The 72,089-nt window shown below is 36.3% G+C and overlaps 1 protein-coding gene across 1 annotated transcript; it reads right to left on the bottom strand.

Moving 5' to 3' along the window:
• Positions 1-56,962: 56,962 nt before the first annotated feature.
• Positions 56,963-57,930, bottom strand: LOC149229543 (uncharacterized). The gene has a single exon (XM_089375869.1). The coding sequence runs from the start codon at positions 57,676-57,678 to the stop codon at positions 57,109-57,111; it is 570 nt and encodes a 189-aa protein (XP_089231995.1). The 5' UTR covers positions 57,679-57,930; the 3' UTR covers positions 56,963-57,108.
• Positions 57,931-72,089: the final 14,159 nt, after the last annotated feature.

The following is a 72,089-nucleotide window of genomic DNA, read 5'->3' as shown; positions in this document are numbered from 1 at the left end:
GGAGTCAGATCGAACGAATGCTTGACCTGAGAGTGCAACGATACCCATTTGGGTGAATAGAACATGTCCCTGTGTTCTTTCATGACTGTATCCACCTGCTTTTGTTGTGTGGAGGAATCCTTCCTGGTGGCCATGGATGTGGCTGTGATCTTCCCCTTGCTTTGAGAGTGAACTAGACATAAAATAAATTTCCTACACTGGGAGATGATCTTATTGCCTTTCTTAGTAGAGATCAAAGAAGTGGTGGTAGGTGGGGCTATCTCCAGTATCCTGTATAATGTATTACACAAAGAAATAATAACAAAACGTGGCCTTGAATCATACACAGCATGTCACCTCCTCAAGTATGGTTGGCCTAATAATACATCATAAACATCAAGCGGTGAAACATCACACAATACCTCATTTGTGAAGGGCTTGATGCTGTAGGAAAGGTGACACTGCTAGCAAACTCAAAGATCTCATCCTTGGTGAAGCCACCCGATGTTGTATGGTTGTGGGTGTGGTATGGTTGGTAGCCCCAGCCACTTCATGACCTCTGTTGAAATGAGGTTCTTTTGGATCCCACTATCAATAATGAATTGTGGCGGCCAACCCTTCACTCACATCTGTGAGTGGAAAAGACACCCCCCCTCCTCTGGATCTTCGAGCTCATTCTTCTGGACCTTGGAAATGGAAACAATGGCACTGGGTTCCACATAAATTATTTTCTTCCCTTTTTCATTCCCCTTGTCGGGTTCAGACTCAGGGTCGGAACATGCATCTGATTCTAAAGCCTTCAACTCGGCCATCAACAACTTCTTAGTCTGACACTCACTTGTGTTAGGAGTGGAGCTCTTCTGGAACTCAGACCACTTTCCCATGTCCTTCTTCGGCTTCACGGTGTTATTCTTTGGTTACAACTTTGGCGGGTTGTCTTGGGCCACCTCGCCTTAGCTTTGTCCTTTGTTCAACGGCTTTGTACACCTTTCCCTTACTTCGGATTTGCAAATCCAAAGTCTCGCTTCTTCTGTTTAAACTTCTGCTTGATCTTGACAATGTATCGGTACGCCGTGCTGAGCGAGGAGATGTCCAGGAACTCCATCTCATCCCGGATGTACCTCTGTAGGAAGTCACAGTATTTGAGTACCAAATGCAGCTTAGAATCCTCAATACCCAACTTTGTGTGAAGGGTATGAAAAATATTGGTAAACTCTGGCACGTCTTGGCCCTTCCCTGCCACAGCGTGGTCCACTTATGTATTTATCCTCATAGCTTTTGACAGGGTATTACTACTCCTTGATGGCATTTCAAAATGAATTCCAAGTGGGTGCAGTTGAAGAAAGTGAGGCCTTAGTTTCATCCTTCTGCTCGTAGTAGGTTTCCCACTAGTCCTTGACGTGGGGGGCTACTTTGAGAAGAGTGAAAGTAATCTTTTCCCAACTGGAAAAATCATGAATAGAAAAATTCCCTTCTAGAATATTTAACCATTTATCTATAGTGTTTGCATCTATATGACCCTCGAATATGGGAATGTCAAAGTTAACTTGTACCTTAAAGGTGTGGCGCTTCCAGCATAGCTGTTAGAAGTAGATGTGTCGCCCCTGGGTAGCCACTGAAGGATCTGGGAAAAGTTTTCCACCATTGTGTTCCTTTGTCGCTCAAGGGCTTCTTCGAGCAAGATTTTGATAGGATCTCCTACCCCCTCATCTTTATTTTCATCTGCCATGGGAGGTCGTCAAGATTTGCAAGGTTGGTCCTGCAAAGGTTCGACTAGTTCAAGCACTAACTCCTTAAATCTTGACCTCGTTGGGGACATGCAAAGAAAAACTAAAAATGAGCAGACCCTCTGATACCACTGATCCAGATTTAAAGGAGAATGAAAAAAATTACAGATATAACCATAAATACAGAGATGGGGCAAAAATAATACTTCATTTCATTAAAGTAAAATACTGAAATATACTTACAAATAGAAATGGAAATAAACCAGCAAGCGTGATGGTAGCTTATCTCTGAGAAGAGATGTGGCGGCTACCTACCTTTGAACTATGTTACAATGAGGCTCGAAGGCCTATTTATTTTTGAGAAACAATGGAAAACCCTAAACATCCAAAAACCTAACCCTAGGAGATGAAATGCCACATTGTGTGCCCTGTTTGGTTTAATTGATACATCAACTTCCCGGGGTCGTAACTTTGGCATACGATCTCCGTTTGACATGCACAATACCTCGTTAGAAATATCTATCCAAGGAATACAACTTTTGTGTGAGAATTAGTAGTGCACAACCCTTGTTCCTTCCGGTTTTCCCAAAAAACACCGTTTAGGGCCTCAAAACGGCTCCAGAAATTCAGGACCCAAAAAAACAACCAAAAATAGTAAATTGTGCTACAATTAAGGAAACTGAAAAACTAAAAGAGACAGTTGTGGGGGTCTAAGTGGGATAGGTAGGTGGCCACCAACATCCACCTGGATCACTTCTTCTTCTTGATTTTTGGTGAAGTTATTTCTATTAATGAAGTTTGCCCATGTCTCCTGTGTTGTTTTTTCCAATTGATGTTCAACCATCATTCTTATCAGCGCTTGATGATAATAACTTGTTTCCTTTTTGTCTTTCTTTTGATTAACTCCCTCAATCATTTTCAAGAGGCTCATTGTAAATAAGTAGGGTAGATTAATTTTATTTTCCCCTTGGATATGCTAGATAATTTTAACATGGTACATGTGCACCATATTGTATCTTCCATCACAAGTAAGATACTTTTGAATGATCAAGATGAGTTCCTTCCATGGATCATGAAACCAATCTCTTATAACTCCAATTTTCCATATAACTGTCCCTTTTCTAGACTTATACAAGAATTAGTTCCACTCCTTACCCTTGAAGTGCTGCCCCGATGATATGTTTCCCCTGTTTGTTGTAGTCTTGTGACTTAGGCTATATATTCTTCATTTACTATAATAGTTAAATCTCCTATGATTGTTTTTCTTTCATAAAAATTGGCTACAAATGATTATATGAGTTCAGTATTATGCCCTCTGAATTTACCCAAGAACTCAAGAAAATATGCCTCATGGAGTTTCGTGATACTCTATGGTGTCCAATTGTCTATTTGAAATCCTATAGGTTCAATCCTTCATTCCATTGAAGAGGCTCTATTTTGTTTTAGAAAACACTTTCAATTTCTGGGTTTTCAAAAACAAAATTTTATACAAAATTTCAAAGAAAACATGTATGTTGAATTCTTAGGAGAATAAAAAAATGATGCCCTGTACATACCAATTTCATGTGATACCATGGTCAGGATGGTGCTGAGGTCGAAATGATGCCCTGTATCCTTCTATGTTTTTCAAAGGCTCTTGTACGTTTGACATCAGAGGCACAAAAAATGAATTTGATACAGGGTTTCTCAAGGGTAATGTTCCCACAACATTTCCTTAACTCTCAGCTCTTTCTACAAGTATTACTGACTGCTAATTGCCCAGTTTTACTAAAATGGAAACAAAATCTGAGTTATTTCCTATATTTCCTCCATGCAATTTCCAAATCCATGCTATCAATATTTCTTTCCATGAGTCCTACTCTCTGTTAATTACTCATTTATTTTCTAGACTGCAAACAAAGTCGAGTTCTTACCTATATTTCCTCCACGTGTTTGCCAAAGTTTGAATTTTGTTGATACATTTTATAAGAATTAGAACTCAAGATTCATATATGGAACTCTCTGTGATGATTCATTCAAGAGATTTTTGTGGGATTTCTTACCTGTGTGCACAACCAGTGTAACCTATGTCTCCCCTAAATCATGTACTACACTACTAGTTTCACTTACAGTCGTAGTTCCTTCTGGTTTCTTTTCTTTTAAATTCTCCCTTGTTTCATTCTCATTATGCCATATCCATAGCTATGTTTTGAATTTGATGGAGTGTTGTTCCTATGGCTTGTTTCTCCTCCATTCCTCTTGATGACTGTTGCATGAGAATGATTTGTCCTTTGGTTGCTTAATCATTTCAAATCGGACTCTTACCTCTGAGTTTTGTTTTCCTGATATCTTCCACATATTCTTTTTAGATGGGTATGAATTAATCAATTTTTTTGGACAGAGTACAAGCTTTCATTGCCTTGTCAAGTGCATCTTTTCGTGCTTCTGTTGTCTCAATATCTTGATTTCATCATTAGACTTAGTAGGCTTACATTATCCCTTTTGCTTGAGATTATTTGTACATAGAACAAGGTGCTATATTCATGAAATTAATTCATGACACTTCATCCTTCAATCATTCCCTTATTCTCGTTTTCCATATAGTCTAAATTTTTTGAAATGACCATGTTTTTGGTCATTTAAAAAAACAAGCAAGAGAAGAGGTCTACAAGCTCATACTTCTTAGTTTCATTTCTTTTTTTGTTAAGTATTTCATGTTGCAACAAACTTTTCCAATGCTACCTTTCAACTTAGTTTAAAATTTGACCCTTTTCTTGTCTTATTTTGCAGGAAACACTTTCCCATACTTACTCTTATTTCTCACACCTGTCTCTCTCAATCTTATTACGTTTCCTTTGTGGGAAGTGAAGGGAGGTTTACCCTCTGATTTTGACTGAAATTTAAAAACAATTAGGGTGTAAAGGATCTATAGAAGAGTGGATTTTGAAAAAAATGGAGGTCTAGAAGGGTATATAATATAAAGAGGAGGGAATATCAAGGTCAACTTAGTCTTTAATTATGAGTATTAATTCAAAAATTGAAGCATTTAAAACATAAAAACAATTTAACTCACATAACTTTTCTTGATTGTAGCTTGATCTTGGAAGAGGGTTTCATCTTTGTTGTGTTGGAGCTCTTTTTGAGATGGAGTAATCATTTGAAGCATATTTTTCATTTTGAGATAGAATAGTCCTTTACTGCCTAGTGATATTTTTGAAGTAATGGAGTTTTTAGTGCTTCTGAAATGAGTCCTTTGCACAAATAACATCTTTTTGGGATAGAATAATTCTTTGAAGTAGTTGATAATCGGGTCCCTCTAGCGTATTTGATCTTTTAGGTCCCTACTAACGTATTTTTGTTTTGATGCTTAGGTCCCTCTGACATATTTTCTTGATGTTTCTTTCAGGTCCTTCTGAAGTGTATACAGGGTTTGAAAGTAATAATAGACAAGAGTATAAATACTATTTGTCTTTTACCTTCCCTCCTCTCTTATTTGCAGACTTGTCCTCAAGTCTTAAAATATAATGTTGAAATGAAATTTGAACTGAAAAGAAAAGCAAAGAATTCATACTCGCCAATGATTTGGTTTTCAAATATTAATTCAAATTTGACCTGTGCCAGATATCTAGTTTTCACAGTCAAATCTTTATTATTATTATTATTATTATTATTATTATTATTATGATATATATTATTTTCTTTATATTTTTTATTTTGTAGTTAAGGAAGGCATATGATTGTGCTTTTCCAAAACTTGTACGACTTCCTCTGTTGAGAGTTTCTTCAGAAAATATTCCTTATTGACTGGTTTACTATAGAATTTTAATATATTTCCATTGGCTAGGAATGATGTTGCATATTCATCTATTGTTTTAATTCTTACTGATCCATTATCAAAGATTTCTTCTATTTCATATGGGCCCAGCCAATGAGTAGTAAATTTTTCTTTTAAATCTTTATATTTTGAATCATAAAGAAGTGTCGAGTCTCCTATATGAAATTTTTTCGTCTTGATAAATCTATCATGCCATTTCTTTCTTTTCTTCTGCACCAATGAGGTATGTTCTACAACTTTTTCTCCTAATCTCATCTAATTCATTGAGTTGCATTATTCTTTGTTATTGTGCTTCTGATGGGTCCAGTCCCAATTCTACTACAAGTTTGTATGTATAGATATCAAATTAAATTGGAAACAAAACTCCTTTTCCATAAACAAGTTGATAGGGGCTAAATATAGTAGTATTCTTCCATATTATCATATAGGACCATAGTGCTTGATTCAGTTTCTCTAACAAATCCTTCATGTGCATGTTCATTGTTGTTGTCATGATGTTCTCAAGTACTGTGTTTGTTGATTCAACTTTTCCATTTGCCCGAGGGTGATATGGATTTGATTTCCTATGCTTGATTTTGTATTTCTGTGTAAGGTCTCGAACAATATTGGAGGTGAACTGTGCTCCCTGGTCTATGACAATCTGCCTTGGAACCAAAAATATTACAAATATCTCTTCAAAAATAAAAGATATTAATGCAATTTATGTTGCCTTGGTCATTTCTTTGGCCTCTGCCCATTTTGTCACATAGTCACTACATACTAAGATGTACTTCTTACCATTAGATGGTGGGTTGATAGGACCCACAAAGTCAAGAGCCCATTGTTGAAATGGCTCTATAATTACTTGCAGTTTTAATGACATTTCATCATAAACTACAGGTCTACCTATCCTTTTGCAACTATCACATTTCTAGCATAAGTCTTTGAGTCTCTGAATATTGATGGTTAATAATAGCCTTGATTCAAGACCTTATATGTTGTTCTTTTCCCTACAAAATGACCACCACATGGTTCATCATGACATGCTTTTAAAATATCAACAATTTCATCTTCTCTTATACATTTTCTAATTAAAATATCAGGTCCAGTATAGGAAAGGTCTCCATTAACCCAACTATGTCTAACATTATCTCTAATTATTTTAATTTTATGTTTATTTGTAAAATTAGAAGGTATTTTCCCGGATGATAAATAATTAGCTATGTTAGTAAACCATGGGATTTTGACTATTATAACAAACAAGTGCTCATTAGGAAATTTATCATAAACAAGAACAGTCTTACTAGGACGATGAAGCCTTGACAGGAAATCTACCACTTGATTGCCTTTTCTTGGTCGATCCAAAATAATAACATTAAACTCTTACATTAACAACAACCATCTAGTGATTCTTCCATTAATTATAGGTTTGTTCATTAAGTATTTTATGGTTGAATGATCAATATGAATGAACACTTGATATCCTGTTATGTAATTTCTAAATTTATTGGTTGTATGGACAACGCCTAGCATTTCTTTTTCAGTTACAATATAATTCAACTCCACTAGAGCTAGATTTTTTCGGATGAAATATACCACATAGTTAAATTGATTTTCTTTTTTTTCCAGGAGATGCTCCTATTGTTGTATCGTATGCATCAGTGGATTTGTGAAATGGTAACGACCAATTTGGTCCTCTGAGAATTGGTGCTATGGACAATTTCTGTTTGAGTTTGTCAACTGCATGTTGACAATCTATAGTCCATTGAAATTCTATTTCTTTTGTAAGAAGTATAAATAATGGCAAAGCTATTTTACTGAAATTTTCAATGAACCTCTGGTAATAGCCTGCATATCCCAATAAACTTCTTACCTCTTTCTATGTTTTTGGTGGTAATAGTTTTACAATAACTTCTATCTTTGTTGGATCCACTTTTATTCCAGATGATGAAATATGGTGTCCCAACACTATCCATTTAGTTAGCATCATAAAGCACTTCTCATTGCTAATAGATAGATTTGTATGAATGCATATTTGTAAAACATTTTCCAAATTGTTTAAACAATCATCAAATGTGTTCCCATAAACAGTAAAATCATCCATGTACACTTCTACATATTCATGTATAAGATTGGAAAAGATGACTAGGATTGCTCTTTGGAAAGTAGCAGATGCATTACATAATCCTAAAGATAACACATTGTAATCATATGTACCCCATGGATAGGTAATTTTTTTTTATCCTGATCCTCTAATGCTATCTTTATTTGATTATAACCACTAAATCCATCAAGAAAGGAAAATGAAATTTTCCCTGCTAATGAGTCTAGTACTTGATCAATAAATGGTAGTGGGAAATGATCCTTAAGTGTTGCCTTATTCATTTTCCTATAGTCTACACAAATTATCCATTCTCCATTTTTCTTAGGAACTACGACTAAGGGATAAACCCATTGACTATCAGAGATGGGGTAGATAAATCCTACCTATAATAATTTCTGCAATTCCTCTTTCACGATCTCCTTCATCATTGGATTCTTTCTTCTTTGTGGTTGTCTTCCTAGTTTGAGAGTTTCATCTATACGAATGTGATGGATACATTTTTTGGATGGATTCCCTGCATATCTCTATAATCCCAAGAAAAAGATTTTGAATATTTCTTTAATAGTACAATTACTTGTTCTTCTTGTGATGATTGTAAATTGACACCAATGTTAAGATTTCTTCTGGGGCTGATTTGGATCAGTTTAATTTGAGAATTTTTTATTGTGTTAACATGAAAAATTGCTTCAAATAATGTTTGTAGTGAATTAATAGTGCAAGTTTCCTAAAAACATTGATTTATCAATTGATCTGTAGCTTCATATTGAATAGTTCTTAGCTGCTCTGAAATGTCAGGTTCTGAAATAAAAAGATCCATTATGTCCTAATTATCGAAGGATTGTGACAAACTCTAATGGGGTTAATTGATAAAAATGATGTTTACCCTTAAAGAATCATACTCTCTTCTCACAACTTTTCAATACAGACAATAGAATCCTCTATGGTAGAAATTTCAATGAATGGACTCTAGTCCAAAGTTACCCAATTTGTCTAGCTCATGGGACTGAGAAATATTCTTACATGGGACCCAATAAGGAGAAAGGGATTTCATGGCCCCTTGCATTGTTCTATTTGTTGGAATCAGGAAGATAATATGGATCACTTCTTTAACATATGACCTTTCACTCAGTCTCTCAAGAGTAAGGTTTTATTTCATTTTGGGTCCTCAAACCATAATTACAATAGTTTGATGGAGATAATGGAACATTCGAGATCTATTGTGCTTATAAATCCAATTGAAAGCGGAGCTTGGATTCTAGATCCTAGTTTTGTCATGTGGGAACTTTGTAAAGAGAGGGATAGTTGAAAATTCAAACAAAATAAAAGATGTAAAGATGCATTTTACAAAACATACCAGAAACCATTCTCTTTGAACCTTGTTCTTAGGACGATTGGAAATGAAACCCTCATAAATATTGGATCCTTAGTAATTTGGGGCTCACTCCATCTAGGATATCCTCTCTTCCTCGTATACCTCCATCCCCTATAGTGTCCTCTCCCTCCTCCTTTTCTCCCCCTTTGATAGGTTTCGTGAAATTTAATTTTGATGGCACCTCTAAAGGCAATCCCAGTCAAGAAGGATTCAGAGGTATCTATGGCTATTGGGAAATTCACCGATTGAATTTATGTGCATTGAATTTTGGAATTACCTAAAGTAGTTTAGTTGAATTCATGGCTATTGAATGGGGTTTAACCATGGAAATGAATGAGGGATACTAAAAATTTCATGTCGAATGGGATTCCTGATTTGTTAGTGAGATATTTAGGAAACTTATAGATGGAACCTAAATCAATAAACTATTCAAGAGTTAGAGACTTGAACACATCATCTATAGCATCTATAAACTACTTTAATACATCCATTATGTTATATCTTCTCACTTGAGATGAGAAGGCAGTAAAATCATTGATTTTATGGAAAACATGGGTTCTCAAGATAGAAACACATGCATTAATAAATCCTGGCCTAGAGGAGAGATATCTAGTTGGAAAGGATCCTTCCAAATAATTTTAAACGACAATATCATGTCAGCTCAATTTACTGGGTAACTTAAAACATATATTTTACTCATCAATCCAGGTTGGTAATCTTAGAATCAAACCATAATTTTTGGAATTTTGGATAAAACTAATATAGAAAGTAGTTGTGAAAATGGAAATGCATATTACAAATATAATTCACTCTACAAAAGAAAGTAAAAATGTTTATATCTATTCTATAAAAGCATAAATGATTGGTCAATGAGATTAGTCTGTTTTAGAAGATGAAGAAGAGGTTCTTTCCTAAGAGTCTTGGTTGTCCTTCCACAATCTTTCTATAATAACATTGTCAAACATCTAAGAAATCATGAGAAAATGTAAACTATGAAAGCACATCAATTTAATCTAGAAAAGCATTTAAGAAGGTGAATCATGTCTCAGTTTAGTCCTAGCTCATGGAGAATAGGATCTTTTCTAAGAGCCTTGGTTGTCCTTCAATATCAAGCTAATTACTAAAAGGAAAGCAATCTTCACTCAAAACATGACATAAAATGAATTCATAATGAAAACATCTACAAATATTTACAATGAATAAATATGATGAACATGAAGAACTAAACTAGCATATGCACAATTATAAACATTATACAACAAAGTGTTCTTAGCTTGGTATCGAGGCCTTCCAACCTTGTTGGTACACTATTAAAACGCTCAGCTACAACAACTCATTCACTCCATAAATCATAAAGAAATCATGAAATAAAATCTATGTCTTCAATTATCTCAAAGTAATAGTCTTCAAATTTTCTCCAATGTTTCTAACTATGAATGCCTCTTCTTAAATAGGAAAAATGATAACAATATGAGCTAAAAACTCTGAACCAAGTATAATGAATTTTATTCGACTTCATCGGGTCCAAACTATCCATTAGTTATAAAAAATTGGGATGAATCCCCAAAACTCCTAAAATTGCTCCCTTTTTGGGGGATATTCTGGATGACTAGTCAAGTTTGACCAATGTTGATCAGCTACTTCACAGTTGTTTTGATGTGTACCAATAGATGTTCATTCATGCTTGGTTCCCATAGTTTCTAGATATACACTTGGTTTGAGCCCAAGTTTCCTACAACCATGAATTCAATGGAGCCAATACAAGCTTTTCTAGTTTGGTCTGAATTTTAATTAAATGCTTAATTTTTAGAAAAATACTAAAAAAATTAAAAGACTTAGTTAAGTTACCTTGTTATGCATGGTTGGATGAAAATGAGGTAAATATGGCAGCAGGATAGTGGGAAAAAGTGATAAATATCGAAATAATCATAGTAAAAATATGTCAAATTCAAAGGCCAACATATCCAACTCCAGTCAGGGTGACAAATATCAAAGCAGTGGAGATTGGGGATGGGGCTTGCCACCCTGTCGCCTCCTAGATAATTTAAGAGGAGGTTGGCATGGACAACCCTCCCCATGCACAAGAGTGTGAAATATTATTTCTATACACCATGCAATTAATACTTCCACATTTCCTCCATATTATTGAGTAAGCAACCACTGGTCGCATTTTATGCAGTGACAAACCTCATCACCCACCATTGGTGGGATTATTTCCTCACTATTATCAAGGTGTCAAGCATGTACTAGGTTGAACACTTGTAGGTATTTGATAAGTTTAAAGGATTTTATCTATAATTGAGCTACGTTTTTTGGAGAAGTCGGAGCAATGATATGGGTTTGCATGCTTGTCCTAATAACTTCATAAATCTATAGCTTCAGATACTGGCTAGAGTTTGTGGACTATGGACTAGAGTTTGAAGTTTTGTCTCTAAATTGTTTGGGCTACATAGTTCAACAAGCCATGATAGCACTTAAGGGGGAGGATATTGGTGGTTTCTTCTTGCATGCAATTCCTACTTCGTCTTCTTCTTAGGCATCCTAGGAAAATGTTTTTTAAGTACTATCTTTCTCATTGATCTCTATTTTTTTTCTCTTCTCTCCACTCATGAATAGTTCTTATATGTTGTTTTGATCCTCACAAGAGGTTCCTGCGACCCATGTATTGGGATTTGTTAGTGTGTGGGTGAACTTTCCTCATGTGTGTCTTATGGGACTGTGGTTCTTTATCCTTTGCTGATGGGTTAGATTTCCCTTAGGCTTGACCTACTTTGCCTTTCCTCTTGTCTAAACTTGGTGGGTTCCCTTAATATTATTTTTCACTATATTTCTTCACATATAATTCCTAGACATCACATGCATATCCATAGGGGCAGAGGTGGTAGGGGTCATGGTGGTTGTGGTCCTCAAGACCAAGTGTGTGCCGAAGCCCAAGCCTAGGTGGCTGTAAACATATTCCACTTAGCAACACCTTAGGACATTTGAGATGAAATTCACTAGCTTTAAACCTTAGCCACAAATGACCATCAAGCATATTACAATTCAAAGATCTTAAAAGAAGTGTCCAACTGATTTCTTGACCATGGTGATACCAGGGGAAGACAAAATCAATATACATGAATTCCATCACCCTCAATTGGAATTTGAAAGCTCTTTTGGGATGTGTCCTGAAAGAGAAGCATGAAGATCGAAATGAAATACTATCTTCCCTAAACAAGATTAAATGAGCGCAACGATATCAATGAACATGCCTGGATAGCTTGGATGCTCGTTTGTTTCATGTAGAAATCCACCTTCAATGACCCTTTGTTGCAGCTATGGTAGAAGCATACTAGATCCTACTTCTGTACCTTTTTCTGATCCTTGAGTTTATGTTTCATCTTTATACAACTATTTTGCTTTTTTATGTAGCTCAACATCATTCAATTTTATTTCTTTTGAACCAAAGAAATTATTTTGGCAAGCCTGCTCTTCTATTACCAATCAATAAATATGGTTTCCCTTATGGCAGATTGAGATAAATATTCTTTTGAACTATGGTGACAGACATGATCTAATCTAATTTATGAGGCAATACAAACTTAACTTACCACGAAGTTGTTTGTTTTCTATATTAAGAAGTAATTGTTTTTATTTTATTTAAATTAATAATTATATTAAAAATGAGTTAATTTAATTAATATTGTTTCATTATATTGTAGCTACATTAATGTTTTGTATGAAAAAGATAAGAGAAAATGATGAAAACAAATTAAAAGATGGTGTTGTAACTTGTTTGGATGTTTTATATATAATCAAAATTTAAAATTTGTTTAATTTAATTAATAAATTTTCATTAAAGTATATGTAAATTAAAAATTTGAATGAAAATAGAATTTAAAAAAAAAAGAACAAATAATTAAAGAAGATGAAAATTTTGATTTTATATTCTAAGTTTTAATTTAGAATTTTTCCATATTTACACTGTAAGGAATTTCCCTTTGGGAAGAACTCCTCAATTATCACTCTGCATTCTTCAAAACCATTTGATTGATTGCTAAACGATTGAAATATTTTCGGTCATTGGATCCCACCACCAACTCCTCCAATTGTCAATCAATTACTTGATTTTTTTCCTTTGATGTGAAGTATGTTCAGTCGTTGGGTGCAACGAATTGAGAGGTTGTGTGTCATGGCCAAAAGTGAAATACCTAGCTAATATTTTTTGTTTTAGGGTCGCTAAGTTTAGATAGGGTTTCATATCTTGAGCAGCAAAACTTTCGGATAGCTGACTAGCCTTTTGAAATATAGCTTCGAAAATTCTTCATGTTTTTCTTTTTGCAACATTTCAAAAAGTAGCCAATGAAAGAGATGGGATATTGTGATCCGCACCTAACTGCAACACTGGTAGAGCCTTTCCATGGTTTCCAGGATGGTGTTAAAGTGCCTTTTGTTGGGGAAATGCGCTGGGCAGATTTGAAGGATGCGAGGAAAGAATGGTTGTGAAATCTGAATAATTTGGCACTATTGATATGGGGATTTGTATCTTGAGCAACAAAACTGCACGATGACCCACCAAGCTTTTTGAAGCTAGCTTCGTCGATTCTTCGTGTTTCGCCTTCTGTAACATTTCAAAAATAGCCAATGAAAGAGATGGGATATCATGATATATGCCAACTCTAGCACCGATGGAGCATTTTCATGGTCTTAAGGATGGTATTAAAGTGCATTTTGTTGGGTAAATCAAGTGGGTGGTTTTGAAGGTCACAGGGAAATAATGGTTGCAAAATCCAAAGAATTTTGCATTGTTGATGGTAGTCGTGTTATTTTTGCAAGTGAATTATTTTGCACAGTACACAAACCATGATCTTCTTTCCACCAACACTTCCTCCTCTAGCCTTATTGTGGGATCATCCAAGAACACTGGATGCAATGTATTACATTTTCCCCATGATTCAGTGTCTCTAATTGAATGGTAATTTGAGATATGCCACATTGCACAAGCAAAACTTGCTCACCAAGTCATCTTTGAAAAATAGGTTGTATAACTTTGCATTACATAATCTTGATTTTATGTTTAAAGTGTTGTTATTAGTGGAGTTGCATGTTTCATGGAAGTTGAGGGTGAGTTTTGGTTAGTGGTGCATTTTGGATCTTTTCACTTGTTAGCTTACCTTGTGCTAAACTAGGATTATGGAGATATTCGTTTTTTATTAATTTTTGGGGGTCTATGCGTCCGATCATCACATTGATGAAGAAAAAACCCACTTTAACATGATAGTAAGAGCTCTAAATCTTGAGCTTGTCCCAAATTTTTTTTATTAATTTTTGGGGGTCTATGAGTCCCATCATCACATTGATGAAGAAAAAACCCACTTTAACATGATAGTAAGAGATCTAAATCTTGAGCTTGTCCCAAAATTTAACAATGCTTCTACCAACAAACCATGGGGGCATACGTTTCTCTTCGTGGGTGTCATTTATGCTTGTAGCCATGTAGGCCTAGTGGATGAAGGATGTAAATATTTTAATTTTTGGGGGTCTATGAGTCCCATCATCACATTGATGAAGAAAAAACCCACTTTAACATGATAGTAAGAGATCTAAATCTTGAACTTGTCCCAAAATTTAACAATGCTTCTACCAACAAACCATGGGGGCATACCTTTCTCTTTGTGGGTGTCATTTTTTCTTGCAACCATGCAGGCCTAGTGGATGAAGGATGTAAATACTTTAAATCCATGAGTTAAGGTGATGGCATCACACCAAGAGAGAAGCACGAAAGCTGCATGGTTGACCTTCTGAGTCAGGTTGGTCTCTTCGATAAAGCACTAAACTTTATTAATGAAAATCCATTTAAGACTAGTTCTTTTAGTCTGGGAAAGTTTACTTGCTGCTTGTAGAATCCATGCCAACCTGGAGCTAGAAAAACATGCAACAGATCATCTTCTGGAATTGGAGCCACATCGAAGTGGACCATATGTGCAGTTGTCCAACATCTATGTTGGCGCTAGTAGATGGGATGATAATGCCAAGATTGATGGGATGATAAAGCCAATATTAGAAAGGTGATGAAAGACAAAGGGGTGAAGAAGGAAATGGGACACAGCTGGATCGATATTAAGAATGAGGTGCATACATTCAGCACACCAGATAGATCACATCCAGAAACAGAGAAAATATATGCAAAATTGGTGGAACTAATTCATCAAATGAAGAAAGCAGGGTATGTCCCTCATACAAAATTTGTGCTACATTACACCTAGCAGAAAGCAGAAATAATATTTTCTATGCAATCTAATGGAAGGTTGGTCATTGCCTTTTGGGCTTCTCAATGAAATATCAGGAACAAGTTTCACAATCATTATGAATGTTTGTTGAGACTGCTATATTGCCATCAAGCTTATCTTCAAGATTCGTAATTAAGAAATCATTGCAAATGGTTGTCACTACTTCCATTATTTAATGGGATGGATGTTCTTTTTTTCTAATTGTGAGTGATGTGATGGGAAACATGAAAACAAATGTTTTTCTGACGAAAATGCTGGTAAATAAATAAAATTGCATAAAAAAATTATTTCTATCTTTTATGTTATTCTTTCCTCCACTCTCAGCCCACTTCCTTTGAAACATGTGATACATGGCTAGTTATATTATTGTTTTAACATTATGGATTTCTTTATAACAATTTTAAAAGAGAAAGAAATTTTACAAGATAATAAAATATTTTATACTTTGAAAATAATTTATTTTTAATTTATAAATTTTAAAATATATTTGATTTTGCCTTATGTTAATGTAAATCGTAATAAGAAATGCTATTTGATTTGGCTCTATGTACGGTGTTAAATTAATATAATTAAAAAGAGCATCATCAATGCCTCTCCAACGTACTTATCATGTCTTCCATACATAAAATTCCAGTAGTAGTTGGTTGGTTGTCATCAGACCTATGCATCATATGTATCTCTAGTGGGTCTTCTGCACTACAATTGAAACCCGGTCGAGAATATTGAAAATTATGAAATAAGATTACAAAGATATATATGAAATCGGTGTTATCATCTTGAATCAATAGCATGCTCAACCAATGCGAGAGACACTGAAAGACTAAAAGTTGTGTCCAATCACGCATACAGTCCCCGCATACGTAGCTATCTCACCTGCAAGAAATTGAAGAATATATATATATATATATATATACTTATCTGTTTGAGTACGATTAAAAATTATTTATTTATAATTACCATGATGTAGGGCTATTACTTAGTATTGCATATTAGTTGCTAGTTGTGCTGTGATTATTTAAATTCTTGCTCACCAAATCAATGGATTCCCTAATGTCTTCCATCATTATTTTAGTCAAACAACTTGGCTTCTATCCTTCTAAAATAAATATTGCATCAAATTTGATTTCTCTAGAGAAAGAAAAGAAAATTTTATCTATCGCAAGAGTGTATTATTAGCACTGACTTTGCATGCATCCTTTTTGTCATTCAATGCACATAAAAGATTGAATATATTGATGATGGAAGATTTTTAATTAGACATAAATAAATTATATATGAATGTCGCATATATATTGAAATAGAAAAGTGGCAAGTAGTTTTCAATACACTTGGCATTATATTTTAAGAAGGTTACAATAATATTTTTAATTTATTTTAAAGAGAAACTAAGAACGGCTAAAGAAAAACCAATTGTTATAATCTTATTTTGGTAAAGACTATATTTATCCATTAAAAATGATTTTTTCAATAGTTATAAGAAATTTATATATATTTATAATATTTTTATTGAAATATTCTATATATATTTATATATAAATATAAATATAAATATAAATATATATATATATATATATATATATTTCTAATTTTAAAAATGTTTTATTTTACGAGATATTTCATGTCTTTTTTTTCCATATATCTATATATATATATATATATATATATATATATATATATATATATATATTGAAATCAACTATTCAAAATTTTAATTATAAAAACAATAGTATTATATATATTGCACCTAATTTTGTCAAATCAATTCTTCTTCCCTTATAAAGAAGGTCGAACCTAGCTATTACAATTTCCTCTCCTCGGTAACTTCCTCTCTTTTCTAGTGAGCTATGAATAATTCCCTACAAATTAATTACTAAGTAATAGATAAAAGCACAACCTACTTAAACTCTTAGAAATGATGTTTCTATATCATTTAAGAGTTTGAAGGAGGTTTCATAAGAAGCCTTTGCCAACTATTTTCCTATGGATAAAGAGTGTGTTCTTGATACCTAGAGCTAAGTCAAATGTGAAATACTAATCTTCTTTAATTTATTTGTAGTCCTCTTTTTCCACTGCCATGATAAGTTGTAGATTAGTTTTATTGCTTTGATTATGTTTTTCAATAGTTAGCTTTCTTTCCTTATTCCCTTACGGATCATAGCTTGGGTTTTGTGCAATTTTTCTTTCCATTAGGCTACCTTAGGGACATAAACAACACTCTAATTGTTTATTCTTTCACCAATATTTTTGAAGGATAGGAGACCTATTTGAACTTTAAATCAATTGGCATTGGGGGTATTGATTACCTGAAATCGTTTTCTTCTTTAATTGGGTAGCCCATTTTCTGTTTCTATCAATCACATGCTTGAATTATTTCTAGTTATCTAGAGTGTAGTTATTTAATCGTACAAGAGGGACGGAGGAGGATTATTGAGGATGCAATTGTAGATGAGGATAAAATTACAAGTAGTACTTAGTAAAATTCTTGCCTAACAAACACAAATTACATTTAAAGGGAAACTATTTGTAGTCCACCTCTTAATGAAAAACATTATTCCCTAACTAAAAAAGGATGGAACCTAGGAGACTGAAGACAAGTATACTAAGTATCCCTTTAGTTTTCATAATTTTATGAAATTCCCCAAGTTATTCCTAATGCCCTATGTTTACAGATATGTCCTAAAAAAATAGTTGCAAATGGGGGAGATGAAGCTAGACTAAAATTGATGAAATTTCCCCAAAACGATTAAAGTTCAAGTTATAATGATTGAAATATGATATCCAAGAACCAATGTAATAGGGTACATATTAGAAAATTAAATATATATCTCCTTTTGACTAGAATAAGTGTTGGGCCAGTTAATTGTTCTAAAGAATCAACTAACTACCACATATTAAATTATCAACTCGAGGATTCGTCTGGTTATTTCAAGGTTGTCTGGAAAGTATATGCAAGAGATGGTTCTAAAACTAATGCTAACTAATTATCTAACAACAAGAAAATTAACTAGAATGAAAGAATCAATTCCTAACTTGAAGCATGCATCTAAGCGATCTATCTTTCAGGAAAGTTGCATTCTCTAAAAATCACTCAAAGGCATTAAATGTTGATCACTCCTTAAAACAAAACAACAAGAAAATCTATAGAATGCTAAGATACTACATAGGAAACAACAGTTGTGAAATTAAAGGAACAACAATGGAAAACCATATTCATGAAACAAAAAGGAAGAAATAGTAAAAGGAAAAGAAAAACTTGTATTAAAGCACCAACAATTTAGAGATAACCTCTAGGAAAAGACAATAAAGCAACAACAATTATAAATCAACTTCTAAAGGAACAATATCTACAAATCTATATCAAGAGTATAAATATTATCTTTACTCAAGGGAAGCACATGATTTACAATTAATCTAGAAGATAAGTGATCAATGAAAGAAGATAAAATACGAACTTAATAATACAAGTGAAGACAACGCTTCATCTAGGAGTGGGCCTGAACTATTGAAGTCAAACTTCCTTGCAGAAAAGATTAGGAAAATAGATTAATTCTAAATAGTGAAAACTTTGCATTATATTACAAAAACGATTACATTCAATGTTTTTTAGCAAGTCTATCAAATGGATGCAAATTTTACAAAAATCTGTTTTTTGAGACACAAGTCCTCTATCTTTATACTACAGTTGAGGGAGATAAAATAGTTTATATTTTAACAAAGAGCGATCCTAAGAATCTAAAGACTCTCAAGATGCTCATTTTTAGTTAGAAAGATTATTAATATCTCCCAGACAAGAAAATAAAGGGCCTTGTTACTAACATATTTTCATAAAGAATTAGCCTCGCTTGATCTTCCACGGGTTCATTGGAAACAACATCACATTATCTTAATTTTACCACGAACAATATGGAAACAACATCAAGTATCTGCTACCCCTAATATGTCACAAAATCCCTGTTCATTATGAAGTTTCAACCATGTTAGTGCTTTATAGTCAAAATAACACATCTAGAAGGTAAAATAATAATAGTGAACTAATTCTTCTAAGTCCTATGTTATACCAATTAATATATCATAAATATGAGAAAAAGACAAGAAAAAAACATTAAAACTAAGGAATATGATAAATAAATCATGATAATTGTGAGGCCCAACATCACCCCCAACTAACCTTTTTGCATGTCCTCATGAAAATAATAATTAACATGTAAGCAAGTTAAGTAGTAGGCTCCATAAGGTTCTTCTCCTCTGAGCCTGAAACCACTCCTATTTTTTATTTCCTGAAAATCCACATACTTACCTATCTCTAATAATTGAACATCAAACTTATATAAAGGTTGAGGAAACAAAATCATTGGGCATTTGTATTTGCATCTCATCCATTTGATTCCTTCCTTTAATACAATCTTAACATAATTATGCACTCTGTAAATAACTTGTTGACAATTTTATAGGATGCAAGTTTCCACGTTTTTAATTTCTCTATATGACACTTATCATCTCATTTTAGTTCCACTGGTAGCCTCATCCTTTTTGTCTTCTAGTTGTTCCCATACTAACTTTAATACCATGTTATGAATCCACTCAAGTGAGGAAACAACACCAAGCTTCTCTATAAAGGCATTGTGGTGGAAAAGTGTAGCAAAGGGATTCTCTGGCTCACCTTTAATCCAAAGATCAATATTATGTTCTCTTCATTGAAAGGTGTGGTAATATTTTCCCCACTTTATTTGATTCAATTCAAACGATATAAAATCTTGAAGTTTGACATCTCTAATGAATGTAATAATATTTTTGTTTAAATTTTATGACAAAAGGAAGTTATGCATGTAGAGTTCACAGAAGAGATGCCTTGTTTTCTCATCCTGCTTATGAAAAACAATGATGAAATCTAGCACAATAGTGAATTCATAAGGTTGGCTACATTGTATAGCCTTAACTCTAAGAAACAAATATTGTTCAATTAGGAATAAAGCATAACTACATTCCTGCAATACCTTAATTTTCTCCTTGGCATCTCTTAGCTTCGCATTTGTTTCATCTTTTATTATTGTTAATGCCTGAAACCATTGGAACAACTTCTGATATTCCCCTTGAGGCATTGTTTCCCCTCGATATTTAGTTATATTATCTTTATGGTCTAGCAGGGTTTTTTTCAGCACCTTTATTACAATATCTACAATCAAAGGAGTGCATGGAAAATTTTAGGGGCCTTTAGCGAAATTAAGGGGTTTTAAATTTTTAGTGGGTGAATATTTTGTATCATAGTACATTTTTACAAATCGCTTCAAATAGCCCACCTTATTCTAAGAGAGAGGGTAAAAAAGGTAAATTTAGCCCTTGAAATTAGGAGTTACAACCTTCCATTTGCCCTAAATGTTAGGAATAGGTTTTATTTAAGTGTTTTCAAGAATAGGTTTTATTTAAGTGAATCCTAACGGCCAAATACCATATTTATAAAAGAGGTATGGTAAATTAATAAAAATATAAACAAATGAGAGGTATGGTAAATAAATAAAACATTTTTTATATTTACTCCATAAGTCGCCTTATATACATGCAAGGGTGTAAACAAATAAAAATATAAATAAAGTGGAGATATGGTAAATAAATAAAACCTTTTTTATACTTACTCAAAAGGTATGGTAAATAAATAAAAATATAAATAAACTAGACGTCTGGTAAATAAATAAAACCTCTTTTTATATTTAGTCCATAACCCTCTTTCTATTTATGAAGACTCAAAAAAGAGGTTTTATTTAAGTGAATCCTATGGGCCAAATACCATATGTGTAAAAAAGGTATGATAAATTAATAAAAATATAAATAAACGAAAGGTATGGTAAACAAATAAAACATGTTTTTGTATTTACTCCATAAGTCACCTTATATTTACGAACACTCAAAAAATGCGTTATATTTAGGTGAAACCTATGGGAAAAATACTATGGGCCTAATACCATGGGCTAGATTATTATTAATACCATGCAAAAAAATATTATTAACCCTAATATTAGTATTAATAAAAATAAAAATGGCACATGGTATTGACCCATGGTATTCACGTGGAATGTAGCATGTTTAAATGGGGGAATTAAACCAGCATAGATCCATCTTTACTCTAGATCTACTAAGCCTCAAGAGGGATCAAATATCATGATATGCAAACTAGCATAGAGTGAAAAAATATTTGATCCCTCTCCGGGCTTGGTGGATCAAGAGTAAAAATGGATGTTGTAATTTAATGTATGTTAAACATTTTAACTTGGTTAAAATAATAAAATAATATAAAAATCAATTATTAATTGTTATAAACTACTAATAGTAATTTTTAAGCTCCAGGTTTATGATAACCCATGGTATTGTAATACCATGGTATTCATGTGAGCATAGACTATTTAAAGGGGAAATTCTATCATCTTAGATCCATCTTAATTCTAGGTCTACCAAGTGCTCAGAGGCATAAATAGATTTCATCCCCCTAAGAGTGGTAGATGTGGAGTTAAGATGGATATAGGTTGGTTTTTATGATAATGAAGATATTAAATAGACTTAGGAAATTATATTGTAAAAACATCTTAAAGTGAATGGTTAAAGCTATATTTAGTCACTTCACAAAATTTAGTAAAAAATACCAATATCTCCATTAATGTTGGTTTTTAAATTTTTCTGATTTAACAAAAAAAAATTCAAAACAATGAAACCTTATCACTCTTTCCACATCACCCTCGCAGAAGATTTCTCACCATTTTTCAAACATTCTCAATATGATATCTTCATGAAAAAGTTTAAGTACTAATGTTGGATTAGTTGTTTGAAAAATAAGTTGGTTTGTACAACCTTTCATCTTTTGTGCTATTCTTAGTTTGTCCTAATGATCTATAGGTGTTGGAGCCATTGCATCATATTTTCCTAAAAGGTGGAGATTTTTCACCAAAAAGGAAATTAATCCACATGTTACAACACTGTTAAAAAATGTGAGACCTATGAGGGTAGTGAATTATGCTAATCAGCAGTTTAGATTGGGAGAGATGTAATTAAATTTTATTATTTAATTGAAGATTTCCAATTAAAATAATAATAAATCTACATTTATATATTCATATATTGATTGGAAGGATTCTCATAATGGTCACTTCTTTCAATTAGATCCCCTTCAAGCCTTTGGGATACCTAATACTTTCTTATATAATATAGTTGGGGCTTGCTACTTGTTGTCGTGTTAGGATAAACAAACTTGATGTGTTTTTTCTTATCTCGCAGTTGGAGTCTATGGAATAAGAAAGAAATTTGATAACTTGAAAAAAGTGGTAGCTTGATAAAAGTTGTAGAGAAAAAATTAATCTCTCCTACCTTGACAGAACTCGTTGTCAATATCAACACCTACAAGAACTTTGTTGTGTAATATTATCAAAACTAATAGAAGGATATGAAAGAGTGTATTGTAAGAACCTTGACAAACACGGCCAAGGAAACTTGGAACATTGTTTGTAGGAAGAGAAAATTATGTTTCTTTTTTCCAAACATGTATGTTAGTATATTACAGTTTAATGAATATGTTTTCTTATTATCATATATGGTTTCATACTTTAACAAAACATTCGCCAAGGCTTCACAATGTTTGATTATTCAATAAAAGATTTTCCAAGATATTACAAGATTTTATAATTCAGTGAAAGATTCTCCATCACTGTACAAGATAATATAATCTGGTAAGAGATTCGCCAAAAAAATTATATATACATATTATATTATTGATAAAATTGCCTCCCTTTTTCCTATGTATCATGGGGATTAGCCCATTTATTATACATATAATTTAGGGTGGTTCTTAAAATTTTCCCTAAAGGAGTGTAAGGAGGTACAATAACATTTTTCACCCCTCTTTCAATAAGAATAGCTACAAGATAAATTTGAAATTTTTCTTTAGTGGTGACAGGTGCAAATTCAGTTTGAGTTCCTTCTTCAATGGAAACAAGTGAAATATCAATAAGAACTTCTGCTTCAATGGAAATAGGTGCAAGATCAGTCTAAGTTTCAGCATTATGGACCTTAAAAACTTTCTTCCTGCCATCAGTTCCAAGTTGTTCTGCAATTTTATTCTCATGCATCTCATAATATCGTGTGCTAGTTCACAACCATTTTATCAACTTCTGTACTTTCCTTTGTAACCTATCATTTTCTTTCATCATTGCAATAACCTCCTTGAGAAGTTGACCTTTTGTTTTATTCTTCATAACTATTGTACCTCTAGCTTTTTCAGAAAAGTTTATGGCGAACAATGTTGAAGCAATAGTAGGAGTAACAAAAGTTGTTTCTTCATAATATTTCATAGTATTATTTTGGGCAGAATCAACCATTAGGGGATCAATAGATAAGTTACAAACTTCTATTCGAACTCTGCCAATCAATGGTTCCAAGGAAACATTAACTAAAAGCTTATTTTGAGGTCTACTTATCATGGTTCAAGGAGAAACATTAAGCTCTTGGCTTACATCAATCCAATCATCAGAAGGAAATTTTGGAGCCATATCTTCTGGATAAGAGGGTTCTAGTACAATTGCAAAAAAATCCATGTAGTTCTCTTAAGTTGAAATAGCATCATAATCAACGGATAACTCTAAAATGACAATGGTTGGGGATCTAACAGAAGGAGATGCAACTAGGGAATTGCGTGAAGTATCTTGATTAGAATTAATAGGGCTACCTATATGAGCTTTAGGCTCGTCTATTGCAGTGTATGTTAGTTCCCTTAGGTTCATTGTTTCTAATAAATTTTCCAATCCTTCCAATGCTTGAGCCACCTCTGTTTCATGTTCTTCCAAACCTAGATTCATTTGTTTTGGAGCTAATGAATCTTGAGCCACATTTTCTTCAGGGGTAAACTATTGTGTTCCTTCATCATTGGGAATTCTTGGATTAAATTTTCTTTAGCTGACTTTTCAGGGGAGTTTAAGAAACTTTCCCCTTATGTAATATAACTAGTCTAGTTGATCTTCTCCTCTTTTTGGGAAAAGAGGCCAAAAAGGATGCCCCTCGTTTTTCTGCTATGTTAATTTTCTAAGGAATCAAAATTTCAAGTTGCACAACTTCTTTTGAGGTGTCTCATGTCATAGAGGTTTCATTTTGATCGGTTTCACTTCCTTTCTCTTCCTTCTCATTATCAACTAAAGTTTTTCCAAGCATTTCAATAGTTCCTTCACTTCCTAAGGGAGTTCCTTTCTCATCCCTAGTGTTCTCTAGAAATCCTTGACAAATCTATTATATTTTATTCAAATTCCTCACAACTAGGAATTTAATTAGCCCGTGATGGTTGATTTCTTAACTTGATCATTAGACCTTCTTAATCTACAAATATTTTCATGTAAAAGTGAAAGCATAAAACAAGGTTTATGACTACCTTTTGTCTCAGATACAATATTAGCTTAAGATGGTGACCTCATACTACATCACACCTTCTGTCACAAGTGATGTACCATTGAATAATTCCTGGTACCTCTTTCTGAATTTTCAAAAATGAATTGGGGTTTTACCCTTTTACATTCTTAACTAGTTCTCCCCCTAGATTCGAAAATAAAAGGGTCACATTTTTTAGTGAAGTATGTACTCCATACAATTTCTCCCCTTCTGACAAGAGGGTTATCATTTATGCTGCTATTTCTTCATTGACCTGTATCTTCATATTATCTACCATCGTTAACCATGCATTGAAATTCATCATGAATTCAAGTGTGACTTCATTGTCAAATCCCTGCAAATGTCCAAAATAGTCTAGCCATCCTTCCTAATTCAAAATATTTCACGCTTCTTCCATGGCTTGCAACTGGATCAGATCATGGCACACTAAATGTCCTTGCATCATTATCCATTCGGCAAGGAGCGAGTGCAAATGGAAATAGTAGAGCACAAAGTATAATATGATAGCAACAATGCACAAAGTATAAAGTTCAATGAAAATCAAGGCATATCATGCAATAAACGCTTTCTTACCTCCCAATAGAATTTGAAGGTCAACCGCAGTCATTAATCAACTTAATAAATTGACAATAATTTGTCATAATTAAAATATAAATCTGCATTGATTAATCACGAGAAACAACCATAAAAAATAGTTGCATAAGATGAGAAAGGTTTACAACACATCAAATAATCATTAGGTTTACCATCTAATCATAAAATGCAATAATAATTAAAATCGTTACGACAACCAAAACATCAATGTCAAAATAAATAAAAGGCATGGGAAGATGATGATTTGAAAACAATAGATGGTTGGAAACTATGTTTAGTTAAGGAATACCACATAGATAAAAATAAAAGGAGTTAATAAAGAAAGATGATAGAAAATGCTATATTTTTTATGTCCCATAATCTCTATCCCCGATATGTAGAATTACCATTAGTTCTCATTAGAAATCAACATCGCCACTTTATAGGAGCTATTTTAAATCATACCCCATCGTATATTTTAGCAATTCTAACAATTTTTTTTTGTTCATTATTGATTTTTGGGGGACGAGATACCTAACTAAATTGTAGTCATGAAGTTAACTTTAATAACATAGGCATGGCCACCATTTCCCGCAGGTATCCATAGCCTCGATAGGGTTTCCTTTTAACCCATTGAGATGCCAGTGCCCCATCTATTAGAAATAAATTCATAGTTATAAGTTCATTCAAATTTTCTTAAATTTCTATGGAAGGCCATTTTTCTGGTGTGGTGACCAATTAATCACAATTCCATTCACAGGGGCTAATTAAAGTGAACAAGTCAACTCGTGATGAGACCTTTCTTCGTTTGGCCTTAAAACCAAAGGCCATTACCCTAGCTTGTAACCAAAACTGGTAATGTCACTCCACTAGGTCCTATGATCATGGTAGGTAAGCTTGTGATGAGATCTCCCATGCCCTGATGACTTTTTATTTTTATCTTCTATGATTATTGTGAATCATAAAATATTACTTAATAGACGGGATGGAAAATCAACTCCTTAAAGAATTAGGGATGGAATAAAAAAAATTACAATAACTACTCTTTAGTTGGCTAATATTGTTCCCAAAAAAATTAATTTCTTCGAACGAACCATACAATTGTTTTAAAATTGGAGTAGAAAGATGGCTCCTTAGGTGGTGATAGAAAGAATGTATAATGATTACTTTATGAATTTCTTACAAAATTAGGGAATTAAGTATTTTAGGAGATTAAAAAATCCATATAATAAAACCATCTTAAAATAAAATTTATTTTTAAAGAATATTCTTATGTGATAAACATTAAACAAAATAGTTACCCAACCATCACATTGAAAAGGGTCTTAAAATGTTCCTTGTCCTAAGAAAAACAAAGATATTTGCAAACAACTCATAAGTAATAGCCATTAGAGAACTTTTGAGGTCTAAAATGGGCCTCCTAAGAAAAATGTACAACCAAAATAAACTTTATAAGAACTAATAGGATTCAAGATGATGATCTCAACTATGGGGGATGATTCACCATTTTTGAGGTAAAAAAATAAAAAGATTAAAAAATAATAAAATAATAAAACTACTTTTTCAACTTGTATTTTCAACTTATCTCCCTAATATTTTACACAAATTTCAAGCATGAGTACTCATTGGATGAAAATTTTAATTCTTCATCTAAAGAGTACCCATGTTGCATACTTTCAATGGACCTTGCTACACGAAAAATGAGAAATACATGACAAGTGTGACTGCAATCATGTTTTTTCATGTATTTCTCATTTTTCATGTAGTAGGGTTTATCGAAAGTATGAAACATGAGTATTCCTTGGATGAGGAATATGATTCTGCATCCAACGAGTGTTCCCGCCCAAAATTTGAGTAAACCCATAAGGAGATAAGTTGAAAATATGAGTTGAAAAAGTAGTTTTTTCTTTTTTCCCTCTAAAATTTGATGATGTAATCTAATATTATTTTATTATTTCCACTATTATTTTATAATTTCCTTAGGAGGCCCATTTTAGACCTCAAAATTCCGCTAATGTGCATCTAAGGAAACAACAATCACGTTTAAGGAAACAATAGTTGTGACTAAGGGAACAACAACAAAGGAAACGACAACCCTGAAAATGATGTTGTGACTAAGGAAACAACAACTATGAAAACAATGTTGTAACTAAGGAAAAAAACAACTATGAAAACAGTGTTGTGACTAAGGAAACAAAACCTCTTAAAACAATGTTGCGACTAACGAAACAACAACTATGAAAATGACATTGGGACTAAGGAAACAACAATTGAGGAAACAAGAACAATGCGAATAGTGTTGTGACCAGGGAAAGAACAACTGAGGAAACAACAGTTGTGAACTAAGAAAACAACAACGTGACTTAGGCAACAATGATTGCAATGATATTGTAACAACAATGTTTTTAAAATTGATGATGATGTTTTCCAAAATAAAGAAAATATACACACCATAAGAAAATAAAAACTATTTACATTATGTACATGGAAATGAAGGATTTCAAAGAATATTTACATGATCGTGGCAATGAGGACATGCCCCTACTCAGCTACAACTTACAAGTTTCCATCATTAGTGATTTCATGAAGAAAGGACTCCTTTGTAAGTTCCTAATGGTACAAGTGAAGTCGGTGACCATTAACAAGAAAATAAATGTCAAAATCATCAATCGTAGTAAGGCATACCTTCCCTTTATCATAAACTTCATTGACTTCGTAAGGAACCAACCACCTTGATTGAAGCTTATTTAGGAAGTCCTAGAATCTAGAATCCTATAATAACACCCAATCTCCCTTTTGGAAGGTCTTCCTTTTAATCAAGTGATTGTGCCACTTATCTCTTTGTTGCTGAAATTTGAAATATAGTTGTACATTGGAGAGTGGAAAGGCACATTTGATCCATTTCATTGAGTTGTTGAAGGAATTGTTTTTGTGCTTTTGAAAGGTCTAGACCGACTTCCTGAGAAAATCTAAGAGTCTTAACTTCAAATTCAATTGGGAAAATAGGATCCTTACCAAAAATCAGTTGATACGGTGAAAAGTCAGTAGTATTGCACCAAGTTGACTAATAGGTGCATAAGGCTTCAAAGGATTTGGAGGCCTAGTCCCGAAAATTCGTAGATATTGCCTTATTTAAGATTCAGTCTAAGACTTTATTGGTGCTTTCCACTTGACCATTTTCTTGTGGATGGTAGGGTGAATTAATTATGTTTTTGAAGTGATACGTTTGTAGGGTTGTAGAGATTTTATGGGCTATGAACTATGATCCTCTGTCAGTTACAACTTCTCAAGGCAGGTCATATTGAGCAAATAGTTCAAATAGAAAGTTGGTGACTACCTCTTATGTGGCTCTCGAGACAGCTATCACCTCAACCAATTTTTTTACATAGTCTATGCAAACTAAAATGTATGATTTTTGGTTTGATGGCAGACTGATGGGACTAAAGAAGTCCATCGCTCATCTCTCGAATTGTTATAATACAAGCTATAGCTATAAAGCCATTTTTTTATTCTGAATGGGATGCCCCATCCTTTGACAACTATTTCAGCTTTGGATATTTCTTGGCATATTTAAATATTGTGGGAAAAAAATAACCCATTTGTAATACTTTATGCCCAGTCCCGCAGTTAGAAAAATGACCTCCATAGGGTTCATCGTGGTAGGCCTTGACGATGTCATAGATATCCACCTCTCTAATGCATCTGTGAACTTGGAGATTTCCCCTATATGAAAGAGATATCCATCTATTCATGAGAATTCGAAACTTTGCTAAATAATGTGTTTCCTCTCCGGGGTGTAAATGTGATGGTAGTTTTCCAGCTTCCAAGTAGTTTTCAACATTGGCATACAATGGTGTTAAATTGGCTATCATGGCAAAAAAATGTTCATCTATAAACTCATCTTCCATAAGTAAGGAATCAATTGTAGGTGGAATTTTAGACAGGAAAAATACAACATGGTTCTCCTTTCTCAATTGGTCCTTTGTAGTGATGTCAAATTAATATAACAAGAGTAGCCAACAAGTCACTCTACTATTGGTAGTAGGTTTATTGGCCAAATATCGAATAATAGAATGATCGATATATAGGAAAAATGGATAGCTAGTTATATAATGATAAATTTGTTTATATCATACAAAACATCCAAAAAATCTCTTTATGTCATAATGTAGTTTACTTTTGTAGGTGTTAGATTTTTTTGATATAATAAATTGTAGAAGGTTTATTATCCTCTTCCTATCATAGAACTACCCCTATCACTATGTCAGATGCATCTGAAGATATGTGGAATTAAAGGCTCCAATCTAGTCCCTAGAGCACAAGTTTTGTTGACACCAACTTCGTCAAATATGCAAAAGCAATATCACACATATCATTCCATTCGAACTCCACATGTCCAAATAATGCATATAATGGTGCTGTAATTTTCAAAAAATGTGTTATAAAATGACAATAGTATCCAACATAACCAAGGAATCTACGTATCTCTATTGGTGTATGAGGAACAAAAAATTTAACGATTACCTCAATTTTCACTAGATCTAATTGAATACATACAATAGAAATAAAGTGTCCATAAACTACACCTTTTGTCATGAGCATATGGAATTTCTCATTACTAAGGCATAGTTGGGTAGCTATACATCTTACAAGAACATTTTTCAAATTATCCAAAGCTTCATAAAATTCATTACCATAAGGAGTAAAATAATCCATATAAATCTCAAGTGCATCATTAATTAGATCAGAAAATATACTCATAATTTTTCTTCGAAAACTAGTTGGTGCATTGCAAAACCTGAATGGTAAGACTTAGCCATAGGGGATTCACTGGGGGAGCAATATCATACCACGTGCATTCAAATTGGGGGATATATATTGAGGAAAAAATGAGATAATCTTTTAAGCATATAAAGCGGGAAAAATGGTTTTTATATTGGCAGGCTTAAAAAATGGAGCTCAAAATTAATGAAAAAATATAAAGGGGCATAAAAAATGTTAATGAAAAATTGGATGCTACAATATCAAGTGAAAGTAGGGGTTTTTTAAATTGGGAATGTGTATTGGTTTTGTATTGGTACGAGGTTAAATAGTGTGATTTCTATAGGTATTTTCGAATATGTAGTCAAATTAAGGGTATTATAAAGTATACCACGAATGCACGTGAAATGTCAGAGGTTCATTGAGTGAAGACCCAATGGAATCAGTATGCAAATTTTCCCCACGGACAAGTGAACATTGTTTTGTCTTGATCCTCTGGAGAAATTTTAATTTGATTATATCCACCAAATCCATATAGGAAAGAGAATTATTTCTTCCCAACAAGGGTATCGAGGACTTGATCTACAAGTGGAAGAGGGAAATGGTGTTTTTATGTCACCTTATTTAGTTCCTTGTAGTCTACAAAAATCCTCTAGTTTCTATTCTTTTTAGGTACTACCACCAATAGTTAAACCCATTGGCTGTTAAATATAGGGTATATAAAGTTAACATCAAGCATCTTCTAGAGTTCTTGTTTGATTATGTCCCTGCGATGTGGATTCAACCTCCTTGGTGGTTGATGAATAGAATGAGCACCTTTCTCAATGTAGATGTGGTGGGTACATAGCTATGGATCAATTCCTTTCATGTCTATGTAATCCCAGGAAAAGGCTTGTTTGTATTTTTAAAGGACTTGTATCAATTTTTCACACTAAAGGTTATTAAGACTGGGATTTATGTTTAGCGTCTTTTTGGGTTCAATCTCAACAGGAATACTAGTATGGACTGTTGTTGCAAGTATCTAATCATTATTTATCTCTTTCATTGGATCACCTTGGGATTAATTACCGAGTATGGCTTTCAACATTTGACATGTTGGATGTCCTACAGTGGAGGTATGATCGATAAAACTATTGATTGTGTCATCCTTAGTCAGTCTCTTGCAAATAAGAACCTTGTTAATAATAAGAGGAGAGCATAATATTCCTTCTTGATACTTAGGAGGAAGCCACATAATATTGTCAAATGGTATGTTGGGTTTAGTAGGTGGATATAGAATAATATTCTTAATGGTGGTTCCTTAGCAATAGGCACACTACCAATCCGGCTCCCAATGTATGCATCAGTAATGGCAATCCACAATCTACCCAATATAAGAAGGTTTCCTTCCCGCTTATTTATAGGATTAAGGAGCAAAACATATACAAGATACTCCCAAGAATCTACTGAAATGGTGCTATCATCCCAGGTTCCTTCTGCCTTTATCACGAATCTTTCAGCTAACTACAACATCATTGGCATTGGTTTTACTGTGTTCATTCGAAGGAGGGAGTGAGTTTCAATTGTTATGATTTTTATAGCATCTCCCAATTCCACTAAAGTATTTGGAATGTTGAGGCCTTGAATCTGGATGGTGACCACAAGGTTTCTAGGATCATCATACTTAATGGGTATCTGTCTTCTTAAAATAACATCATAAAGTTTTTTGATGACATGGACTGTATGAGGGTCTTTTGGTTTTCTTCCAGGTTTCTTGACACATTAATATTTGACAGTTTTAGCATAAATGGGTATGTCTCTAAGAGCACGAAGGAGAGGAAGTTTAGTACACGGGTTTTGTAATTCCCCTATAAGATCAAATTCAGGATATGTTGGTGGTGTCACTATAGCCAATCTCTTTGGAAATGAAGGAGCAAAATTTTTAACTTTACTAGGTTCCTAATTTTTAGTCAAATTACTAGGTGAGTCTGTTTCAGGGATAATCATGGCGGAAGGTAGTTTTTCAGACAGATGTTTCTCTTTGGTAGAATTTTCATCTTCTGATTGCTCTAAGTTCCTTTGGGGGTCCTCTAGAAAAATGGTCCACCCATATATCAAGTGGAGATTATTATATTCTAAGGAGGTAGGAAAACTGTCAAAAGTGTAAAGAATTTCTAGAAGTTTCACAAGCCAATTATTTGAACTTGGATTTGGCTATGGCAGTAGTTGAGGGCATAACAAGGGTGCAGTGTTTGCAGGTAACTGAAGTGGTGGTTGTAAAAGTTGTAGAGATGGCCATGATTAAGGCAATTTACCCAATGAATGATTGATAAGACCAAAGGGGCATTGCCTTTTTTGGGACCACACTAGCCCTTAAGTAGGCTGGTTTGACCACTGTGAGGGATATTAATTGCTTTGTGAATTCTGCCATGGTGGCATAGAATATTGTTGATTCCTAAGAAGGTCTAGGAAATAATTGATTCAACCAAGGTCATGGGAGATATGGCTAAGTTTTTCAGGAGGTATTGGAATGTTGTTGACCCTACCAAGTTAGTCCAGGAAATTTTTATTGATTATATTGTCAAAGAGAAAACATGGAAAGGTCATGAAATGTACTCGTAAGACATGTTTTCCACATTCATCATTGTGCTATGAAATACGCAAGTTCAGACTCTTCTTAAGCTTCCTTAAATATATCCTTCAATCTAGGAAGAGAGAGACGATGATCAATCGAGTGTTCTTTAGTGAAAATACCATAGATCTGAACTATATCTAGTGGCCATTCGTTACAACCATGCTTCCTTTAGAAACAAGGGTAGAAAATCACTAATGCATGTTCAGCTTCAGCATGCTTCTGCTTCACTTGCAAGATGTCAAATTGCATAGTGAGTGTGCTTGATATATCAGTTTTAAAATATTATATTATATTATATGACCAATTTCTACACGTGTGATTCGTCCTCCTATAGTTCTAATGGTTTTGCTGAGCGGATCAAGACTTCCGAGCTTAGTCCTTGTGCTCCCACACAAACACCTGATACACAATTTCACAATATCATCATACTCTTCTATAGAAATAACACCCTACCCCATTATATTAACTATTTCTATCCATTCATCCTCTTTCCTCTAATTAAGGTTGTTTTCAGTACTTATTTAGGTAGAGTGGTGTATGTCGACCTTTGTAATTTATACTAGAACCTATTTATATATTATTCTAAGGCCTCATATGCCTTAAATGTCATTTTAAATATTTCTTCATTTAGATCTCTAGATCACCAATAATATTGATATTTAGTAATAAAGGCTTCTTTAATCTGATCCCACAAGTTAATAGTATTTCCCCCTAATCTCATGAACCATCCTAGCTTTACTCCCTTTATAGTGAAAAGAAACAACTTTAGTTTTTGGGGATCATTAGTGTAGTCATATCCTAGACACAGAACATCAAATTCAAACAAGAATGCATCCAGGTATTCAAAATCCATTCCATGAAAATTTGGAATATTTTGAAGTGGAATAGCTTTCATGGGTGTATTATCTTATGGATCGACAATAGGATACTCTATGGTTGAATTTTGTGTGCCTGATAACTTCCCTGTCATTTGATTAAACATCTTGCAGTAACCCTCAGGAATCCCAAAATGAGGAGGTACTAACTGAAAAAGGTTGGTATGGTGGTGAGAATATGAACCTTTTCTAAGTCTTATAATGCTACTTGAATAAGGAATTTCAATCCCTTCTTTCACAATAGGTGTCGCGGGAGGCTCCTGCTAAGGATGTTGAGGGGGTGTATATCACTCATTTCACCTCTTCCTTCCTTTAAATTACAAGAGTGACCCTCACTCTTGCTAAAAGGATTGAAATTTTTGCTTGATAAGTCTTGGAAGCTCTTCCCACATCTTACGGTTCTTTCATGAATCTCAGCTTCAGTCGTAGTAGAAGATTCTGCTACTGGAGGAGAACTAATAGTAGATCCCTTCCTAGATACCATTCAGTGGCCTACCAAGGCTTGAGATTATTCTCTTTGGATGAATTCATTTATAAAGGTCACCTTTCCAAGGCCAACTTGAAGTGAATTTTTTATCTATTTCTATTTGATTTTTACCTCTAATTTTCCTCCTAGACATACATATTAAATAACCTAAATATGTTGGCTGAGGAAAGATACTACCACAAGCTCCATTTTACCAGGGTGTGCACAATGGTTCTTACATTTCGTCTTCAATACCCAACCATTAGGGAGTCAGGTATGAAACTAAATACAATAGCACTCTCTTTTTACAACCTCCCCTATAACGACACAAAAACATTCGGTCAATTAATTATTCTAAAGAATCAACTAACTACCACATATTAAATTATCAACCCAAGGATTCGTCTGCTTATTTCAAGCTTGTTTGGAAACTATATGCAAGAGATGGTTCGGAAACTAATGCTAACTAATAATATACCAACACGAAAATTAACTAGAACGAAAGAATCAATTCCTAACTTGAAGCATGCATTTAGGAGATCTATCTTTCAAGAAAACCATATTCTCTTAAAACCACTCAAAGGCATTGAATTATGATCACTCCTAAACAAGAAACATCAAGAAAATCTAAAGAATATTTCGGCGGTGCTAGACCCACCAACATTCCGGGGATCTCTGTTGTATGAAGTCCCAACTAGACCTCACACCATTTGGTGTAGGAGTCCCATCCAGTATGAGGCTTGGTTTCCATTATCTTAAAGGTTTGCTTTATCTCTTACTTTTCAACACATGAGAGTGGTTTACTTTGTCTTCGAAAAATGAGGTTCACATACCTGGTGAGTGCTTAGTGTCGCTTGTGTCAAGGTTCTTTCACTACAAATGGAGAGGCTGAGAGTGAGTCTCAAGTCAAAAGGAAATAGTCCCAACTCTGTTAGAGACACACAACACATCAGGACATTCACATCTTCTAGCAGAGTAGTCCACACGGATACGGAAGTCACAAACACAAAGTGAACAAATAGCACATAAAACACCCAGTGAAATAGTCCACACAAGTGTGACGATCGTTATAACAAGTTTACGAGAATGAATTTGATGAGTGTTCGGCGGAATAGTGCACATGGGTAGGACAACATTAAAAATGGATACAAAACATTTCAAAAAGCATATGTACTAGAATAAACAAAATAGTTCAATTGTCTTAATACAGGTTAAAGCAGCATGCATTACAAGCATCCAAAGAATAGTCTTACAAACAAATACAATACATGTGTGAAAACATGTTGGCCTGTTAACAGGCTTTTGAATTAAGTGAAAGTTACAAGACACATGCATACACCATTACATCACTAACCTCGATAGTCGGGCGTTGGATCCACTGCTCTCTCCTCAAAGAAAAGACTACAAACTCTCAGGGCTATGTAGGAGGAGCCAAGGTGAAAATGTCCTTCACATGTACAACTAAGGGGTATATATAGCCAACGGTGAAACTTACCCTTGTGAATGTTCAACTTCCCCCATGATTGTTTGACTTACATGACTCTTCAACTTTACATCTGGGTCTCTTGGACTTCCACGTTACATTACATTGATTACAACAGTATCGCCCATAAGAGTGATGTGGCCGAGCTGACTCATGACATCACTCGACACGACAGTGTTGGTATGTTCATGTTGATGGTGGTGTCCATGTCAAGTTGTATTGTTGCTGAGAAATGAGTGTGGTCTTGGTGTATCATAGCTTCACCTCCACATGGCAAGGTGTGTAGAGTCTTCAATGGTCTTGGTGTTCACTTGATGTTTCACATGCATGTATCCCGTTCACTAGTACTTTGTATGCTTCATGTGTTCATACATTTGCAAACAAGTCTCCTAGCATGCACTCCTTGTTCATCACGTTTGTCGTCGCACCCTGTCTCATCGATGTACCTATATATACAATCACTCATGATGAGATGATATCAAATCTATAAATCTTCTAGTCTACCATGATGCATCATATTTTGTTTTCAGGTGCAGGTGACTGGGAGAGAGGACAAGGCTCTGAAACTACGCAGAGCACATTTCAGGCTAGGATGCAGTCTCTAGGGCATTGTTAAGGAAAATTGTACAGAGGTCACTGGGAGGTTAAGATGAGCATTCCAATATAGAAGTGACCATATGTGGGATCTAGCTCGGCTAGAGGGAAAAACGATACAAATATTCTAGGGAGGCAGTGCAGGTAGTAGGGAGGACACTTGAAGTGAAAATTGCACAGATTCTTTGGGGAGGGTGGCAGTGGGCTGCGGGAGCTTGCTGGCCAAAACTGTGAAGAACTAGGAGGTTGGCCCGCGGGACATATCTGTGCCATTTTTGTGCTGAGCGGGGTCCTGAGCAGCTGGAGGATAGCCCAAGAAAACTGTATAGTTTTTAGGAGCGGTAGCAGGATGGACTGGTTAGCAGAACTGCACAAATTTTGGGGACAATGTTTAGCTAGCAGAGGCGGGCATGCTAACAGCCTCTGTGTATTTTTTTGGAGTGAAGGCTGGGGTCACTATCCAGTCAAACTCTCTAGTTGACCAGTGGGAAGCCTGATAGATTTACTTATGGGCAATCCAAATTGAGATGGCTTGCTAAGTAACTTATGTGTTTTTATGGGTGATAGTTAGTCAGGTTGATTCAAGGATTTTGTAGTGTAGACTACCTAGGAAGTAGCCTCAAGCTCTACATAATTTTGGGCAGCAATACATGATCACTGAGGGCTAAGACTACGTAGTGCATCTTAGTGGAGGTCTGACTAGTGGAGGATGGTCTGGTCGACAGTACTTCAGAAAAGTAACTAAATGTTTGAACAAGTGAACTCGTGCTTGAATGACCTTACGAACACACACTCAACATGACTTGACAACAAGACGCCTCGAACCAACAAGACAACATGCTCAGTGTGACTGACCAATGGGTGTGACCGACAAGTGCGACACTTGAGATAGATCATTGAACGACCACGAAGACACTTGCGTGACATTGCACACAACTTCATGTGTGAGTGTGAAGTATGCTTACATAGAGAAGAAAACTTGTACACATGAAGATGAACCATGAACATAGCTAAAACATGACTACAAGCATGACATTGTGACCAGAATACTGAAAGATGTCCAGTGAACAGTCAAGCGAGGAGGGTGAAAAGACTTGTCACGAGCTCATGGGATGAGCCCAGTTTTTGCAAATATCAAAGAAAAAACCAAGGAAGCCTCCAAAATTGGATGCAGACCAAAATTCTGGAGGGTGTTACAACCGCTACAACACTTGGCAACACAATGATTGAATACCAGCTTCTATTATTCGGTCCATTGACTATACAAGGCTTTTTTCTATTAGGGAGTATTGAATCGATGTGTGGGTTACTTTGGATTCCCCACTTACCCCATGGAAAAACATCATTCACCTTTTGCTGACTCAATCGAACAAAACAACATTATTCAGTTTGATCACAGTGTTTTGAAATCAGGAAGGGTTGTTTGGCTCGCAAGTTAAAAAAATTCAGTGTATAATTTTTCATCTTTGGTGCTGCTCCACTACCAGTAGGCCTAGATTGTACCCCGATGGAGTCACATAGGAACACACGCATTTCTCCACTGCCATCGAACCTGGTCAGTACCCCAGTGGAGTTACATGCTTCACCTCTCTGTGAAGGAAGCCTTTCTCTTCTTTCGGCTTTGTATTTTTTTTTGAAAAGAGGATTGTGCATAGGCACTTATTTATTTTTGAGGCGGAACAGAAATCTCGACTTATTGAGACCAGAAGAGGTTGTTCCTTCAAAGAAGCATGTAATACCTATGACATAGGTTTTCTCGTTTCGATTTTCCCCTTCTCTATTTCTACTAGTTGGATGAGCTTGAACACACCGAGCAGAAGGATAAGTATAGGCATGGGGTATCCCAGTGTTGACACAGGTTCATGGTTGGACCAAATCTTCCCTTACAAACGGCTCATATTTTCCATCAAGACTTCATCAGTCGAAGGTTATAACCAAGCACAGTGAAGAAAAACGCAGGACTAGCCAAGTGCTACAGTGTCACAATACTCTTTGGATCTCAGCCACATACTCATTCAAATCCTCGAATCAGTAGAGTGAAACACTTATTTAAAGAACCAAAAATAGAATGATACTATGCACACCAAAACAAAGCAAAACAAAAATAGAAAAGTAAAGAAAAAAGACAACAAGCAAGCAAACAAGCCAAACCAAGTCGGGAAGCAAACAAACATGAAAACCAAAAAGGAAAGATAAGCAAGAAAGAAAACACTACTCCTACTCCTATGCTAAATAGTCAGAATTATATGAAATAAAATTTCCATTGAATCCACCATAGGCATGCCCGACCTGCGACTACATCTATACAAGCGATTAAAACATATAAAAATAAGCGTGCAATAGAAAATACAAAAACTTGAAAAACTTTCACATGAGAGAGAAGGTCTCACGTGTGGGCAGAAAGATGTGTCACAACCACCCAACACACATTCTTACCTCTTCGATGACTATTGTTTTTCAAAAAATCTTGGAGGCCTCTTGCAAGTGTGTGTTCTTCTAGACCAAGTTTCTTAGTGAGTGTGAGGAATGACTAAAGCTTGTTACCTGCAACACGACTCACCAAGTAAGATTGTTCTAGCCATTCAGGATTGGATCATAAAATTCATGATGGTTGTTTTGAAAGACTCGTGATATTTGAGAAGATGGGATCCTAATTTGAGAGAGGGGATCATGATGGGAATCTGGTATGGATAGATATATCTGATCATTCTCATTGTTCATGTCAAGATAGTGAGGATGTGCCATAGTCGTCAACGCGGGCTGAAGTGCCTCATCTACTTGACAAAAGTTTGAGGAGAAATATGTTACATGGTGAATATCATAGTGCGTAAAGCAACTATCATTGGATGTACTATTGGGAAAATGATAAACTACATGACAGTTACCCAAGATAGAAGAAATATCAGATGAGTTGGTCGAGAAGCCAGATTCCTAGTTTGACATGAATAGAGAATATTTTTGAACAATCTTGCAAACACTCTTAATGATGGAATCAAGTTCGTTGTGTGCTAGATATGACAGTACACCCACCTGCAACTAGTAAAAAATTGTGCGGGCATCATGCTCATCACAAGACTGTAGGAAGGATGCCAGTACTGTGACTGTGTGAAGCTAGTTAGGGTGTGGTGAAATGAGAGGAACTTGATTCTTGTGATAGCTTGTGCGCTCGTCACCACATAGGGAGATTGTTGGTGTGATGAGCAGGCATATTTGAAGTGCAAGATTCGCAAGAAGACCAAGGAGCTTATCGTGAGAGAGATCATCTGAAGAGTATGATTCAAGACAAAGATAGTCTTTGAGATGATCAACTTCATAGTTCCATGATTTCATGAGAGGCAGACACTCCCAAATAGAATTGGATGTAAGAGAAGTGCATGAAGATAAACACGTTGTAACAGATTCGTGGATTTAGTCATTAGTGAAAATTTGAAATTTTGAAATCTCACACCTGGAGTAGTAAATATTTTTTACATGGGGATCCACATCGAGTACAACCATCCAGATAGATGGACTTTTCATGAGAAACCACATTTGATTCAGTTCGTTGGGCCTACCAGAGTCGTGAGATCTTAACATAACAATTAATGGATGTTGAAGTGCCTCGGCTCCTTTGCACATACCAGAACTTTATAGAATCAAAAATTTTCATTTTGAGATGTGAACCAAATCAAACATGGCTTGAGGATGGTTATTTTTGCTGATTTCAAAACTGCTCTTAGGATGGAATCCATCTCTGTCACAGGCCTCATCAAATTTTCTAGCTTCAGGAAGCTAATTTGATGAGTTGTTTTCATGCAATGCACAAGATGATGATGAGGGGAAGAGTCCTCTGCGTTGAGACTGTTCTCATCATGGACAGACTCACTGCCTGGTATCAATCGAGGAGATAACCAGGAGCATGTAGATGCGTTGAGAATGGTAGGACACATAAGCGAGTTGCAAAGGAAGTTCTAGAATGGATGCCTACTTTGGCTGGTGTGCATTCAATATCTGAGTTAGAGTGTACATGAGAGAACAATAGATCACATGATGTGCTTGGGCATTCATCACAATATATGGAACCATGGGAATGATGACAACCCAAGACTAGAGGTTGATCGAAATAGTTAATTGTGCATGATGTTTCACCAAGATTAGCAGACTGAATCGGTCAAGAATGGAAGTTCAATTTCTTGATGTGAACCATGTTGAAACATAGAAGAGGAATTGATTATTTCTTCACCTTCCTGCTCCTCCACTGTATAATGAGACTGCCTTTCACATGACTGCAACTTGAGCCAACAACTTGAGAATCAAGAGAATGCAAGCAGCTAGCTTGTGAAGTGGATTGATCAAGCGATTCATGGTACAAGGAGTCATGGCTTGTAGATGATGGAAGATAGAAAAGACATAGATTAGACTCAAGACTTGGGTTACGAATAGTTATTTTCTCTTGTGGAATGGGGGAATGAGTCTTCGCCATGGGCTTTTTAAGCCATTCTGGAATTTTCTCTGTTGGAGTGGGAGACGACTAAGAAGATGAGTTGGGAACATCCTGCACAGATTTATCAGCTTTGCGACCGCTACGAGCAGGTACCCGTTGTGCATATTTATTAGCTTTGTAACCACTATGATGTGGCACCTTCTTTGAGACTGGAAAGGGAGGAGGAAAAGGAAAAAATGGGGTGTTGGGCTCCTCCTCTACAAACTGAGGGGCCTCATGGTCCGTAAGAGTCGAGGGAGAAGGAAAATCTGGAGGTTTACCATGTCAGGAAACATGAACCAAGTGTTTCAACTCTTGGCTCATGAATTCAATGTCCACAAACCATTCAGGAATTTCATGATATAGGTGAAGGAAGCAAGTAGAAAAGTCCTCAACTGATTCGCTAGGCTTCATTCTTAAATGAGAGATTATTTCATAGACATCTTGGTGGTTACACTTATCGAAGGCTTCATGGATATCCTTGAGTAGAGCGAGAAGGGAATGGATGGAAGCAGGTCGCAGGGTATGACACCACCGATTAGCACAACCTTCAAGGGTGAGGAATAAAAGTACACAAACAAGATTTTCACTATTAATTTCATAAGACTCACAGAAATGAAGAAAATCAGAAATATGCTTGGTTAAGGACGCTTTGTCCTCACTGTCAAACTTTAACAAGGACAAGTGATCGAGAAGCTTCTCAGGGATTGATAGTTGATTAAGGGAGATGCGAGAGCACGAATTGTGTATGATCCATTTGGTAAGAGATTCAAACCAAATGCAATGGGCTCAGCTTGTCATCTGGCCCTCTTTCTAGCGCCAGAAATGTTGACGGTGTTGGACCCACCAACATTGAGGGGATCTCCCCCATATGAAGTCCCAACTAGACCTCACACCATTTTGTGTAGGGGTCCCTTGCAGTATGATGGCCCAGCTTCCATTATCTTAAAGGTTTCCCTTAGCTCCTTTTTATTAGCACATGAGAGTGGTTTACTTTGTCTTCGAATAGTGAGGTTCACATGCCTGGTGAGTGCTTAGTGTCACTTGTGTCAAGGTTCTTTCACTGCAAAGGGAGAGGGTGTGAGTGAGTCTCAAGTAGAAAGGGAATAGTCCCAACTTTGTTAGAGACACACAACACATCAATACATGTGCAACTTCCAGTAGAGTAGTCCACACAGATGCGACAATCACAAACACAAAGTGAACAAATAACATGTACAACACTGAGCAGAATAGTCCACACGAGTGCGGCATCGTTATAACAAGTTTATGATAATGAATCTATGGAGTGTCCAATGGAGTAGTCCATACGAGTGAGACAACATTAACAATGAATACAACATATTTCCAAAAGCATATGTACTAGAACAACTGAAATAGTGCAACTGCCTTAATACAAGTTAAAGAAACATGCATTACAAGCATCCAAAGAATAGTCTTACAAATGAATATAATGCATGTGTGAAAATGTCATGCACTGTTAACATGGTTCTAAATTAAGTGAAAGTTCCAAGACACACCTATACACCATTACATCACTAACCTTGATAGTGGGGCATTGGAGCTACTTCTCACTCCTCAAAGAAAAGACTACAGAATCTTAGGGCTATGTGGGAGGAGCCAAGGTGAAAAATTCCTTTTTATCTACAACTGAGTGGTATATATAGCCAAGGGTGAAACTAACCCTTGTGACTGTTCGACTTCCCCCATGACTGTTTGACTTACATGACTCTTCAAATTTACATGACTCTTCAACTTTACATGTGGTTCTCTTGGACATCCATGTTACATTACATTGATTACAATAGTATGGCTTGCAATAGTAATGTGGCCAAGATAACTCATGACATGACTCGACACGACAGTGCTGGTATGTTCATGCTAATGGTGGTGTCCATGTCAAGCTGTAGTGTTGCTGAGTGATGAGTGTGCTCTTGGTGTATTATAGATTCACCTCCGCATGGCAAGGTGTTCGGAGTCTTCGATGGTATTATTGTTCACTTGATGTTGCATGTGCATGTATCCCCTTCTTTGGTACTTGGCATGTTTCATGTGTTCATCCATTCACAAACAAGACTCCTAGCATTCACTCTTTGTTCATCTCATTTTTCATCGTGCCATGTCTCATCCATGTACTTGTATCTACAATCACTCATGACGAGATAACATCAAATCCAAAAATCTCCTAGTCTACCATGATGCATCATCTTTCATTTTCGGGTGCAATTGATAAGGAGAGAGGACAAGGCTCTGAAACTGCGCAGAGCATATTTCGGGCTGGAATGTGGGCTCTGGCGCATTGTCAAGGAAAATTGTTTAGAGGTCACTAGGAGGCTGAGATGAGCAGTCTGGAAGAGTAGTGACCATTTGTGGGATCTTGCTTGGCTAGAGGGCAGAACTGCACAAATTTTCCAAGGAGGCACTACAAGCAGCAGGGAGGATACTAGAAATGAAAATTGCGCAGATTCTCTAGGGAGGTTTGTAGTGAAAACTGCATAGATTCTCGAGGGAGGCTAGCAGTGAAAACTACACAGATTCTCTAGGAAGGTTGGCAGTGGGTTGCGTGATCTTGCTGGCCAAAACTACGCAGAACTAGGAGGCTGGCTTGCAGGAAATATTTGCGTAGTTTTTAGGCTGAGTGGGGTGTTGGGAAGCTAGAGGAAAACACAAGAAACTACCTAGTTTTTATGAGGATCAGTAGGATGCCTGACAAGGGTATTGGCTAGTAGAACTACACATATTTCGGGGACAATGCAATGACAGGCATCAGGTGCCTTTCCATCATGCATGTGCAATTTCTTCAACCAACGAAGGTGGGCATGCTGATAGCCTCTGCACATTTTTTTGGAGGAGTGAAGCCCGGGGTCACTTCCCGGTCAAACTCTCTGGTTGACGAGTGATAAGCTTGATAGATTTTCTTGCGGGAAGCACAAATTGAGATGGCTTTTTGAGTAACTTCAGCATTGTTCTGTGTGAAAATCATTCGAGTTGATTCAAGTATTGCACAGTGAAAATTTCCTAGGAGGCAACCTCAAGCTCTATGTAATTCTGGGCAGTAGTACATGATCACTGAGTGCTGAGACTACGTAGTACAACTCAGTGGAAGTCCGACTTGTGGAGGGTGGTCTAGTTGACATTAATTTGGAAAAATAATTAAGTGTGTGAATGAGTGAACTTGTGCATGCATGACCTTGTGAACACACACTCAACACGGCTTGACAACGAGACGCCTCGAACCAACAAGACAACATGCTTAGTGTGACTGACCAATTGGTGTGAGCGACAAGTTTTACACTTGAGATAGATCATCGAATGACCGCGATGACACTTGCGTGACATTGCATACAACTTTGTGTGTGAGTGCGAAAGATGATTACATAGCAAACATAACTTGTACACATGAAGACTAACCATGAACATAGCCAAAACATGACTGCAAGAATTAAATTGTGACCAACATGCTAAAAGATGTCTAATAAAAAGTCAAGCGAGGAGTGTGAAAAGACTTGACACGAGCTCATGGGATGAGCCCAATTGTTTGCAAACATCAAGGAAAAAACCAAGGAAACCTCCGAAATTGGATGAAGGCCAAAATTTTGGAGGGTGTTGTAGCCGCTACAACAGAATGTTAAGCTACTACTTAGCAAACAATAATTGTGAAATTAAAGGTTGAAAAACATACTCATGAAACAAAAAATAAGTGTTGAAATGTGGCAACAAGAATATTCCAATTTTAATTTGTCCTTGAATTAAAATTAAGAATTAAAATTCGGATTTAGTCTCACCAGCTGCTGGAAAATAATTAATTAATTCATCTTGAGTTAATTAGTTGGAAATATTCAAGCTAGAAGTCTTTGTGAAGTCATGCAATAGTTATTCCCTTGATTGAGGAGATTATCCCTTAATTAAGTAGATAAGGATGAGTTGTATTTGAGTTGTAATTAGTTAGCTCAGTTAACTGAGTTAAGTCTAGTTAAATTAGTTCCAAACTGTTGGAGGAACTAATTGTCAGTTCAGTCAGTTGATGCATGCATGCATGAAACTAGTGTACTCCAGATAACTGAACATTCTCTCATAAATAACACATGCATGTTAGTTCAGACAAAGACCCAGTTGAGATTAACGGTAGGGACAATTTACTATCAGTTGCAATAAGTTTCCTATAAGAAAATATCTTGCATGCAGAAGGAATTCATTCCTTGAGAATTGCATAGTTTTACTGTGTGTTGGAGCAGTGTGTGAGATCAGTGTCACACAAGGTTACAACAGGAACACCCAGGGAAAACTGCGTAAGGAAATAGGAGGTTTGGAGGGCAGAGGAAAGGCATATGAGTTGTCTATTCTGTCTATGAGTAGCAGTGAGGGATTGTACTGAGAGATGGATAGCTGTGAGAGCTAAAGCTGTGTGTAATCCTGAGATATTTCTACTTGTATGATAATACAGATAGCGGGGATTTTAGCTGAGGCTTTCCCCAGAGTATTCTTTTGTGTTTCATGTGTATTGATTCTTCTTCTCTTTTATATGTGTTCTGTTTGATCTTGCTCAAAATCGATTAAGATTCCACAAGTTTGATTGTAGAAGTAGATTAAGTATTTTGCTTTAGTATATTGCATTATCAGGTTAATCTACAATGAGAATTTCTACAAGAAGAAATAGCAAGTGGAAAATAAAAACTAGTATTAAAGCACGAACAATTAAAACATCATGAATATCAATATCATGAATATCAATATTATATTTACTCAAAGGAAGCACAAGATTTACAACTAATCTAATAGATAAATGATTGGTGAAAGAAGATAAAATTTGAACTCAATAATACATGTGAAGAAAATGCCTCATCTAGGAGTGGGCTCAAACTAGCAAATTTATTTTTCCTTGTAGAGAAGATCAAGGCAACAAATTAATTATCAACAATGAAAATTTTGCATTATATTATGAGAATGATTAGAGTTTGCACTTTTTATAAATTCTATTAGATGGATGAAAAAGTTACAAAAAGCTATTTTACGAGACACAAATCCTCTATCTTTATACTATAGTCGAGGGAGATAAAATAGTAAGTATTTTAACAAACAAAGAGTCTTAATATCGCCAAGGAAAGAAAATCTATGGAATTGTCACTAATAAATTTTCTTAAATAAGAATCAACCTCGCTTGATCTACCATGGTTCATTGGAAACAACATCACATTATCCCAATTTTACCACGAACAATCTAAAAACAACATCGAGTATCAGGTGTCTCTGATATGTCACAAAATCCCTATTCATAATGAAGTTTCAACCATGAATAATTAGCACTTTTATAATCGAAATAATGCATCTAGAAGGTAAAATAATAAAGGTGAACTGATTCCTTCTAAGTCATATGTTATACCAATTAATATATCAAAAATATGAGAAAAAGAACAAGAAATCAACATTAAAACTAAGGAATAGGGTAAGGAAATCATGACAATTGTGAGGCCCAACAATAAGAAAACAAAAAATCCACTCCCATATAAAAATGATATTTTTCCTTTAGTCATAATATACCAAGCGTTTGAAATCCAGTTATCAATTCTTAAGACTAGGTCACTTATCAATTATTCAGACTAGGTTGTATACTAAACATTCTGACCACAAGTCATTATACGGGAATGGATACCTTCTATCTCATTTGGATTAAGATAAGTAAGCTAAGGGTCTTTGACTTCATCACAAACCATGTTAGTTGGGTTAGTTTGGATTGAGAGATGTTTCATGCATTTCTTCATAAGATAAGTGATTTGGATCCTCTTAGCAACCAGAATTAACAAAGATGTTTTACTTCTATGATGTTAACAGAATTTCATGTGAAAGAGTATGAAAAAACCACATGTGCATACTTTAAAGAAAAGGAATGATAACAACAACCGTCAAATCAAAGAACACACACAACTTGATAACAAAGTTTGTCTACTGTAGACTACGTCTATGGGCTTGGTGTTAAGAGGGGGGAGGTCACTTCAATCATTGTTGTAAGATGATGATGAATACATGATTTCATCTCTATAATTATAAGGAAGAACTCCGTCAACGAGAATTACATGTCTCTCCATGAGATGTTCTTCTATAAGAACTCTCACTCATACAAGATCTCCTCTAGCATGAAAAAATAATAGTCTCTCACATAAAGTGACATACAAGGGTCCTCCCACAAAGTGGCATACATGTATCTCAAAATAAAATCATCATCTCATCATAAATAAAATGAAGACATGGTGGCAATGCATCTTATACCTCCAAGTCTGGGGAAGACCTAAAAATTGGCTAATCAGATGAAGAAACAACATTCACCATTGCATTCCTTGTGAAAACTGTGAAATCTAAGTGTAAACTCGACCCCTTTCTGACTCTGACAAATTTGGGCTCCCCGTGAATCTCAATGATTCCTCAAGATCTAGAAATATTATTTTCTGCAGGTTGACTAAAATTATGTTGCTCAGATGAGAAAATTGATTACAACATTGTACTCCTTGAGTAAAAATGAGAAAGATGAGTGTAAAGTCATCATATTGTCGTCACCTTCAAAAATTGGCCTCCAAGGAATCTTTTAGATCCCTTATGATTCCCCTACGTCAGGGTTCCATGCCTCTTTTTCCTTGCATGATCAAGATTCCACCGCAGGATGGGTTTTTCTGCCACTCCTCTATTTGGCGAATGACGAGTTCCGAGTTTATATTAAATTTGTCAGCGGAGGAATTAATTATTGGCCCGTTGGACATTGGTAACAGTGGTTAACTTTTGGTGTGGGAGGCTCAAGTTCCAACCCCGCGGCCTCCCCACCTGGCCTATTTTTGGCACGAATTTGTTTTTTTTAATAACTTGTTAATGGGCCATTTTTCTTGTAAGTGGGGTTCCTGTGGGGTGGGCCGGCCAAACCGTTTGGGCGGGTTCGATCCCCGTTGGCCTCGTATATATATGTGTGTGTGTGTGTGTGTGTGTGTGTGAGGCCAAGGTTGGCGGGGTTTATTTTCCCTCCAACCCCTTTTTTTAATATTTTTTTAAACAAATTAGTCAAAGTTCATTTGCGCGTTTTTAGGGTTACCAATCATTTTAAGAAGGCGACAACTTCACTAGTTCCTGCCACTAGAAATATTTCTCACAAAGTGTTAATTTAATGCCTCAGTAGTGGATGTCAAATTTGGTGGACCTCCAAATTTGGCGAGCCTCCAAATTTATTTGGCGCTCTGTTAACTTTAGTCAATGGGCCTAGTTGACCAAAACATTGACTGGCCATAACTTTCACATATGATGTCAGATTGAGGTTTCTTTTGAACCATTGGAAAATTTGCAATGATCTCTTCAATTTCCACTTGGTTTCATGGAAATCAGAGACTTTTATTTTTGTGCCTTTTCAAAACCCTCTTTTATTTTTGAGCCTATCTAGAGCCACCTAGATCATTCCTCCCCACTGAAGAGATTTTGTTCCTCCAAAAGTATGAACATGATAGGTAATATGTTTTACTCCCTTGTCTGCACAACGAGTACTCTGGTAGGCCACACTTCCTTCTCCTTCACCCTCCTTCACCTTTGTTTTTCAAAGCCATAAGTGATGAACCGACACCTGCATCCGATGAAAACATGTGGTACAATGTTTATAAAATATAAGTTCTACTAAAAGATCAAACATGACCCAAACAAACCCCATAATTTCCAAGATTTTATAACACACTCTTTTGTCAAGTTTACATCGAAATAATAACAAAAACTAATACTCCAGCTATAAAAAAAAGGTTAAAATCATCATCATGTTGCTTTCACAAGTGATGGAAAACACATCATCACTTTTACATTCATTTCACAACATGTGATTTACAAAATGTAGCCATGACAAGCTAAGAACTATAGGGAAACCATCTCTCACTCATCAAAGTGAATGGATCATCATTCTAGAGTTCTTCCTGTTTTCAAAAAGCTTCATTGAATGGTTTCTGCACAGGCGCTTTGACTTTCTTGAGACACTTCTCTGGATGGAGCTCCCAACATGTGGCTCTCTGATGTCCACCTCTTTTGCAATGACTGCAAAAATTTTCTACCTTCAGACATGATTAACCTTCTTCCTTCCATGATGAGGAGAAGGTCTTTCACATCTCGTCCTCTTTCTTGTTGCCATCCTCTTCCAATAGTTGGCAACAAAATGGTTATACAAGCCACAAAAACTACATGGTTTTTTATGCCACAATTTATGTTCATCATTAACAATGTGCTTGCAATAAAAATTAACATTAGCATAATGAGACCTCTTATACCTTGCTTGGTTGTCTCTGATGCAATCCTAGTGATGAAAACTTGCCTTAGCTTTTCCTCTACAAAGTGCATTGTCATGGGAAGATTGTGATATGTTCCCATCATCCTCTTTCCTCGACAGTTTCGATAATGGCTTGGAAGATTCTGCTACCTTTGAACACTCTCCTTCAATGTATCCAAATCCTTCAAATTGACGTCTTTGTACAACCTCCAATGGCTCATTCATTCATTGGCCATTAACACCAAGTCATCCTCCTTTATATCCCATCTTGGTAAGGAGTCTCACGTTGGTTCATGAAATGCGTACCTCAAGGATTCTAACAGAAACAACATCATGTGAAAATGAAACTGAAGAAATACCAACGCTGCTCACCTTAGTTGTTGATTCTAAAGTTGGCGATGATGGCTTCGCTAAGCCTTCATTGCACTTCAACTTTTCCAAGGTGTCTTCCATGACTCATAATTGAAGCCACAATTTCTGCTTCTCCTCTATTTCTTCTTGTAGCAATCTCTTCAATTCAGCATTATCTTCTTGAAGGATCTCATTGGTCTCTTAATTTTAATGATAAGAAGAAGATGAAGAAGAATATTCACTTGAAGATGGAGATGGAGCATCATCCTCTGCTCTCTCTTTTTCTTGTTCTTCTTTTTCCATTTTCTCCTCACATCTACCATGTGTGCCATCCTAAGGAGGTCCTCGTAGATATATTTTTGAATCTCCATTATCCTTCTTGTTTCACATTCAATCTCTAGTTATCATTCACACACACAATTCGCATCAATAGGAAGACCACTCTGATACCAAACTTGATCCAGATTCTCTCAACAGCCAGAATTAACCAAGATCTTTTACTTCTGTGATGTTAGCAGAATTGTATGTGAAAGAGTATGAAAAATCCACATGTGCATACTTTAAAGAAGAGAAAACATAATGACAACCATCAAATCAAAGAACACACACAACTTGATAACAAAGTTCATCTAGTGTGGACTACGTCTTCGAGCTCGGTATCAAGAGTGGGGAGGTCGGTTCATTAATTGTTGCAAGATGATGATAAATACACGATGTGATCTCTATCAGTATAAGTAAGAACACCCTCAACTAGAGTGGCATGCCTCTCCACAAAATGTTATTCTATAAGAAATCTCACTCATACAAGCTCTCCTTCAACATGACAAAATAACAGTCTCTCACATAAAGTGGTACATAAGGATCCTATCACAAAGTGGCATACATGGATCTCAAAATGAAATCATCATCTCAACAAAAATCAAATGAAGGTATGGCATAAATGCATCTTATACCTCCAAATCTGGGGACGACCTAAAAATAAGCTACTCAGATGAATAAATGACATGCACCATCACATTCCTGCGAAAAATGAGAAATATGAGTATAAAGTCGCCATACTTTTGTGACCTTCAAAAATTGGCCTCCAGGGAACCTTTTAGATTCCTCATGATTCCCATGCATTAGGGTTCCATGCCTCATTTTACGTGCACGTTCAGGGCTCCACCACAGGTTGGGTTTCGTTGCCTCTCCTCCACTGGGTGAATGATGAGTTCTTAATTTATCTAAAATTTGTCGACAGAGGAATCAATGATTGGCCCATTCGGTCGTTGGTAACAGTGGTTAACTTTGGTGTGGGAGGCCCAGGTTCCAACCTCGCGACCTCTCGACTTGGCATATGGTTGGCGTGGATTTGTTTTTTGTTTTAAGTGGTTATTTAATGGGTTATCGTTTTGGTGAGTGGGGTCGACCTGGATCAATAAGGCATCCATAGTTATGGAAAAATCAAGACTCATAGGTGTAACCATGGTAGAAGGCCTATATGTAGTGAAAAATATGTGGACACTCACTTCTGAGAAACTATAGTGGCAATAAGTATGATTTGTAAATGGAAATTTTCATAATCAATTATTTGTTGAATACCCCAAACAAGGGCAATGGTAGCTAAGGAAAATTCTCTATCTACAACATATCATGAATAAAGTTGTGGATTTATAATCCTAATATATTATCCTTATATATACACTTTTAATAATATTTCATTTTTTTCATATCTTTTAAACATCAAATTTTCCTGCTTGAATTAAACTTGTTCCTTCATCTATATTCAATATTTATATCAATTAAATTAAAACACAATCTCCACAATCTCCAAATACCTGTTTAGATAAGTTTATTAATATAACCCTTAAACTCTGTTATTATTCTATATTCTTCACTTTTAAATAATTTTAAACTTCTTATATATACTTAATACATCTAAATATAATAAAAGATAAATTGATTTATATAATTTTATGAAAATAAAGTTAAAAAAGGAAATTAAATTAAATTATATATATATATATATATATATATATATATATATATATATATATATATATATATATATATATATTGTTAAGCTTGATAGGACTTTTTCATTGATAAATTGATTTATATAATTTTATCAAAATAAAGCTAAAAATGGAATTAAATTAAGCTTGGTAAGACTCTCATTTTGGATTTTACATGTCCAATATTCACCTAGCGATGGGGAGTGTCACGCCCCCAAGCTGGCGGTAGTCTTTCAACCACTCTTAGCGAGGTGTGGCACCACCGAACACTTTCTTTTCACCAATACTTATGTTCGTGGACTATGCCTAATTCACTTTCTCCTACTTAGTTTGTGTTTCACAACCAAGTATTATTATGTTTAGCCTTTATACCAATGAACACCCATGCTTATTCATTATCAACAGCAATTATAACAAGAACACAATCGCACAGTATAAAGGGAGGAGCAACTCCCTGAACAATGAGTTTGCCCGAAATATATATATTAATCAATATTTAACAATATAAGCTTTTACATGTCTACTTGGAAGATACCAAGTTCCATACTTAGCCAAATTTACAATCACGGCAAAATTGCCTTCGTGCACACTTGCACGATGGGCGGGTGCTCACCCGAGTCACCAAGACACCCACGCCAAGACTTCGTGCACCCACAACCAACCCACGAGCGCACCTTGCCCAACACCTTCGTCTTTCTTCAAGTGCGAGCTAAAACCGTGCGCAAGTCCAACCTTAGCGCATGAGCTATGCGCTCATACCTTGTCCTTAATGTGCACTCTAAACCTGCTCCTCTATGCGAAGTTGTTGTCTTCGAATGAGTTGATTCGATGATGGTTTGAACGCTCCAAAGTGCATCCAATATATATGCATTGTAGTGGGGGTGGTGGCTCACCCAGCCGACCACCAAAACATGGTTTACACACCCTTTAAATGCCCAACTACAAGTCGGCCTGCACCTCATCATGAGTCGGCCTCAAGTGTGTTGGCCCACGCTCAAATCGGGTATAAACTTCCCATCGTTCCTCATATTGTCGCAACTGTCGTAATGTTTCGTCGCAAGTAACTCACCCTTTCGTCGATTTCTTGTGTGCCGCAGCTCGTCGCTCCACCCGCACGCCCGTCGCGTGCCTTGACTTGTTGGTCACCCGTGCCCGGCGTGTGCCTCAACTCGTCGGTCACCCACACCCGCACCTGACGTGCTCCTCGACTCGCCGCTCGCCCGCGCGCTCATCGCACAACCGTGCCTGTGCCCGGTTTTCCCAACACCCAACCGCGTTATCACCTGAGGACCTTACATCCTCCTCCACCTGAAATCATTGTCGTCCTCGACAACATATCATCCTGATAACCACTCACCAAGATCATCAATATCCATGATGTCAGCTCCTCCACATGCGGCAAACATTCCTGCAACATATGTGGAACTCCATTTCCATCATGTCTCCTCAGCAACCAACTGTCACCAAGCTCACCATACCAAGGTACACACCCCATCGGTATGTCATACATCAGATATCATCTCAATCCATGATCATCGACTCCTCTATCACAATCTCCACTACAACGTTCGTGCCGACCCCATCATGTGTCATCGTGTGAACCTCTGTTATGATACTCCATCAAGTGCTAACACATCTCTATCATGTGCCAACATCTCATCCCAACAGCAACATCATCCTGTACACTGGATCCCCTCATGACTCAAGCTAGTTGGGTAGCTAATCCAACCATACGCCCAAACCACAAGAATGCACATTCTTCCATCACCATCAGTCATTTCTCAAAACAACCTGTCACATTCTTGACTCATCAAGAATCTATCCCCATAAATGCAAACCATGTTCAAGTCCATGGAAACTCCATCCCGTCTCATCTGCAACATGTCATGATGCTTGATGCCAAGCCATCCCTGCACCATCAGTCATACCTGCTCAACATGTTTTAAGGACTCACTGCCATGAGCAGCTAACAATGAGCCCCATCTCCTCATCCATCTAAGAAAATGTAGAAGGAGTAGAGCCTGAAGGCTCTCCCTCACTAATCAACTCGATCCATCTATCAGGATCCTCAATCTCCATCCTTTGTAGATAAGCAACCCGGTCTTCGCCCTGGACATCCGGCCTCACATACACCTCCTCATCATCATCATCATCCTCAACCAACTCTAGCCTTCTTGACAAATCCAAGATGCTATCTAAAAGTGTCCTGATGACCAATGACTTCTCGGTAAGCTTTGCCTCAACAGTAGACAACCGCTTACTCATGTCTCCCATTCGCTTCTCATCCTCCATTTGCATCACTCCCAATTTACAATCAGGCCTTGTCACTCCAATGGTTGGCACACCAATGGGTACATCCTCCCTTCCATCATAAATGTAGAACTTCCTCAAATGTGGAACAATCATAGCATCAAATTGTTTCATGAATTCCATCCCCAATACAGCTTCATAGTCATCAATCCGCACTATAGTGAAATCAACCTTCCCTGTCCATTCACCAAGTGTAGTGTCCACCCTTTCAGCTATACCAAGAATTTCAATAGGAGGAGAATTGACAGTCTTCATCTGTGCCTTTGTCGGTACAAATTTCAGCCCAATCCTTCTCACAGTATCTTCACCCATTAAGTTGTGAGAAACTCCACTATCCACCATAGTGAGTATATTAGCACCTCCAACCTTCATCCGAACATACTCCAACCTATTCCTCTCAGGATCTCTCCGAGAGACCACCTCTGTAGTAGCAGAAGCACCAAGTATCTGCATCATCCCCACAGAAGCTTCTTTATTCTTCGTATTAGATTGTGCAATTGCAGCCACTTTCGGTTTAGAAGGACAATTCTTCACCGTATGTGGTCTAGCACATATCCAACACTTCAAGGCTTTCTTCATCTTCGAATCATCATTCGATTTTGAAGCATCATCCTTCTTCTCTTTCAACTTATCGAACTTCTACTTCCGATCATCAGAAGTCTCATCATAATGTTCCACCAACCTGTCCACAGCAGCAAAAGCTTCCTCAAGTGTTCTAATCCTCTACCTCTTCACTTCATTGCATGCCCAAGGCTTCAACCCAATAATGAAATTGAACACCTTGTCCCTCTCCACCATGTCGGGAAGTTCCAAAACCGCACTTGCAAACTCCCGCTCATATGTCTGTAGGTTCCCTGTCTGCTTTATGAACTTTATTTTCATCCTTGCTTCCCACGTTTCATCCTGAGGACTGAAATGAGCCTACAAAGCTTTCATCATGTCATCCCACGAAGTAATGTCACCAGCATTGCCATTGGCAATTTGATCCATCCTCCTTCGCCACCACATCTTAGCATCATTTGTCAAGAACTGAGCAGCCACTTTCACCTTTGTCTCATCATCAGATAAACCCAAGCGTTCCAAGTATTGCTCCATGTCCCATATAAAGTTGCCAAGAGTCTTTGCACTTCTTGTACCATCGTAAGATTCTGGTTCCTTAACTTTCACTTGAGGCACTCCTCCACCTCAGTTATGCCTCACATCCTTCTTCAACACCACGATCCCATCTCTGGCTTCATCAAGAGATTTATGCAAGCCCATGATCTCTGCAAGACCTCGGTCCCTTGCCTCTTCAACCTCCTTGACCTTTACTTCAAGTTGTGTACACATAAGATCAATGTACTCGTGTTGAATCCGGAGTTCTTCGAGCTCTTCCCTCATCTTCGAATTGGCCTTTTGCTCCTTATCGAACAAGTCCATCTTCTTAGTCCAGAAGTTCTCCATGTCCTCCATTCTTTCCAACACTTTTTCCATAAGTGCTAGAGTAGCATCCTTCGCACCGTGACTAGACTCAACCTGAGATTCAACTGCTATTGCTAACAGCTTCCTTCTCTTTTGCAATCTAATTTCGACCATCCAACAGCTTCACCAAGGTTCCTGCAACCCAAGTCCTTGATGCAACACTTATCAGGAAGTGTTTCACCAACCTCTTTCACCTACAAGTACCTGCTTCACTGTCATTAGCTTCCAAGCTTCTTCAACCCTGAATATCACCTGTCAAGCTTCCAAGTGTATCCACACCTACACTTCGTCACGAGCAACCCTACTCTAACACTAGCTCCAACCGAGCTTTGATACCAACTTCACTTCGGTGAAGTTGTGTAGCAGCTTCAACCTTCGATGCCCGAATCAGTTGCTCTGATACCAACTGTCAAGCTTCTTCAACCCTGAATCAACTTTCAGCTTCCTGCAAGACTTCTCCAAGTCTTTAGACTAGCTCTGATACCAACTATCATGCCCCCAAGCTGGCGGTAGTCTTTCAACCACTCTTAGCGAGGTGCGGCACCACAGAACACTTTCTTTTCACCAATACTTATGTTCGTGGACTACGCCTAATTCACTTTCTCCTACTTAGTTTGTGTTTCGCAACCAAGTATTATTATGTTTAGCCTTTATACCAATGAACACTCATACTCATTCATTATCAACAGCAATTATAACAAGAACACAATTGCACAGTATAAAGGGAGGGGCAACTCCCTGAACAATGAGTCTGCCCGAAATATATATATTAATCAATCTTTAACAATACAAGCTTTTACATGTCTACTTGGAAGATACCAAGTTCCATACTTAGCCAAATTTACAATCACGGCAAAATTGCCTTCATGCACACTTGCACGATGGGCGGGTGCTCACCCGAGTCACCAAGACACCCACGCCAAGACTTCGTGCACCCACAACCAACCCACGGGCACACCTTGCCCAACACCTTTGTCTTTCTTCAAGTGCGAGCTAAAACTGTGCGCAAGTCCAACCTTAGCGCATGAGCTATGGGCTCATACCTTGTCCTTAATGTGCACTCTAAACCTGCACCTCTATGCGAAGTTGTTGTCTTCGAATGAGTTGATTCGATGATGGTTTGAACGCTCCAAAGTGCATCCAATATATATGCATTGTAGTGGGGGTGGTGGCTCACCCAGCCGACCACCAAAACATGGTTTACACACCCTTCAAATGCCCAACTACAAGTCGGCCTGCACCTCATCATGAGTCGGCCTCAAGTGTATTGGCCCACGCTCAAATCAGGTATAAACTTCCCATCGTTCCTCATATCGTCGCAAGTTATGTCGCAACTGTCGTAATGTTTCGTCGCAAGTAACTCGACCTTTCGTCGCTTTCCCGTGTGTCGCAGCTCGTCGCTCCACCCGCGCACCCGTCGTGTGCCTTGACTCGTCGGTCACCCGCGCCCACGCCCGGCGTGCGCCTCGACTCATCGGTCACCCGCCCCCGCGCCCAGCGTGCGCCTCGACTCGCCGCTCACCCGCGCGCCCATCGCACAACCATACCCATGCCCGGTTCGCCCGGCACCCAACCGCGTTATCACCCAAGGACCTTACAAGGAGGGTAGTACAAGATTCGAACCCAAAATCTCCGGTTTTCATTCCACCGCCATCACCACTTGAGCTATCGGAGGTAAATATATATATATATATATGTATATACATTTTATTCAACATGAAATTGCTGATATAATTTCAATACATTAAAATCTAAGTGATGAAATAATCTTATATTTATAATGGGGAACTTGGAAGTGTAAAATATTAAGATTATTATAAAAAAACATAAAATGTATCATAATAAGAATGTTAATAATGTAATGTAGATAACTATTAATTATCTTTATTTTGTTTTTGGGAAGGAAAACATCCTATAAATTTGTAAATCCATTTGTATATTTCTTAACATAGAATAAATCCAAAATTAAAATTCCGAATGTCCATGACTAGTTATGACTAGTTATGAACCTTCGGATCAGAGCTATGAGAAGATTGTAGAGAATTCTATAAAGATTATTTCCACATCACTGTGATGTTTTGCAGATTAATTTGAACTGGATCCATGTATAACATTCTTATTTACATACGAACGAAGAAAATATTGAGCTGCTTATTCATTTTTATGTACAATGTTAGATATTTACAGCCACAAATTTCTAAATTTCTATACATATATCGAATGTATAGAGCTTAATTGGCCTCTGGAATGCTTTGCAATGACGGTCTCCATCCAGCGCAGCATCTTTTGGCAACCTGTTCTTCTTTACCCTTACAATGTAGCTGCATCATCACCTGTTCCACTGATTTCTCCTTCCCAGAACACTCTGAGAGCAAGGCCTCCAGTTCTCGTTTCGAGATTACCATCTTCACCCTAACAGTACCACTGTCATTCTGCACACACTTAACTGAAGAAGCCAGCCGAGTGCTCACGCGCCTTTCTCTGCTAATTCCGCCATTATCGGTGCTTGTGGCCTCTGATAAAACGGCGTCCTTGGAAAGAGAAGGCGAATTAGGAATAAGTAGTAGCCGATAAAGCTGCCCGGGAACCAACTTCTGGTCCGGTGAAAGAGAGCGGCATTTTGCATCCTCGGAATGCACGACCGAATGCTGTGGGTACGCCGCCATGAGATCTCTGGCGAGAAGGGGAGGCGTGTATTCCATTATCTTTCCGTCGGATCTCGTCACCATTATAAATTCCTCCTCGCCCGTGAACTCTTCAGAGACCCGTCCCGATCCATGAGATGGCACACAGTTACCCATAATTTTTAGGTGCCAACTGATTTATTACGAATCAAAAGCGAATTCTTCAGCAGATAATCTGTAATCTGCGGTTTCTGATCTGTGTAGTGAGATTCACAGAGTGAGATTCCTGGATGTGGCGTTGCAGGAGAGGAGGGGTGTATATATACATATATAGATGGTAGGTGAAAAATATTGGGGGTATGTGGTCCGGAAAGGGCGCCATGTCACTTGCATTCTGTAGCTCGCCGATTTTCCCTTGCACCGTCACGTGCCGTTCTTGTGGACTTGAGTTACACACTTGAGCTTGGGGTTGCGAAATCTGTAATTGAATTTAATAAAAAATGTAGTGCAACAACCCACCGAGAGGAGATAGTGGCTCTGCTGTGCCTCATCTTTATCGTAACCCGTGAAGCTTTTGTCCATTCCATCCTCATCCTTTGTGCTTATCAGACTGAAGTGGCGACAAAAGGAAAACACACACCTGCACTTCAGCAATCCTTTGTCTTTATTAATAATTGAAGGAGGGCCCAGTCAAGAGCTGGTAGTGATCCGTCGCTTTCGTGTGAATGCTTAGAGTTGACAGATATGTCAAATACACGCACCAAAGAAAACCCAGAAATATTGATCCCTTTTTTTGGTTCATTTCACATGTAACCAATATGTTTACATTAATGTTTTAAAAGAAAAATTGGTTTATTTTTTGGGTTCATCTCTACAAATCAGTAGAGGAGAGATGTAGAAATGCTCTCTACAATTTAATATTTCTATATATGTCGAGATGCTCTCTATAACTTAATATGAGAAAGACGTTTTAGTATTTGTAAATTTGTGTAAATATTTAAATCTCTGTAATATGACAGATATGTTGTATTTTTCACAAAATGAATTATTTATTATCTTAATTCATTTTAATTTGAGGAAATGTTTGGATCTCAAGATATTTTATTTTTCTAGGGTCTTCATAGATCAGGAGTTAAAATGGATCTAGGCTGGTTTCATAATACATTTCACATTGTCAAAAAAAAAAAAAAAAAACTAAAAATTAACTAAATCAATATCCACAATTTTAATTATCAATAGTTATTAGGTGAATAGTAGAGATTTAACCTCCATGGAATAAGCTGAAATATTCATAATACTAACACAAATTAAGGGTTAAGATTTATCTCCATCTTAGCTTTTAATTATTTTATCTCAAATTATTTAATTAAAAAAATGTCATATCAAGAAGTCATGTTGTTCAAGTGATATTGATAAACCATACTATTGGTCCATGGTATTATAAGAAGAGCTATTTAAAAGTAAAAAATAGCTCAATGATAAAGTAAGAAAGAATCTGCATGGTTAAGAATATTGTAAATTGTTTTTTAAAATGTATTTATGTTTAAATCATATATAAATTTTTATAATTATTAATAATAACAGTTTAAACTAAAATTATAATTTACTTAATGTTTAAATCATATATAAATTTTTATAATTATTAATAATTATAGTTTAAAGTAAAATTATAATTTACTTAACTTTTATGATTTTTTTAGTTAGTGCAATTTGATATGTATAATAAGTTAAGCGTTTTGATGTTTATCATAGATTGATGTCTACTGCGATTTATAAGCCATTTTATTGATATAGTTGAGCTAATTATAACTTTATTTAAAGTTATTATTATTATTACATATAAAAAAATTAATATATAAGTGAAACATATATATATTTAGAAAACATGTAATAATACTTTTAATAATGGAAGTTCACATTGTTTAACAATGAAGATTTCTTAACTCGTAAATAAAGTTTATTATAATTCTATGTACCAATACCATGTCTTATTAAAACCACATGTTCAAAAAACCATAAAACATTTTTTTTAGTAAATTAATTTAATAAACAACACGAAAAAACATAACTATTTTTAAAATAAATTTCAAATTTAATTTTTAATATATATTAAAAAATAATCATGGAAATTAAATCTCTACCTCTATCAATTTTTTAATACATGGTTTTAAAGAAGGAAAAAAAAAGGAGTTGCTTATCAGTAGTGGAACAGTTCAAATTGTATCCACGCGTTGGATAATCCAAAGAAAGCAGTTGTGTCTCCCTTTCTATGTCGCCGACAAATCACAAGTTAAATTTATATATTTTGCCCTTCTTTGCACTTTGCTTTTGTCGTGTGTCGTATATGTTTGGCCTACATGCATGAATCGCTAGTCGGGCCGTCTACATACATTTTGTTATCCAATAGGGCAGAAATACCGACATTTATGGGACGGTGTTTAAATACATTTATCCTTTTGGTTTTATGCCCTCCAAGATTTGTGAAGATAATTTTTATTTAACCATTATGACGATAATTTTTATTTAACCTTGTCTACTTGCCTATTGAGCTGTACATCAATTTTTGTTTTATCTTTAAAAAATTCATAACCTAAAACTAATGTTGTGTGTGAGTCCACACAGATAATGCTATTGCATATTGCAAGTGGAGGAGGATGTGAAATATTTGAGGTTGAAAGTAATGGTGATTTAAAGGTGATTTTAGTCCCGTGAAGATCCTAAAAGGATTTGGGTATTGTCATGCTTTATGGAGAGGAATGAAAATTACACTTCTTCTCTTATCTGAATATATTTGTTTATTTTTTTTTCGATGATTATTTATATAGCATGCTTATTGAATTATGGGTAGTTTTTTATATATAATTATTAAATTATGTATTATTTAAATTATTATCATGTAAATTTAATTATGAATATAAAAGAATTGTTTATTATTATTAATTAATTATATAATTTTAGTGGGTTTAATGATTAAGAGTATGTGTTTTTTAAGAGGTTACAAATTCAAAATCGAAGGGGTTGAGTATGTATGTTTTGGTAGATTTGATAGTCAAATTGTTGAGTTGAGATGAATCGCTTGTCCCATAAACAAAAGGTCTCATACACCAATTTGTTGTCTCACTTAACTGAAATCAGTCCCTTATCTCATAAACAAAAAAGTCTCATACATCAATTTGATATATGACTTAACTGTAATTCGATAACAATAATAATTAATACACACTCAAATTATTATTAATACACATTCAAAATATATGCCCAAACTAACTGTGCACACATATTTAGCAAATTACATTAATAAATTAATAACTAAATAAAATTATTAATCAGTCAATTAATTAATATATTATGAGATTTTATGACGCAAGCATTACAAATATCCGAAAACGAATATAGTTACTTATCATGGTAATAATTGATGGAATCCACGATTGATTTTTATGTACATATCAAACTAGTGATGAGAGACTTTTTGCCATTTGAAATTATTATCTAAGACTTTAAGGATGGGTTTTTTGGTCTAACATAGTATTGAAGAGGCTCTCTAAAATGCGTATTGAAAAGTGATAGGATTAGTAAAATGTGTACTAAAAAGTGATATAGGGAAGGAAGAAGTATGGAAGGGGTTTTGAACGCTTATTAATGTTTTGATATGGTAAGGAGGCTATAGAAATTTTGGGAGGATTTTTTTGATTTCTTGGCATTTTATTTGGAAAAATATTATGGAAAACTATTTTAAGATCTTTCCGGAGTAAGAAATTAGGATGTTTTAGTAAAATTAGGAAGTTAGTTAGGCTTTTGGTTGACTCCATAATAAGAAATTAGAATGTTTTACTAAAATTAGGAAGTTGGTTAGGCTTTTGGTTGGCTCGGTATATTAGTGGAAATATTTAGACTCTTGGGTGGTTAGATGGATTAGTGGAGTGTTTTCACTTCGTGCTAGTAAGGAAATTTTCAATATTTTTTTCTTTTGGCTTTTTTTGGTTTTTTTTTTTTTTTTTAAACTAAATAGATTTATATTACAAATATGGAATTCCATTATTATGAATGAGTTATTTTCCTATGTATTTTGATTAAATATGTGAACATGTATGCAATTTTAAAAAAAATTATAGTTTCTTTACATGTTATTGTTATACTGAATATTTAAGACATAGTTTAACTTATAGATGAAATAGTCTTTTTCACTAGAATCTCACAATACAATTTCAAGCAAGATTGTTATTTTGTTATTGTTTAAAATACATTTTTAAATGGATACAACACCTTAAGAAACCCTTGACGCCCCAAAATTTTAAAGATTAAACAACATAAACTCAAGTTTTAAAAAAAATCTTCCACATTGTGGTTAAAATTAACCAAAAGAAAAGCCGTGAAAAAGCTTATTTCATCTATAAGTTAAACTACACCAATATTTAACATTTAACATTTGATAAGTCTTAAATAAATTACTAATTATGTATTTTGATACATATTTACAATGGAATTAAATCAAATACTTTTTTAATAGTTTGAAGAGAATACAACATATATTGAGTGTATTATTACATCACATATTTCCCCAAAAATAAAGAATCTCTAGAGTCCAATCCCACAAGTTCGAGGTCTCTAAAATAGAGCAATCACATTTACCACCCAAGTTAGTCTATGAGAAAGAGAAAGAACATGTTGATGTTGTCATAGTTGATATGAGCTCTTCTGCTTTTGATCTTCAAAAAGAGCTGGAGAAGGTCAAGATATTTTTCCCTCTGACTAAACTATTGAAACAACATAATTATAAAGCTAACGTATCTCAGTTTATGTGTCCATCTGTCGTAGCCCCTTCACAGGATAGTATGAACCTCCAAGAAGAAAGGCTTATGGTTGTACTTTGACCTAATGAAGAGGAACAAGACTCTTCAACTGCCCCTTTTTATGTTACTTTGGTAGTCCATGACATTTTATTACATAATTGCCTGCTTGACTCAGGATCTTCTCATAACTTGATGCCATTATCTGTTATGGATAAATTGGGATTGAAAATTACAAGGCCATACAGATATTTGCATTCTTTTAATTTCAAAAGAGTGAAATGTTTAATGATGATTAAATATTTAGTTGACAATTTAGCTCAGATCCCCGCCAAAAGTGTTGTAATGGATATTGTAGTGGTCGGTATCCCTACGAGGTTTGGTATCCTTTTGTCCAGTTCATGGGGGTATAAAATTGGAGGATCCATTAAATTAGACTTATCATATGCTACCATCCATTTTTTTGGAGGAGAAGAAAGAAGACTCTACTAAGAATCAAGATTCTTAAAGGCAATTACAAGAGCTAATTGTTCCAATAATTCCCTTGTGTATGGTAAAGAGAAAGAGTTTTATTGCTTGTTGTTAGATGATAATGAACTAATCTCAGAAGAAACACGGGTGGAATCTTCAATCTAGCTGAATCAATAATCACTGGAATGTGATAAAGTATGGAATTCATAGTTTAATGGGACCTATTCCTAGGAAGGAAATGGGGCAGGTGTCTTGTTGGTACCCCTATATGACAACTTGATTCCTCTCTCCTTCAAGTTAGAGTTTGAAGCCACTAACAATGTTATTGAATATGAAGCCTTACTGCTAGGTCTGCAAGTTGTTAGAAATATTAATATTGGGTGCTTGGTTGTGTTTGGGGATTCAAAAATTATAGTGAAACAGATCAAGAATCAATGTCAAGCCAAGCTTCCAAGATTGAAATCCTGCCTGAATGAGGTCTGCGATTTAATTGACAATTTTTTCTCAGCCTTCAATATCCAGTTTCTTCCCAGAGAGAGAAGTTGGATGACCGAATCCTTGGCTATAGCTACATCGAAATCCACTACTCCGATATGAATTTGAGGTCATATATAGACCATCAATACTAGATAGCCTCATACCTTGGCAGGTATTTGAAGACGAGGAGTAAACCAAATGCTTGATGCAAGTTATAGGAAAATTATTAGATTCAATTATTGACCAGGAGGAAGAGAGAGTGCTAGATGAACAACAAGGCCATTTGGGAAGAAACCATTACAGGACACAAGATTTTACATCTAAAGGGTAACATTATTCCCAAGGGTTTGGTTCCTTTAGAAATATTGTTCAACTCAAATGATGTGGCTACCAAACCAACTTAGCAAAAAATCGAAGAATAGGTGGAAGACTGCAACATTGGTTCAGAGGAGGATCCTAAGGTAATTGAGTTGGCAAACGGAGTTCCTCATAAATACAATCAAAGGTATCTAGACCTTTTCAAGAATTTTATGATGTTTTTTTTTGGCCTTATGATGATTTAAAAACATTTGATACTATTATTATTCAACATAAGATCCCTTTAAAGGGTAGGGTGAAACCATATAAGCAAAAAGTTAGGCAAATTAACCTTTTGTTTCTCCTATCTATTGAAAAGGAGGTAAGGAAGTTTCTTTAGGCCAAAATCATTGTACATTTGATATATTCAGACTAGGTAGAAAGCCTAGTCCCTGTCAGAAAAAAGAACTGAGAAATAAGGCTTTGTGTGGACTTCAAGAATCTCAACAAATGCTCTCTAAAGGAAAATTATCCTCTGCCTAAAATGGATTATATTCTGTAAAAGGTAGTAGGATCTACCCGGATGTCAATGATGGATGGTTTTTCTGGGTATAATTAGGTAACTATAAATCCTGAAGATAAAAAGAAAACTCCTTTTACCACCCCTTGGAGAACGTTCATGTATGCTAGAGTGCCTTTTGGCCTCATAAATGCACAGGCCACCTTCCAGAGAGCCATCTATATAGCTTTTGTGGGAGAACAAGACAAGTTTTTATTAATTTACTTGGATGGTATCACTATCTTTTCAAAAATAGATGAGGAACATGTTAGCTCTGCTATACAAACGGATCAAAAATGGATGCTGAATGCTCTCAAAGTCTGCAAACTCACTGAAATTCATGCCAAGAGATCCGTGAGTGTTGTTGAAATCTTCAATGTTGGGTTAATAGCCTTCCACCGATCAAAATAGCGCAAGAGTAAAAGCCCTTGAGAAGGCGGAAATACTCTATCAGGAGGCACAAATGCGCTAAAATCATGCGAAAACCCAAATAGCAGGCTTAGCAGTCCCAATTCATATCAGCCGTTGGATCTGGCCGATCAACGGTCCAGATCGCGTCGGCATATCGCAAGTCGGGGGAGGCAGCGGCAGCGACAGAAGACTTCGCCGATCAGCGATCGCCGATATTGCATCGGTAGGTCATATCGCATCGGAGTATCGGCGGGTCGGAGCAGCGGAGCATCAGCGATATCGGCGACTCCATGAGGACCGTCCATCACGCATCCGGATCAACGGCATAGATTGCATCGCAATATCGCAATTGGCATTATCAATGAGATAGGGGCTTTTATGTTTGCGATGATCAATCGCCGATATCGCTATCAGCGTATCGCCATCAGCGATTCTAAAGGGGCAGGGCTTTAACATATGTTGTGTGGCGATGCGATGGGCCGGACCCGATAGCAATTCAGTGCTCCATTTCATAATATTTCAGATCTGCGCCCTTCGCATTTTTAATGTTTTTTATGTATTTTATTTGTATAAAGAAAATATAAAGGGAAGCCTTGGGCAGATGCCGATTGTGATGGGTTTTGGATCCGATGGGATTCGAAAGTAAAATACATATATTCTTCAAGTCCGCCAGAGCCATTTTTCATGATTTTGCAGTTGTTTTATGTATATTGTTCAAATATTAAAAAACAGAGGATCGGCCAGCTTAAGGTATGCGTCGCAGCCCAAATGACGGACCTGATAAATGATTAAGCCATGAATGAACCTTGTGAAGTCCAAGTGAAGCATTAATGGGCGGGAATGAGCAGTTTGGCAGCGTTTCACTCTTTAAAAGCAACACAGTCATGACTAAGCCGTTTCAATGTTCAACAGCCACATTTAATCAACATTATGGCCGAGGAGGAGCAGGACACCGCCGATTAAATCAAAGCATTCAATGGTTATGGGTTTCACCCATATTTCATTCCACCTGCCCAAAGAAGGACCGCAGAGAGCCAGAGGGGGGCAAATCCATTTACAACACGGCCAAATTTGTATCAGTGGCCCATATCTAATTGTAAATGTGGTTGGTGATCATTTATTGACTCCTCCACGCATAGCTTAGCAGAGCAATTTTGTAAACAAATTGTATATATACCCAGAACAGAGATGTAATGGATGGATGAGTGTTAGATGAAGAGAACCCTGTTGTAAGGTTCAACTTCTGGAGACTGTAACTACTTTGTAACCTGCAGCATCTGGTCTTCATTTCCAGCGAATGCAAGCTTCTTTTGTTGTTTATTGCTCACTTTCCACTTCTCTTTCTTGTTCCAGGTTGTGCTTGTTTGCATTTGTTCTATTGCTGTGAATGTTTAGCATCAGAAGGGCTGTCATCCCACCTCTGTGTTAGGATTTAGCATGTATCATAGAACATGTGTGCAAGTTTCTGTTGTTTAATGCATAGAGAGCTTTCATCCTATCTGTGCATTAGAAACTAGATTTACAGACCTCTTAACTGGTTGCAGCCGGCCATCACAGGGTCCTGTGCATCTGCTGGTGTGGTCAGTCTTCTCCATTATCACCTTATCCTCAAACTGTGAGTAATAGGTGGTTAAAATCCTTGTAGTCTGGGGGTGTTCACCCATGTCTGGGGTCAATCATAGTAGAAGTGGTTATCTGGCTTGAATATGCAACATTTGTTCCATTCATCAACCATTTATCCAACTATATTTGGTTGAATTTGTAATGTTCCCGAGCATCACCGATATGCAACCTAGGTGAGTTTCTTGGCGTGATAACAGAACACATTGAACATCTGTGTCTCACTTTTGAGAAATGTAGAAAATATGGCCTGTCCTTGAATCCTAAAAAATCACAGTTCTCTCTAAGTGAAGGAAAGTTTATAGGGAACATAGTGGGACAGGAGGGAGTAAAGATTGATCCCAAGAGGATGGAAGTCATCAAAAACATCCCACTTCCCAAAAATAAGGAGATTCATATTTTCTTGGGAAAAATCAACTTCCTAAGGATATTCATACCTAACTATGCAGAGATAGTCAAAGAGATCACATAGATGCTAAAGAAAAATAAAGAAGTGAAATGGATTGTTGAGTCTCGTGAATCATTCTCCAAAATTAAAAGGGATTTTGCATAAGCTCCTATGCTAGTTATTCCAGATTAAAAAAAAAACATTTTTCATTTTTTATTTTACTTCTCCTCACACAGTGGTTGTTGTCTTGTTGTAGAAAAATAGTCAAGGGCATGAGAAACCAATAGCATTCTTCAGTTAGGTGCTGCAAGATGCTGAGATAAAATACAACATTCTGGAAAAGTAGGTGTTTGCCTTGGTGAAAGACATGAAGGCTTTTAGAATTTATGTTCTGCAATCAAACATAACAACGTATGTTCCTACAGCAGGAGTAAAAGACATTCTAATTCAGGGTGATAGTGATGGGAATAGAGGAAAATGGATTGCTAAAATTCAAGAGTATGACATGGATATCAAGCCTACCAATCTCATCAAGGGACAAGGGCTAGCCAAAATTCTATATGAAGCAAATTTCCCAGCATTGGGCATAAATTGCCTAGTAGGAGGAGACAAAGAAAGTGGAAATTCGGAGCAGCATCAAGAGATTGTAGCATCGGCATAGAGGATTCAAATGAAGTATGTTGTATCTCCCTGGTATAAAAACAGTGTGCATTATCTTATTTTTTTGAGGTGCTGAGTGAATTTTGATAAGATTAAATACAGGGCTCTAAGGCTCCAAGCCGAGAAATTGTCTATTTGAAATGGCCAATTGTATTGGAAGGATCCTGTGGGGATTTTGCTTGTGTGTTTGGTTAAGGAGGAAATCCAAAAAGTAATGGATCAATTTCATAATTGTGTTTGTGGAGGACATTATAGTTGGAGAGCTACAACATATAATATCCTTAAAGAAGTATTTTAGTGGCCCAAACTGTTTGGTGAGGTACATACTTATGTTTGGGCCTGTGAGAAGTGCCAAAAGTTTGTTGAAAAACAAAAATTGGCATGTCTTCCTCTAATCCCTATTTTTCTTGAGGAGCCTTTCAAACATTGGGGGTTAGACTTCATTGGAGAAATACACTTGCCCTCCAGCAGCCAGCACAAGTGGATACTCACAACCACTAATTACTTCACTAAGTGGGTAGAAGTCTCCCTAGCAAGGAATGGAACTAATGTGGTAGTTATTAAGTTCATGGAGGAAAACATCCTTTCCATATTTGGCTACCCCAAGAATTTTGTTACTAACAATGCTAAGGTGTTCAAGTCTGCCAAGTTTATAGATTTTTGTCAAAAATATAACATTGTAGTAGGCCACTCCACCACCTATTACCCATAGGGGAATGGATTGGTAGAATCCTCAAATAAAAATTTGGTGAGCATTCTAAATAAAACAGTATAGAAAAAATCAAAGGAACTGGGACTCACAGCTGAAATTTTCCTTATGGGCCAATAGGGTTACCACTAAGAGAGCTACTGGAAGATCCCATTTTGAGTTGATTTATGAAAATGAAACAAATTTTCCCATACAACTAGCCATGTGAGTGTCTAAAATCTTTCAATGCATTGAGGAGGAGCGAAACACTCTAACTAGAAGGATAAATCAATTGTTGAAGCTTCAAGAGAATAGAGAATAGGTGTAATTGAGTCTAACCTATTATTAAGAAAAAATGAAGTCCTTGTTTGACAGAAAGGCAAAAGACATGTATCTACATCCAGGAAACTTAGTACTGAGATGGGATGCCAGGAGGGAAGACAAAGGAAAACATGGAAATTTTGATCCCCTCTCATTTGTACCTTTCAGGATTACTAAGGAAAAGAAAAACACCTTCTTGCAAGAGAACCTAGAAGGAGAAGTGTTTGGGCTGCCTATGAATGGGCAGTTTCTCAAGCTTAACTTCTAGCACTCAAAAGGTCCACTTCCATTCACTGTAAATATGATTATCGATTTGTAAATAACTATTACTGCTATTTCGTTTCTATTTTTGTTTTTGTTTATGAAAGTCTGAATAAAATGACTCCATTTTCAAGGAGTAAGGCACTAATATGTAGGTTCTCAATGAATTGTATACAATACATTGTCCCTAGTTGGAGCCAATGTCGTTACCCTTCCTCACATGCTTCAAGGAATTGATACATCAGAGCTATGATTTAGATTCAAAATGCCTTTTAAAAGCACCTCAGGGGCCTTTTAAATGGCTCCTAATGTCACATAAAATGTAAATCAACTATGGGGGACACTATCAGGGTTTGGAGGTGTGTTGGAGGGTTTAACAACATAGGAGCCACCTATCAGACCCCTACTGAGAATGCACATCATCGCAGAAGAGTGATTTTTATGAAGGCACACATTGTCAATTAAAGTTTGGGCATCTTCTACGCAGATTGTCATCCATCTCTGCCTAGATGCCCCTTGGAACCATATTGGGGAGGTAACTTTCTTGGGCGGTAAAGAAGTGCCCCCCCTCGGAGGAATAGATCTGCAGAGATCGATCTGACCATCTAGATTTATTCTAGGGGGCGGAAACGTGGGGTCTTCCCTCCCTCTATCTGACCTGCCAGAGGATGCATGGAGTAGGGACCACCCACCACTGGGATCAATCAGAGGTCGACATTGCAAGCATGTGCGATTCTGAAGAAATAGTAACTCCACTAGGCCCCGATCCTATCCACCTATCCTTGCCATCACCCAACCACATCCTGCCACATGTTCACTCCATGACATTACCCCACATCACTCGACCATTTCCCCCATGCCAACTATAAAAACCTTCACACCTCTCCATTTTTAAACTTGTTTTCACTATTGCATCACTCTCTTGCCAGTCATCCATCCTGAACACTATCCAAGATTTGCAGACTGAGTACCTCCATCCTGACGTTGTTTTATGTTCACTTCAAGACCGCCAGGTAATCCAATATCCCTTGTACACTTGTAATTCTTTCAGGGATTCATAAGATGAAGAAAGTGACCCCCGAGGCCCCAAAGGTCCGAGAGGCAAAAACCTCTGCTAGCGTGGAACCTCTCATGGACACAAAGGCCCAAATAGCTAATCCATATTATTCTTATCACATGGCTGGCCTCTTCTTTGACCTATATGGAAACCACATCAGGGGGAGGACCCATTCTAGGTAGTGGACTCTGGTCTGTATAACCAAATCGCACCATAAAGTTTGCTTCCTAGCTAGTGGCAGCGTACATTGATGAAAAGAATTGCTTTGTTTCTTCCTCTGGAGTAAAAATACTCAAAATAACCCCAAAGTTAGTCCAAATATATCTAGTTTACCCTAGTTCTCCAGAAACCCAACAATTCACTGATGTCACCCTAGTGTATCACTACTCAACCCTCCCAGCTGATGAAAGGCAGCCTTTCCTACATATGGTCTTGGCCCCTGACCTACAAGTCCTACCTCTAGCTGACAACTTCCCTATCACTATCTTTTCTGAACTAATTCAACCCATCATGTATCTAATTTCCCATATTCTAGGGGATGTTGATGCCACCATAGCTAACAAATCCACATTGGGTTTCTTAAGACAGATGATGCAACCTGGTTGCTTATTTGATATTCCAGCCTACTTAGATGAGGCCATAAGGTTTCATCTACACCATTTTTCTATTACCTCTTATTTTAGGTACTATTCCCTATTATTCTACCTATTTTTTATACCCATGTGATGAGTTTGAGTGTGTGGGCCTTAACTTGGTGGATGGCAACAAGCAGAGGAAGCTTGTGTTTGACGAGGGCATTCCTATTAGAAAGATGTGAAATGTTGATGGCTACTCCCAATTATATTTAACTATATGATCATCTCATACAAAATTATTCATGGTTTTTCTCACCCAAGAGTTCTTCCCCATAAAAAAAAAAATTAAGTAGCTCACCAAAGATACCAAGGTGGGGGACTGGTACATTTTCTAGGATCATACTGAGATCATGGCTTATGGCTATGAGCTTCCACCCTACCATCTACCTGTGTGCATGCTTATGAGGATATTTTCCTTAGAATTCATCAGGAAGAGTCTCAACTCAGACCAACTCCACTTTTTCCGTACAAATAAGGGACATATGTTCAAATTCGTAAATCCCATGGAGCCTTTTATTGTTAATTCCAGGTAGGCCTCCAAGGAAACTAAATCATTACTGAAGAAAATGAATTTTGAGATAGGAGATGTTGAGCACTATGACCCTCATGGTGTCATTTCTCAAAGGGGGGAGAAGATCAAAGCTTCAACCTATGAACATGAGTATAGGCTTGAAATTGAATGGAAAGCTAAGCTTCATATATGGCCTATGGATACAAAAATGGAGACTGAGACTTCAGTGGTCAACGATAAAGTTTAAAAGATGATTGTTTACCAGGCTAGAGATATAGAGATGGAAGATGTACATGCAACAAAGAATGCAAAGACCTAAGAGACAGAAGAAGAGGAACTTCAAACTAGGCTAGTGGAGAGAAGGCCAGATCAACCAGGTTTCCAAGTGGCCTTGGAGGAACCATCACAGGCTGCTACCTCATCCTCTTTTGAGGTAGTTGTTCTAGGTGCACAAGGAAGTGCAATTGATAGTTTACTACTGGATCAAGTTGGACTACTGGAAAGGCCATTAAAGAGATAAATAAGAAGGTGAGAGAGGATATGGAACATCAAATGGTATCTCACTCAGTTCCATACCAAACCAGGCTGTTGGCTGCTATGGTTTTAGAAATAAATTAGATGATGTTTTCACTTCAACATCCTTTGGCATAGTCTCTAACTTAATGTTCCCAATTTAAAGCTTTGGATGTTTCATTAGACCTAACAAGTGTTCCCCTCCTAGACAAGATAAACTTCCATAGGAAAGTTGGATAAATGATGTACAAAAAGCTCAACAGGAATTCCATGAGCATCAATAAGGCTGAGAAGATGTTAGAGAAGGTCGTGATCAGGTTGAAGAAAGAGAGAGTCAACTCAAGGTATCTCCACATGTAGAATGAGAGCCTGAAGGAGCTATTAATGAAGTTAGGAGTGAATCTTGAAGATAAATATGCTTTTGAAGCTCTCCTCCAAAGCTCCCAAACAGAAATCTAGGAGCTGAGGCATAAGATGAAGATGCTAGGTAGTGAGCATGTCCAATCCAAGGAGCTTGCACAGGTAGAAAAAGAGAATGAGATATTGGCTAAAGAGTTCATAGACATAAAAAATGAAATAGTGGACTTGAAGCAGTGGACAATAGAGTTGCAAAAGAGGATAGATTCACATATTTGCGTAGTGATGGTTCCTGAAGACCCTGAGAACCCAATTGAACAACTCACTAAGACCCTCACCGAGCTTCAAATTTCAGAGGGGAGCTTAAGTGGGTGTAGAATGACCTAGATTCTTCCCAGAAAAGCTTAAGATAGAAAGAGAAGCAGCTGGAGACTATCAGGAAAAATGCAGAAATCATTGGAAATAATTTGTAGACGGCAAGAGATCACTGAGCTCAAGGAAAACCTGAAAGGACACATGTCCCTATTGCAAGCCCAGAAACTAGTATGGGATGATATCATTGAAGAGATGAA

This window comes from Pinus tabuliformis, chromosome J, assembly GCF_031772625.1.
Source record: "Pinus tabuliformis cultivar Carrire ecotype Pingquan chromosome J, CPIR1, whole genome shotgun sequence".
Lineage (NCBI taxonomy): Eukaryota > Viridiplantae > Streptophyta > Pinopsida > Pinales > Pinaceae > Pinus > Pinus tabuliformis.
Note: the sequence above shows the minus strand (reverse complement) of the source record. Positions and strands in the feature narration are given on the sequence as shown.

Coding starts and splice junctions, on each gene's coding strand:
- LOC149229543 (XM_089375869.1), bottom strand. CDS start 57,678: ATGGGTAACTGTGTGCCATCTCATGGATCGGGACGGGTCTCTGAAGAG.